This window comes from Globicephala melas, chromosome X, assembly GCF_963455315.2.
Source record: "Globicephala melas chromosome X, mGloMel1.2, whole genome shotgun sequence".
In the NCBI taxonomy this organism is placed as follows: Eukaryota; Metazoa; Chordata; class Mammalia; order Artiodactyla; family Delphinidae; genus Globicephala; species Globicephala melas.
Window position 1 is genome coordinate 124,991,656 of NC_083335.1, and position 71,507 is coordinate 125,063,162.

Sequence of the window (71,507 nt, forward strand, 5' to 3'; positions counted from 1 at the left end):
GTGATGGTGTGGACTGTGGTTTTATCCACTTTGATCTGAACAAGTGTGTGTGTGTGTGTGTGTGTGTGCTGGCACTGGATGACCATTGAGACAGAGTGGGCTATGTGTGTGTGTGTCTGTGTGTAGGCTGGTATAGATTCTGTATTGAGTCACTGTGAGCTGTGTGTGTATGTGTGTGCTCGTATAGGCAGTGCACTGAGTCACAGTGAGGTGTTTGTGTGTGTGTGACCTGGTACAGGAAGCGTTTTCAGTCACTGTCTCGTGTGTGTGTGTGTGCATGTGAGTTTGTGTTCTGGTATGGGCTTTATTGACTCATGGGTGTGTGTGTGAGTGTGTGGTGATACAGACTGCATTGAGTCACAGTGAGCTGTGTGTGCTTGTATAGGCGATTGACTGAGTACCAGTGAGCCATGTGTGAGTGCGATTGGTGTGTGTTTGTGTTCTGGTATAGGCAGTGCATAGAGTCACAGTGAGGCCTGCATCTGTGCATGTGTGTGTGTGTGTGTGTGTGTGTGCGCTGGTATAGGCTGAGCTTTGAGTCACTCTGAGGTGTGTGTGCATGTGCTGGTAAAATGGTGCCTTGATTCACTGTGCCATGTGAGTGTGTGTGCACGCTGGTATAGGTTGTGCATTGAGTCACAGTGAGAGGTGTGTGTGTCTGTGTGTTCTGGTATAGGCTGACAATTGAGGCACACCGAAGTGTGTGTGCACATGTGTTGTGTGTGTGCTGGTACAGCCTGCACATTGAGTCATATTGAGTTGTTTGTGTGTGTATGTGCAGGTAGAGGCAGCACATTGAGTCACAGTGAGGTGTATGTGTGTGATGTTATACGTTATGCACTGATTCATAGAGAGGTTTGTGTGTGTGTGTGTGTGTACTTTCTGGTATAGGATTTGCATTGAATCACACTGAGCTGTGTTTTTCAGTGTCAGTATGTGAGCGTGTGTGGAGATATGGGCTGTGGATTGACTCACAGTTTGCCATATATGCTTCTCTGTGTGTGTATGTCTTCTAGCATATCCTGTGCACTGAGTCACAGGGAGGTGTGTGTGTGTGTGTGTGTGTGTGTATGTGTGTCCTGGTATAGAGTGTGCATTGATTCACAGTCAGCCATGTGTGTGTGTGTGTGAGTGCCCTGGTATAGGATGTGCAGTGAGTCACAGTTACGGGTGTTTGTTTCATTGTGCGTGCGCTCTCACAGGCTTAGAGGCACAATGAGATGTGGGTATGAGTGTGTCTGTGTGTGTGTGTGCTGCCATACACTGTGCCTTGAGTCACAGTGAGCTGTGTTGTGTGTTTGGTGCTGGTATGGAGTGGGCACTGACGCACAGTGAGCCATGTGTGTGTGCTTGTATAGGCGATTGAGTCACCGTGAGACATGTGTGAGTGTATGTTAGTATGTGTGTGTTCACATATAGGCTGTGCATTGATTCACAATAAGGTGTGTATGTGTGCGTGTGTGGGCTATTACAGATTGTGCATTGAGTCACAGTGTCGTGTGAGTGTGTGCAGGCTGGTATAGACTGTGCATTGTGTCACAGTGAGAGATGTGTGTGTCTGTGTGTTCTCATATAGGATGACCATTTAGTCACACTTTGGTGTGTGTATGTGTGCTGGTATAGGCTGCATATCGAATCACAGTGATGTGTGTGTGTGTGTTTATGTGCAGGTACAGGCTGTGCATTGAGTCACAGCGAGGTGTATGTGTGTGTGTGTGTGTGATGTCATACGCTGTGCACTGAGTCACAGTGAGCCGTGTGGTTGTGCTGGTATAAACTGAGCATTGACTCACACAGGTGTCGTGTGTGTGTATGTGCTGGTGTGGATTGTACATTGAGTCACAACCATGTGTGAGTTTTTGTATGTGTGTGTGCTGGTACAGACTGTACATTCAGTCACAATGAGGTGTGTGTCTGTGTGTGTGTGTGTAATGTTATATGCTATGCACTGAGTCACAGGGAGGTGAGTGTGTGTGTGAGTGCACGTGCTGGTATATGCTTTGCATTGAGTCACACTAAGCTGTGTGTGAGTGGTTGTATGTATGTGTGTGTGGAGGTACAGGCTGTGTATTGATTCACAGTGAGCCATGTTTGTTTCTTTGTGTGTGTAACTCTGCTAGCATACACTGTGCACTGAGTAACAGGGAGCCGTGTGTGTGTGTCTATGTATGTTTTGGCATACTGTGAGCATTGATTCAAACTGAGGTGTGTTCTGTGTGTCTGTATGCACTGGCATGGAATGTGCATGGAATCACATGGAGCTGTGCATGTGTGTGTGTGTATTTGGTGGTGTAGAGACTGTATTGTGTCGCAGTAAGCTGTGTGTGTATATGTGTGTGTGCTGGTATAGCCTGTGCATTGAGTCACAGTGAACTGTGTGTGTGTGTTTGCTGGGGCAGGCTGTGCATTGATTCAAAGTGAGCTGTGAGTGTGTGTGCGGTGCTGGTATGGACTGTGCACTGAATCACAGAGAACCGTGTGTGTGTCTATGTGTGTTTTGGTATAAAGTGAGCATTGAATCACACTGAGTTGTGTGCTCTGTGTTTTTGTGCACTGGTATGGAGTCTGCATGTAATCACAGTGAGCTGTGCGTGTGTGTGTGTATTTGGTTGTGTAGAGTCTGTATTGCATCACAATAAGCTGTGTTTGTGTGTGTGTGTGCTCGTATGGTCTTTGCATTGAGCAACTGAGGTGTATGTGTGTGTGTGGTGATACAAACTGTGCATTCAGTCACAGTGAGCCATGTGTGTGTGTGTATGAGAGTGTGTGTGTTGGTGCGTTTTCATTGATTCAATGGGGTGTGTGTGTCTGTGTTTGTTGTGCTAAAGACTGCATTGAGTCACAGTGAGTCATGTGTGTGTGTGCTGGTATAGGCGAGTGATTGAGTCACGGTCAGCCATGTGTGTGTGCATGTTGGTATGAGTGTGTGTTCTTCTATAGGCTGTGCATTGAGTCACAGTGAATCCTGTATCTGTGCAGGTGTGTATGTGTGTGTGCTGGTATGGGCTGTGCATTGAGTCACACTGAGGTGTGTGTGTATGCTTGTGTGTTTTGGTATACATTGTACATTGAGTCAGAGTGCTGTGTGTTTGTGTGCACGCAGGCATAGTCTGTGCATTGAGTCACAGTGATGTGTGTGTGTGTCTGTGTGTTCTGGTATAGGCTGACCATTGTGTCACATTGAGGTGTGTGTGTGTGCTGGTATAGGCTGCACTTTTTGTCACAGTGAGGTGTGTGTGTGTGAATGTGCAGGTACAGGCTGCGCATTGAGTCACCGTGTGTGGTGTGTGTGTGTGTGTGTGTGATGTTTTATGCTGTGCACTAGGACACGGTGAGCCATGTGTGTGTGCTGGTATAATCTGAGCATTGAGTCACAGTGTGGTGTGGTGTGTGTACATGTGCTGGTATGGACTGTGCATTGAATCCCAGCCCTGTGTTAGCGTTTGTGTATTTGGTGCTGTAGAGTCTGCATGAGTCACAGTAAGGTGTGTGTGTGTGCTGCTATAGGCTGAGAATTGAGTCACACCTAGGTGAGTGTATGTGTATGTGTATACTGATATGGGATTTGCATTGAATTACTGAACGGTGTGTGTGTGTGTGTGTGTGTGTGTGTGTACTGCAATAGGCTGTGCACTGAGCCACATTAAGGGGTGTTTCTGTGTGTATGTGTGCGGGTATAGGCTATGCATTGACTCACATTGAGCCTTGTGTTTGTATGTGCTAGTATACACTGTTCATTGAGTCTCAGTGAGCCATGGTTGTGTGTTTCTGTTTACTTGTATGGGCTTGGCATTGAGTCACAGTGAGGTGTGTGTGTGTGTCTGTGTGTCTGTGTGGTGGTATAAACTGCATTGAGTCACACGGCGGTGTGTGTGAGAGTGTGTGTGTGTGCACATACAGGCTGGTATTGAATCACAGTGATCCGTGTGTGTGTGTGTGTGCATGTGTGTGCTGGAATAGGCAGAGCATTGAGTCTCAGGTGTGTGTATGTGTGTGTGTATGCTGGTATGGTCTCTGCATTGATTCACTAAGGTGTGTTGTGTGTGTATGTACATGGAGCTGAAGACTGTACACTGATTCACAGTGAGCTGTGTGTGTATGTGTGTGTGTGTGATGGTATGGGCTTTGCATAGAGCCACTGAGGTGTGTGTCTGTGTGTGTATACCTGGAACTACAGACTATGCACTGATTCACAATGAGCCATGTGTGAATGTATGTATGTGATAGTATAGGGTGTTCATGGAGTCACAATGAACCGTGCATATGTGTCTTTGCATGGGTGTTGTGGTATAGGCTGTGAATTGTGTCACAGTGACTGTGTGTGTGTGTGTATGTATGTGATGGTATAGGACGTGCATTGAATCAGAGAGAGCCATGCATGTGTCTCTGTGTCTGTGTGCTGGCATAGGCAGTACATTGAGTCACAGTGAGCCATGTGTTTGTATTCTGGTGTAGACTCTGCATTGAGTCACAGTAAGCCTTGTGTGTGCCAGTACAGGCTGTGCATTGAATCAGTGAGTCATGTATGTGTTTGTGTGTGTGGGTGTATGCTGGTATAGGCAGTGCATTGAGTCCAAGTTTGCCGTGTATGCTTCTGTTTGTTTGTGTGCTGCTATAGGTGGTTCATTGAGTCACAGTCAGGTATGTGTGAGTGAGTGTGTGTGTGTTCTTGTATAGGCTGTGCATTGATTCACAGTGAGCCATGTGTGTATGCTGGTATAGGAGGTGCATTGAGTCACAGTGATGGTTGTGTTTGTGTGTGTGTGTGCTGCAGTAGGCTGCGAATTGAGTCACAGAAGGTGAGTCTTTGTGTGTGTATGTGCAGGTACAGGCTGCGGTTTGAGTCACAGTGATGGGTGTCTCTGGGTTGTGTTATAGGCTGTGCATTGAATCACAGCAAGCCGTATTTGTGTGTATATGTGTATTTGTGTATGTGTGTGTGTGTGTGATGGTACAGGCTGAATATTGAGTCACTGAGGTGTGCATGTGTGTATGTGGTGCTACAGACTGTTCGTTAAGTTAAACTGAGCCATTTGTGTGTGTATGTGTGTGTGTGTACAGTTATTGGTGCTGCATTGAGTCACAGTGAACCATGTGTGTGTGGGGAGCTGGTATAGTCACAGCACTGAGTCACAGTTAAATGTGTGGGAGTTGTGTGTGTATGTGTGTGTGTGTATTTGCTGGTTTAGACTGTGCATTGAGTCACAGAGAGTAGTGCAGTGTGTGTGTGTCTGTGATGGTGTGGACTGTGGTTTTATCCCCTTTGACCTGAACGAGCGTGTGTGTGTGTGTGTCTGTGTGTGTGTATGCTGGCACTGGATGACCATTGAGACAGAGTGGGCTGTGTCTGTGTGTGTGTCTGTGTGTGTGCTGGTATAGACTCTGTATTGAGTCACTGTGAGCTGTGTGTGTATGTGTGTGCTCATATAGGCTGTGCATTGAGTCACAGTGAGGTGTTTGTGTGTGTGTGTGCTGGTACAGGAAACGTTTTCAGTCACAGTCAGGTGTGTGTGTGTGTGTGCATGTGAGTTTGTGTGCTGGTATGGGCTTTATTGACACATGGTTGTGTGTGTGTGTGTGGTGATACAGACTGCATTGAGTCACAGCAAGCTGTGTGTGTGTGTGCTTGTATAGGCGGTTGATTGAGTAGCAGTGAGCCATGTGTGAGTGCGTGTTGGTATGTGTGTGTGTTCTGGTATAGGCTGTGCATAGAGTCGCAGTGAGGTCTGCATCTGTGCATGTGTGTGTGTGTGTGTGTTCTGGTATAGGCTGAGCTTTGAGTCCCTCTGAGGTGTGTGTGCATGTGCTGGTAAAATTGTGCCTTGATTCACTGTGCCATGTGAGTGTGTGTGCACGCTGGTATAGGTTGTGCATTGAGTCAGAGTGAGAGGTGTGTGTGTCTGTGTGTTCTGGTATAGGCTGACAATTGAGGCAAACTGAGGTGTTTGTGCACATGTATGTGTGTGTGTGCTGGTACAGCCTGCACATTGAGTCATATTGAGTTGTTTGTGTGTGTATGTGCAGGTAGAGGCAGCACATTGAGTCACAGAGTGGTGTTTGTGTGTAATGTTATACGCTATGCACTGATTCATAGAGAGGTTTGTGTGTGTGTGTGAGTGTGCACTTTCTGGTATAGGATTTGCATTGACTCACACTGAGCTGTGTTTTTGTGTGTCAGTGTGTGCATGTGTGGAGGTATGGGCTGTGGATTGACTCACAGTTTGCCCTATGTGCTTCTCTGTGTGTGCATGTCTGCTAGCATATCCTGTGCACTGAGTCACAGGGAGCCATGTGTGTGTGTGTGTGTGTGTGTCCTGGTATAGTGTGTGCATTGATTCACAGTCAGCCGTGTGTGTGTGTGTGTGTGTGCACTGGTATAGGATGTGCAGTGAGTCACAGTGAGGGGTGTTTGTTTCATTGTGCGTTTGCTTTCACAGGCTTAGAGGCACAATGAGATGTGGGTATGAGTGTATCTGTGTGTGTGTGTGCTGCCATACACTGTGCCTTGAATCACAGTGAGCTGTGTTGTGTGTTTGGTTCTGGTATGGAGTGGGCACTGACTCACAGTGAGCAATGTATGTTTGCTTGCATAGGCGATTGAGTCACCGTGAGACATGTGTGAGTGCATGTTAGTATGTGTGTGTGTTCACATATAGGCTGTGCATTGATTCACAATAAGGTGTGTATGTGTACGTGTGTGGGCTATTACAGATTGTGCATTGAGTCACAGTGTCGTGTGAGTGTGTGCAGGCTGGAATAGACTGTGCATTGTGTCACAGTGAGGGATGTGTGTGTCTGTGTGTTCTCATATAAGCTGACCATTTAGTCAGACTTTGGTGTGTGTGTGTGTGCTGGTATAGGCTGCATATCGCATCACAGTGATGTGTGTGTGTGTTTATGTGCAGGTACAGGCTGTGCATTGAGTCACAGCGAGGGGTGTGTGTGTGTGTGTGATGTCATACGCTGTGCACTGAGTCACAGTGAGCCGTGTGGTTGTGCTGGTATAAACTGAGCATTGACTCACACAGGTGTCGTGTGTGTGTATGTGCTGGTGTGGATTGTACATTGAGTCACAACCATGTGTGAGTTTTTTTATGTGTGTGTGCTGGTCCAGGCTGTGCATTCAGTCACAGTGAGGTGTGTGTGTGTGTGTGTGTGGAATGTTATATGCTATGCACTGAGTCACAGGGAGGTGAGTGTGTGTGTGAGTGCACGTGCTGGTATATGCTTTGCATTGAGTCACACTAAGCTGTGTGTGAGTGTTTGTATGTGTGTGTGTGTGGAGGTACAGGCTGTGTATTGATTCACAGTGAGCCATGTGTGTTTCTTTGTGTGTGTAACTCTGCTAGCATACACTGTGCACTGAGTAACAGGGAGCCGTGTGTTTGTCGATGTATGTTTTGACATACTGTGAGCATTGATTCAAACTGAGGTGTGTTTTGTGTGTCTGTATGCACTGGCATGGAATGTGCATGGAATCACATGGAGCTGTGCGTGTGTCTGTGTGTATTTGGTGGTGTAGAGACTGTATTGTGTCGCAGTAAGCTGTGTGTGTATATGTGTGTGTGCTGGTATAGCCTGTGCATTGAGTCACAGTGAACTGTGTGTGTGTGTTTGCTGGGGTAGGCTGTGCTTTGATTCAAGGTGAGCTGTGAGTGTGTGTGCGGTGCTGGTATGGACTGTGCACTGAGTCACAGAGAACCGTGTGTGAGTCTATGTGTGTTTTGGTATAAAGTGAGCATTGAATCACACTGAGTTGTGTGCTGTGTGTTTTTGTGCACTGGTATGGAGTCTGCATGGAATCACAGTGAGCTGTGCGTGTGTGTGTATATTTGGTTGTGTAGACTCTGTATGGCATCACAATAAGCTGTGTGTGTGTGTGATGGTACAGGATGAGCACTGTGTCATAGAGAGCAGTGTGTGTGTGTCTCTGCTGGTATAGGCTGTGCATTGACTCACAGGGAGCTTTGTGTGTGTGCAAGTACAGTCTGAGCATTGAGTTACAGTGAGATGTGTTGCATGTGTTTGTGCTGGTAAGAACTGTACATTATGTCAGAATGAGCCATGCACGTGTGTGTGTGTCTGTGCGTGCGTCTGTGTGCTGGTAGAGTTTGAGCACTGAATCACAGTTAGGTGTGTGTCTGTGAGTGTTCGTATGGGTTTGCATTGAGTCACTGAGGTGTATGTGTGTGTTTGTGTGTGTGTGTGTGGTGCTACAGACTTCATTGTGTCACAGTGAGTCTTGTGTGTGTCTGTGTGCTGATATAGGCTGTGGATTGAGTCACAGTGAGTTATGTGTGTGTGTGTGCTGCTGTAGACTGCGCATTGAGTCAAAATGAGTTGTTTGTGTGTAAATGTGCTCATATAGACTGTGCCTTGAATCACAGTGAGCATGTCTGTGTGTGTGTGCACTAGTATGTGTGGAGCATTTAATCAGTTATGTGTGTGTGTGTGTGTGTGTGGTCGTATGGTCTTTGCATTGAGTAACTAAGGTGTATGTGTGTGTGTGGTGATACAGACTGTGCATTGAGTCACAGTGAGCCATGTGTGTGTGTATGAGAGTGTGTGTGTTGGTGGGCTTTCATTGATTCAATGGGGTTTGTGTGTCTGTAGTGCGAAAGACTGCATTGAGTCACAGTGAGTCATGTGTGTGTGTGCTGGTATAGGCGATTGACTGAGTCACGGTCAGCCATGTGTGTGTGCATGTTGGTATGAGTGTGTGTTCTTCTATAGGCTGTGCATTGAGTCACAGTGAATCCTGTATCTGTGCAGGTGTGTATGTGTGTGTGCTGGTATAGGCTGTGCATTGAGTCACACTGAGGTGTGTGTGTATGCTTGTGTGTTTTGGTATACATTGTACATTGAGTCAGAGTGCTGTGTGTTTGTGTTCACGCTGGTATAGTCTGTGCATTGAGTCACAGTGGTGTGTGTGTGTGTCTGCGTGTTCTGGTATAGGCTGACAATTGTGTCACATTGAGGTGTGTGTGTCTGTGTGTGTGTGCTGGTATAGGCTGCACATTTTGTCACAGTGAGGTGTGTCTGTGTGTATGTGCAGGTACAGGCTGCGCATTGAGTCACAGTGTGTGGTGTGTGTGTGTGTGTGATGTTATATGCTGTGCACAAGGACACAGTGAGCCGTGTGTGTGTGCTGGTATAATCTGAGCATTGAGTCACAGTGTGGTGTGGTGTGTGTGCCTTTGCTGGTATGGACTGTGCATTGAACCCCAGCCCTGTGTTACTGTTTGTGTATTTGGTGCTGTAGAGTCTGCATGAGTCACAGTAAGGTGTGTGTGTGTGCTGCTATAGGCTGAGAATTGAGTCACCCCTAGGTGAGTGTATGTGTATGTGTATACTGATATGGGATTTGCATTGAATCACTGAGCAGTGTGTGTGTGTGTGTGTGTCTGTGTACTGCAATAGGCTGTGCACTGAGCCACATTAAGGTGTGTTTCTGTGTGTGTGTGTGTGGGTATAGGCTATGCATTGACTCACAATGAGTCATGTGTTTGTATGTGCTAGTATACACTGTTCATTGAGTGTCAGTGAGCCATGGTTGTGTGTGTCTGTTTACTTGTATGGGCTTGGCATTGAGTCACAATGAGGTGTGTGTGTGTGTCTGTGTGGTGGTATAAACTGCATTGAGTCACACGGCGGTGTGTGTGAGAGTGTGTGTGTGTGCAGGTACAGGCTGGTATTGAATCACTGTGAGCCGTGTGAGTGCATGTGTGTGTGTCTGTGCTGGAATAGGCAGAGTATTGTGTCTCAGGTGTGTGTATGTGTGTGTGTATGCTGGTATGGTCTCTGCATTGATTCACTAAGGTGTGTTGTGTGTGTATGTACATGGAGCTGAAGACTGTACACTGATTCACAGTGAGCTGTGTGTGTATGTGTGTGTGTGTGATGGTATGGGCTTTGCATAGAGGCACTGAGGTGTGTGTCTGTGTGTGTACACCTGGAACTACAGACTGTGCACTGATTCACAATGAGCCATGTGTGAATGTGTGTATGTGATAGTATAGGGTGTGCATGGAGTCACAATGAGCCGTGCATATGTGTCTTTGCATGGGTGTTGTAGTATAGGCTGTGCATTGTGTCACAGTGACTGTGCGTGTGTGTGTGTGTGTATGTGACGGTATAGGACATGCATTGAATCAGAGAGAGCCATGCATGTGTCTCTGTGTGTGTCTTCTGGTATAGGCATTACATTGAGCCACAGTGAGCCATGTTTTTGTATAGATGGTGTAGACTCTGCATTGAGTCACAGTAAGCCTTGTGTGCGTGTCAGTACAGGCTGTGCATTGAGTCAGTGAGTCATATATGAGTGTGTGTGTGTGTGTGTGTGCTGGTATAGGCAGTGCATTAAGTCTAAGTGAGCCGTGTATGTTTGTGTGTGTTTGTGTGCTGCAGTAGGTGGTTCAATGAGTCACAGTCAGGTATGTGTGAGTGAGTGTGTGTGTGTTCTTGTGTAGGTTGTGCACTGATTCACAGTGAGCCATGTGTTTATGCTGGTATAGGAGGTGCATTGAGTCACAGTGATGGTTGTGTTTGTGTGTGTGTGTGCTGCATTAGGCTGTGAATTGAGTCAGAGAACGTGGGTCTTTTTGTGTGTATGTGCAGGTACAGAATGCGGTTTGAGTCACAGTGACGGGTGTCTCTGTGTTGTGTTATAGGCTGTGCATTGAATCACAGCGAGCCGTATTTGTGTGTGTATGTGTATTTGTGTATGCGTGTGTGTATGTGATGGTACAGGCTGAACATTGAGTCACTGAGGTGTGCATGTGTGTATGTGGTGCTACAGACTGTTCTTTAGGTCAAACTCAGCCATATGTGTGTGTATATGTGTGTTTGTGTACAGTTATTGGCTGTGCATTGAGTCACAGTGAACCATGTGTGTGTGTGGAGCTGTTATAGTCACAGCACTGAGTCAGAGTTAAATGTGTGGGAGGTGTGTGTGTATGTGTGTGTGTGTATTTGCTGGTGTAGACTGTGCATTGTGTCACAGTGAGTAGTGCGGTGTGTGTGTGTCTTTGATGGTGTGACTGTGGTTTTATCCACTTTGACTTGAACGAGTGTGTGTGAGTGTGTGTGTGTGTGTGTGTGTGCTGGCACTGGATGACCATTGAGACAGAGTGGGCTGTGTGTATCTGTGTGTGTGCTGGTATAGACTCTGTATTGAGTCACTGTGAGCTGTGTGTGTATGTGTGTGCTCATATAGGCTGTGCATTGAGTCACAGTGAGGTGTTTGTGTGTGTGTGTGCTGGTACAGGAAGCGTTTTCAGTCACAGTCAAGTGTGTGTGTGTGCATGTGAGTTTGTGTGCTGGTATGGGCTTTATTGACACATGGTTGTGTGTGTGAGTTTGTGGTGATACAGACTGCATTGAGTCACAGCGAGCTGTGTGTGTGTGTGCTGGTATAGGCGATTGATTGAGTACCAGTGAGCCACGTGTGAGTGCATGTTGGTATGTGTGTGTGTACTGGTATAGGCTGTGCATAGAGTCACAGTGAGGTCTGCATCTGTGCATGTGTGTGTGTGTGTGTGTGTTCTGGTATAGGCTGAGCTTTGAGTCCCTCTGAGGTGTGTGTGCATGTGCTGGTAAAATTGTTCCTTGATTCACTGTGCCATGTGAGTGTGTGTGCATGCTGCTATAGGTTGTGCATTGAGTCAGAGTGAGAGGTGTGTGTATCTGTGTGTTCTGGTATAGGCTGTCAATTGAGGCAAACTGAGGTGTGTGTGCACATGTGTGTGTGTGTGTGCTGGTACAGCCTGCACATTGAGTCATATTGAGTTGTTTGTGTGTATGTGCAGGTAGAGGCAACACATTGAGTCACAGTGAGGTGTATGTGTGTGATGTTATGTGCTATGCACTGATTCATGGGGAGGTTTGTGTGTGTGTGCATTTTCTGGTATAGGATTTGCATTGAATCACACTGAGCTGTGTTTTTGAGTGTCACTATGTGTGCGTGTGTGGAGGTATGGGCTGTGGATTGACTCACAGTTTGCCGTATGTGCTTCTCTGTGTGTGTATGTCTGCTAGCATATCCTGTGTACTGAGTCACAGGGAGCCATGTGTGTGTGTGTGTGTGTCCTGGTATAGAGTGTGCATTGATTCACAGTCATCCATGTGTGTGTGTGTGTGAGTGCACTGGTATAGGATGTGCAGTGAGTCACAGTGAGGGGTGTTTGTTTCGTTGTGCGTGTGCTTTCACAGGCTTAGAAGCACAATGAGATGTGGGTATGAGTGTGTCTGTGTGTGTGTGCTGCCATACACTGTGCCTTGAGTCACAGTGAGCTGTGTTGTGTGTTTGGTGCTGGTATGGAGTGGGCCTGACTCACAGTGAGCCATGTGTGTGTGCTTGTATAGGCGATTGAGTCACCGTGAGACATGTGTGAGGGCATGTTAGTATGTGTGTGTGTTCACATATAGGCTGTGCATTGATTCACAATAAGGTGTGTATGTGTGCGTGTGTGAGCTATTACAGATTTTGCATTGAGTCACAGTGTCGTGTGAGTGTGTGCAGGCTGGTATAGACTGTGCATTGTGTCACAGTGAGGGATGTGTGTGTCTGTGTGTTCTCATATAGGCTGACCATTTAGTCACACTTTGGTGTGTATGTGTGTGTGCTGGTATAAGCTGCATATCGCATCACAGTGATGTGTGTGTGTGTTTATGTGCAGCTACAGGCTGTGCATTGAGTCACAGTGAGGTGTATGTGTGTGTGTGTGTGTGATGTCATACGCTGTGCACTGAGTCACAGTGAGCCGTGTTGTTGTGCTGGTATAAACTGAGCATTGACTCACACAGGTGTCGTGTGTGTGTATGTGCTGGTGTGGATTGTACATTGAGTCACAACCATGTGTGAGTTTTTGTATGTGTGTGTGCTGGTTCAGGCTGTGCATTCAGTCACATTGAGGGATGTGTGTGTGTGTGCTGGAATAGGCTGCACTTTTTCACAGTGACACGTGTGTGTGTGTGAATGTGCAGGTACAGGCTGCGCATTGAGTCACAGTGTGTGGTGTGTGTGTGTGTGATGTTATATGCTGTGCACTAGGACACAGTGAGCCGTGTGTGAGTGCTGGTATAATCTGAGCATTGAGTCACAGTGTGGTGTGGTGTGTTTGACTTTGCTGGGATGGACTGTGCATTGAATCCCAGCCCTGTGTTAGTGTTTGTGTATTTGGTGCTGTAGAGTCTGCATGAGTCACAGTAAGGTGTGTGTGTGTGCTGCTATAGGCTGAGAATTGAGTCACACCTAGGTGAGTGTATGTGTATGTGTATACTGATATGGGATTTGCATTGAATCACTGAGCAGTGTGTGTGTGTGTGTGTGTCTTTGTACTGCAATAGGCTGTGCACTGAGCCACATTAAGGTGTGTTTCTGTGTGTGTGTGTGTGGGTATAGGCTATGCATTGACTCACAATGAGTCATGTGTTTGTATGTGCTAGTATACACTGTTCATTGAATGTCAGTGAGCCATGGTTGTGTGTGTCTGTTTACTTGTATGGGCTTGGCATTGAGTCACAATGAGGTGTGTGTGTGTGTCTGTGTGGTGGTATAAACTGCATTGAGTCACACGGCGGTGTGTGTGAGAGTGTGTGTGTGTGCAGGTACAGGCTGGTATTGAATCACTGTGAGCCGTGTGAGTGCATGTGTGTGTGTCTGTGCTGGAATAGGCAGAGCATTGTGTCTCAGGTGTGTGTATGTGTGTGTGTATGCTGGTATGGTCTCTGCATTGATTCACTAAGGTGTGTTGTGTGTGTATGTACATGGAGCTGAACAGTGTACACTGATTCACAGTGAGCTGTGTGTGTATGTGTGTGTGTGATGGTATGGTCTTTACATAGAGCCACTGAGGTGTGTGTCTGTGTGTGTATACCTGGAACTACAGACTGTGCACTGATTCACAATGAGCCATGTGTGAATGTGTGTATGTGATAGTATAGGGTGTGCATGGAGTCACAATGAGCCGTGCATATGTGTCTTTGCATGGGTGTTGTGGTATAGGCTGTGCATTTTGTCACAGTGACTGTGCGTGCGTGTGTGGTTGTGTGTATGTGATGGTATAGGACATGCATTGAATCAGAGAGAGACATGCATGTGTCTCTGTGTGTGTGTGCTGGCATAGGCATTACATTGAGTCACAGTGAGCCATGTTTTTGTATAGATGGTGTAGACTCTGCATTGAGTCACAGTAAGCCTTGTGTGTGTGCCAGTACAGGCTGTGCATTGAGTCAGTGAGTCATATATGTGTGTGTGTGTGTTTGTGTGTACTGGTATAGGCAGTGCATTAAGTCTAAGTGAGCTGTGTATGTTTGTGTGTGTTTGGGTGCTGCAGTAGGTGGTTCAATGAGTCACAGTCAGGTATGTGTGAGTGAGTGTGTGTGTGTTCTTGTATAGGTTGTGCATTGATTCACAGTGAGCCATGTGTTTATGCTGGTATAGGAGGTGCATTGAGTCACAGTGATGGTTGTGTTTGTGTGTGTGTGTGTGTGCTGCATTAGGCTGTGAATTGAGTCAGAGAACGTGGGTCTTTTTGTGTGTATGTGCAGGTACAGAATGCGGTTCGAGTCACGGAGACGGGTGTCTCTGTGTTGTGTTATAGGCTGTGCATTGAATCACAGCGAGCCGTATTTGTGTGTGTATGTGTATTTGTGTAAACGTGTGTGTGTGTGATGGTATAGGCTAAACATTGAGTCACTGAGGTGTGCATGTGTGTATGTGGTGCTACAGACTGTTCTTTAGGTCAAACTCAGCCATATGTGTGTGTATGTGTATGTTTCTGTACAGTTATTGGCCGTTCATTGAGTCACAGTGAACCGTGTGTGTGGGGAGCTGGTATAGTCACAGCACTGAGTCAGAATTAAATGTGTGGGAGGTGTGTGTGTATGTGTGTGTGTTTATTTCCTGGTGTAGACTGTGCATTGTGTCACAGTGAGTAGTGCAGTGTGTGTGTGTCTGTGATGGTGTGGACTGTGGTTTTATCCACTTTTACCTGAACGAGTGTGTGTCTGTGTGTGTGTGTGTGTGTGTGTGCTGGCACTGGATGACCATTGAGACAGAGTGGGCTGTGTGTGTGTGTGTCTGTGTGTGTGCTGGTATAGACTCTGTATTGAGTCACTGTGAGCTGTGTGTGTATGTGTGTGCTCATATAGGCTGTGCATTGAGTCACAGTGAGGTGTTTGTGTGTGTGTGTGCTGGTACAGGAAGCGTTTTCAGTCACAGTCAGGTGTGTGTGTGTGTGCATGTGAGTTTGTGTGCTGGTATGGGCTTTATTGACACATGGATGTGTGTGTGAGTGTGTGGTGATACAGACTGCATTGAGTCACAGCGAGCTGTGTGTGTGTGTGCTGGTATAGGCGATTGATTGAGTACCAGTGAGCCACGTGTGACTGCGTGTTGGTGTGTGTGTGTGTACTGGTATAGGCTGTGCATAGAGTCGCAGTGAGGTCTGCATCTGTACGTGTGTGTGTGTGTGTGTGTGTTCTGGTATAGGCTGAGCTTTGAGTCCCTCTGAGGTGTGTGTGCATGTGCTGGTAAAATTGTGCCTTGATTCACTGTGCCATGTGAGTGTGTGTGCATGCTGGTATAGGTTGTGCATTGAGTCAGAGTGAGAGGTGTGTGTGTCTGTGTGTTCTGGTATAGGCTGACAATTGAGGCAAACTGTGGTGTGTGTGCACATGTGTGTGTGTGTGTGCTGGTACAGCCTGCACATTGAGTCATATTGAGTTGTTTGTGTGTGTATGTGCAGGTAGAGGCAACACATTGAGTCACAGTGAGGTGTATGTGTGTGATGTTATGTGCTATGCACCGATTCATTGGGAGGTTTGTGTGTGTGTGTGTGTGCATTTTCTTGTATAGGATTTGCATTGAATCACACTGAGCTATGTTTTTGAGTTTCAGTATGTGTGCGTGTGTCGAGGTATGGGCTGTGGATTGACTCACAGTTTGCCGTATGTGCTTCTCTGTGTGTGTATGTCTGCTAGCATATCCTGTGCACTGAGTCACAGGGAGCCGTGTGTGTGTGTGTGTGTCCTGGTATAGAGTGTGCATTGATTCACAGTCAGCCGTGTGTGTGTGTGTGAGTGCACTGGTATAGGATGTGCAGTGAGTCACAGTTACGGGTGTTTGTTTCGTTGTGCGTGTGCTTTCACAGGCTTAGAGGCACAATGAGATGTGGGTATGAGTGTGTGTGTGTGTGCTGCCATACACTGTGCCTTGAGTCACAGTGAGCTGTGTTGTGTGTTTGGTGCTGGTATGGAGTGGGCCTGACTCACAGTGAGCCATGTGTGTGTGCTTGTATAGGCGATTAAGTCACCATGAGACATGTGTGAGTGCATGTTAGTATGTGTGTGTGTTCACATATAGGCTGTGCATTGATTCACAATAAGGTGTGTATGTGTGCGAGTGTGGGCTATTACAGATTGTGCATTGAGTCACAGTGTCGTGTGAGTGTGTGCAGGCTAGTATAGACTGTGCATTGTGTCACAGTGAGGGATGTGTGTGTCTGTGTGTTCTCTTATAGGCTGACCATTTTGTCACACTTTGGTGTGTGTGTGTGTGCTGGTATAGGCTGCATATCGCATCCCAGTGATGTGTGTATGTGTTTATGTGCAGGTATAGGCTGTGCATTGAGTCACAGCGAGGTGTATGTGTGTGTGTGTGTGTGATGTCATACACTGTGCACTGAGTCACAGTGAGCCGTGTTGTTGTGCTGGTATAAACTGAGCATTGACTCACACAGGTGTCGTGTGTGTGTATGTGCTGGTGTGGATTGTACATTGAGTCACAACCATGTGTGAGTTTTTGTATGTGTGTGTGCTGGTTCAGGCTGTGCATTCAGTCACATTGAGGGATGTGTGTGTGTGTGCTGGAATAGGCTGCACTTTTTCACAGTGACACGTGTGTGTGTGTGAATGTGCAGGTACAGGCTGCGCATTGAGTCACAGTGTGTGGTGTGTGTGTGTGTGATGTTATATGCTGTGTACTAGGACACAGTGAGCCGTGTGTGAGTGCTGGTATAATCTGAGCATTGATTCACACAGGTGTCGTGTGTGTGTATGTGCTGGTGTGGATTGTACATTGAGTCACAACCATGTGTGAGTTTTTGCATGTGTGTGTGCTGGTCCAGGCTGTGCATTCAGTCACAGTGAGGTGTGTGTGTGTGTGTGGAATGTTATATGCTATGCACTGAGTCACAGGGTGGTGAGTGTGTGTGTGAGTGCACGTGCTGGTATATGCTTTGCATTGAGTCACACTAAGCTGTGTGTGAGTGTTTGTATGTGTGTGTGTGTGGAGTTACAGGCTGTACATTGAGTCACAGTGAGCCTTGTGTGTGTGCTAGTACAGGCTGTGTGTTGTGTCAGTGAGCTATGTATGTGTGTGTGTGTGTGATATAGGCAGTGCACTGAGTCCCAGTGAGCCGTGTATGCTTGTGTGTGTATGTGTGCTGCTATAGGTGGTTCACTGAGTCACAGTGAGGCATGTGTCAGTGCGTGTTTGTGTGTTCTTGTACAGGCTGTGCATTGAGTCACAGTGAACCTAGTGTGTATGCTGCTATAGGAGGTGTATTGAGTCACAGTGACCATTGTGTGTGTGTGTGTGTGTGTGTGTGTGTGCTGCAATAGGCTGTGCATTGAGTCACAGAAGGTAGGTCTTTGTGTGTGTATGTGCTGGTATAGGCTACGCTTTGAGTCACAGTGACAGTTGCCTGTGAGTGTGTGCTGCTATAGGCTGTGCATTGAATCACAGTGAGCCATATTTGTGTTTGTATGCGTATTTGTGTACGTGTGTGTGATGGTACAGGCTGAAAATTGTGTCACTGAGGTGTGCATGTGTGTGTGTGGTGCTACAGACTGTTCGTTAGGTCAAACTGAGCCGTATGTGTGTGTATGTGTGTGTGTGTGTACTGGTATTGGCTGTGCATTGAGTCACAGTGAGCAGTGCGTATGTGGGGGGCTGGGATCATCTGAGCACTGAGTCACAGATTTGTGTGTGTGTGTGTGTGTGTGTGTGTGTATGTTGGTATAGACTGTGAATTGAGTCACAGTGTGTTGTGTGGTGTGTGTGTCTGTGCTGGTATGGATTTGGTTTTATCCACATTGAACAGAGTGAGTGTGTTTGTGTGTGTGCAATGTTATTAGCTGACCATTGAGTTACAGTGAGCTCTGTGTGTGTGTGTATGTGTGTGCTGGTATAGGCTGCACAGAGTCACAGTGAGGTGTGTGTGTGTGTGTGTGCAGGTACAGGCTGTGCATTGAGTCACAGTGAGGTGTATGTGTGTGTGTGTGATACAATACGCTATGAGCTGAGTCACAGGGAGATGTGTGTGTGGGGGGGTAAATGTGCTGCTATAGGCTTTCCATTGACTCACACTGAGCTATGTGTGTGAGTGTCTGTATGTGTGTGTGTGTGTGTAGGTATAGGCTGTGCATTGATTCACAGTAAGCCTTGTGTGTGTGCAAGTACAGACTGAAGTCAGTGAGCTATGTATGTGTGTTTGTGTGTTTGTCTGCAGGTATAGGCTGTACACTGGGTCACAGTGAGCCGTGTGTGTGTGTGTGTGTGTGTGGTGCTAGAGACTGCATTGAGTCACAGTGAGCCGTGTTGGTGTGTGGTGGTATAGGCGATGAGCCATGTGTGCCTCTGTGGGTGTGTATGTCTGCAAGCATAGACTGTGCACTGAGTCTCAGGGAGCCATGTGTGTGTGTCCAGGTATAGACTGTATATTGATTCACAATCAGCTCTGTGTGTGTGTGTGTGTGTCTCTGCGCACTGGTATAGGCTGTGCAGTGAGTCACTGTGAGGGGTTATTTTGTCTTTGTGCGTGTGCTTGTATAGGCGTTGAGGCACAGTGAGCTGTAGTTGTGTGTGTGTGTGTGTGTGTGTGTGTGTGCTGGTAGAGGCTGAGCATTGAATCGTGTGTGTGTATGTGCTGGTATGGGCTTTGCATTGAGTCACGGAGGTGTATGTGTGTGTTTGTGTGTGTATGTGTGTGTGCGGTGCTACATATTTCATTGTGTCACAGTGAGCATTGTGTGTGTCTGTGAGCTGATTCAGTCACAGTGAGGTGTGTGTGTGTGTGCTGGTATAGACTGAGCATTGAGTCAGAAAGAGTTGTTTGTGTGTTAATGTACTCGTATAGATTGTGCACTGAGTCACAGTGAGCATGTCTGTGTTCGTGTGTGTGTGTGTGTACAGTGGTATGGGTGGAGGATTTAATCAGTTATGTGTGTGTGTGTGTGTGCTCACATGGTCTTTCATTGAGTCACTGAGGTGTATGTGTGTGTTCGTTGAGTCACAGTGAGCAAGTATGTGTGTGTATGAGAGAGTGTGCGCTGGTGGGCTTTCATTGATTCACTGGGGTGTGTGCGTGTGTGTGTGTTGTGCTACCGACTGCATTTAGTCACAGTGAGCCATGTGTGTGTGTGCTGGTATAGGTGAATGATTGAGTCACAGTGAGCCATGTGTGTGTGCATGTTGGTATGTGTGTGTATTCTCGTATAGGCTGTGCATTGAGTCACACTGAGCCCTGTATCTGTGCATGTGTGTGTGTGTGTTCTGGTATAGGCTGACCATTGTGTCACACTGAGGTGTGTGTGTGTGTGTGTGCTGGTATAGTCTGCACTTTTTTTCACATTGAGGGGTGTGTGTGTGTATGAGCGGGTACAGACTGCACATTGAGTCACAGTGTGGGGTGTGTGTGTGTGATGTTATATGCTGTGCACTAGGACACAGTGAGCCATGTGTGTGTGCTGGTATAACCTGAGCATTGAGTCACAGTGTGGTTTGGTGTGTGTGCCTTTGTTGGTATGGACTGTGCATTCAATCACAGCCCTGTGTTAGTGTTTGTTTGTGTATTTGGTGCTGTAGAGTCTGCATGAGTCACAGTAAGGTGTGTGTGTGTGCTGCTATAGGCTGAGAATTGAGTCAAACCTAGGTGAGTGTATGTGAATGTGTATGCTGATATGGGATTTGCATTGAATCACTGAGCGGTGTGTGTGTGTCTGTGTACTGCAATAGGCTGTGCACTGAGCCACATTAAGGGGTGTTTCTGTGTGTGTGTGTGCGGGTATAGGCTATGCATTGACTCAAATTGAGCCTTGTGTTTGTATGTGCTAGTATACACTGTTCATTGAGTCTCAGTGAGCCATGGTTCTGTGTGTCTGTTTACTTGTATGGGCTTGGCACTGAGACACAGTGAGGTGTGTGTGTGTGTCTGTGTGGTGGTATAAACTGCATTGATTCACACGGCGGTGTGTGTGAGAGTGTGTGTGTGTGCACATACAGGCTGGTATTGAATCACAGTGATCCGTGTGTGTGCGTGTGTGTGCTGGAATAGGCAGAGCATTGAGTCTCAGGTGTGTGTATGTGTGTGTGTATGCTGGTATGGTCTCTGCATTGATTCACTAAGGTGTGTTTTGTGTGTATGTACATGGAGCTGAAGAGTGTACACTGATTCACAGTGAGCTGTGTGTGTATGTGTGTGTGTGTGTGATGGTATGGGCTTTGCATAGAGTCACTGAGGTGTGTGTCTGTGTGTGTATACCTGGAACTACAGACTGTGCACTGATTCACAATGAGCCATGTGTGAATGTGTGTATGTGATAGTATAGGGTGTGCATGGAGTCACAATGAGCCGTGCATATGTGTCTTTGCATGGGTGTTGTGGTATAGGCTGTGAATTGTGTCACAGTGACTGTGTTGTGTGTGTGTGTGTGTGTGATGGTATAGGACGTGCATTGAATCAGAGAGAGCCATGCATGTGTCTCTGTGTCTGTGTGCTGGCATAGGCATTACATTAAGTCACAGTGAGCCATGTGTTTGTATGCTGGTTTAGACTCTGCATTGAGTCACAGTAAGCCTTGTGTGTGTGCCAGTACAGGCTGTGCATTGAGTCAGTGAGTCATATATGTGTGTGTGTGTGTGTGTGTGATGGTATAGGCAGTACATTGAGTCCAAGTGAGCCATGTATATATGTGTGTGTGTGTGTGCTGCTACAGGTGGTTCACTGAGTCACAGTCAGGTATGTGTGAGTGAGTGTGTGTGTGTTCTTGTATAGGCTGTGCATTGATTCACAGTGAGCCATGTGTGTATGCTGGTATAGGAGGTGCATTGAGTCACAGTGATGTTTGTTTTGTGTGAGTGTGTGTGTGTGTGTGCTGCAATAGGCTGTGAATTGAGTCACAGAAGGTGGGTCTTTGTGTGTGTATGTGCAGGTACAGGCTGCGGTTTCAGTCACAGTGATGGGTGTCTCTGGGTGGTGTTATAGGCTGTGCATTGAATCACAGCGAGCCGTATTTGTTTATGTATGTGTATTTGGGTATGCCTGTGTGTCTGTTATGATACAGGCTGCATATTGAGTCACTGAGGTGTGCATGTGTGTATGTGGTGCTCCAGACTGCTCGTTAGGTCAAACTGAGCCATATGTGTGTGTATATGTGTGTGTGTGTACAGTTATTGGCTGTGCATTGAGTCACAGTGAGCCATGTGTGTGTGGGGAGCTGGAATAGTCACAGCACTGACTCACAGTTAAATGTGTGGGAGGTGTGTGTGTATGTGTGAGTGTGTATTTGCTGGTGTAGACTGTGCATTGAGTCACAGTGAGTAGTGCGGTGTGTGTATGTCTGTGATGGTGTGGACTGTGGTTTTATCCACTTTGATCTGAACAAGTGTGTGTGTGTGTGTGTGTGTGTGTGCTGGCACTGGATGACCATTGAGACAGAGTGGGCTATGTGTGTGTGTGTCTGTGTGTAGGCTGGTATAGATTCTGTATTGAGTCACTGTGAGCTGTGTGTGTATGTGTGTGCTCGTATAGGCAGTGCACTGAGTCACAGTGAGGTGTTTGTGTGTGTGTGACCTGGTACAGGAAGCGTTTTCAGTCACTGTCTCGTGTGTGTGTGTGTGCATGTGAGTTTGTGTTCTGGTATGGGCTTTATTGACTCATGGGTGTGTGTGTGAGTGTGTGGTGATACAGACTGCATTGAGTCACAGTGAGCTGTGTGTGCTTGTATAGGCGATTGACTGAGTACCAGTGAGCCATGTGTGAGTGCGATTGGTGTGTGTTTGTGTTCTGGTATAGGCAGTGCATAGAGTCACAGTGAGGCCTGCATCTGTGCATGTGTGTGTGTGTGTGTGTGTGCGCTGGTATAGGCTGAGCTTTGAGTCACTCTGAGGTGTGTGTGCATGTGCTGGTAAAATGGTGCCTTGATTCACTGTGCCATGTGAGTGTGTGTGCACGCTGGTATAGGTTGTGCATTGAGTCACAGTGAGAGGTGTGTGTGTCTGTGTGTTCTGGTATAGGCTGACAATTGAGGCACACCGAAGTGTGTGTGCACATGTGTTGTGTGTGTGCTGGTACAGCCTGCACATTGAGTCATATTGAGTTGTTTGTGTGTGTATGTGCAGGTAGAGGCAGCACATTGAGTCACAGTGAGGTGTATGTGTGTGATGTTATACGTTATGCACTGATTCATAGAGAGGTTTGTGTGTGTGTGTGTGTGTACTTTCTGGTATAGGATTTGCATTGAATCACACTGAGCTGTGTTTTTCAGTGTCAGTATGTGAGCGTGTGTGGAGATATGGGCTGTGAATTGACTCACAGTTTGCCATATATGCTTCTCTGTGTGTGTATGTCTTCTAGCATATCCTGTGCACTGAGTCACAGGGAGGTGTGTGTGTGTGTGTGTGTGTGTGTGTATGTGTGTCCTGGTATAGAGTGTGCATTGATTCACAGTCAGCCATGTGTGTGTGTGTGTGAGTGCCCTGGTATAGGATGTGCAGTGAGTCACAGTTACGGGTGTTTGTTTCGTTGTGCGTGCGCTCTCACAGGCTTAGAGGCACAATGAGATGTGGGTATGAGTGTGTCTGTGTGTGTGTGTGCTGCCATACACTGTGCCTTGAGTCACAGTGAGCTGTGTTGTGTGTTTGGTGCTGGTATGGAGTGGGCACTGACGCACAGTGAGCCATGTGTGTGTGCTTGTATAGGCGATTGAGTCACCGTGAGACATGTGTGAGTGCATGTTAGTATGTGTGTGTGTTCACATATAGGCTGTGCATTGATTCACAATAAGGTGTGTATGTGTGCGTGTGTGGGCTATTACAGATTGTGCATTGAGTCACAGTGTCGTGTGAGTGTGTGCAGGCTGGTATAGACTGTGCATTGTGTCACAGTGAGAGATGTGTGTGTCTGTGTGTTCTCATATAGGATGACCATTTAGTCACACTTTGGTGTGTGTGTGTGTGCTGGTATAGGCTGCATATCGAATCACAGTGATGTGTGTGTGTGTTTATGTGCAGGTACAGGCTGTGCATTGAGTCACAGCGAGGTGTATGTGTGTGTGTGTGTGTGATGTCATACGCTGTGCACTGAGTCACAGTGAGCCGTGTGGTTGTGATGGTATAAACTGAGCATTGACTCCCACTGAGGTGTCGTGTGTGTGTATGTGCTGGTGTGGATTGTACATTGAGTCACAACCATGTGTGAGTTTTTGTATGTGTGTGTGCTGGTACAGACTGTGCATTCAGTCACAATGAGGTGTGTGTGTGTCTGTGTGTGTGTAATGTTATATGCTATGCACTGAGTCACAGGGAGGTGAGTGTGTGTGTGAGTGCACGTGCTGGTATATGCTTTGCATTGAGTCACAGTAAGCTGTGTGTGAGTGTTTGTATGTGTGTGTGTGTGGAGGTACAGGCTGTGTATTGATTCACAGTGAGCCATGTGTGTTTCTTTGTGTGTGTAACTCTGCTAGCATACACTGTGCACTGAGTAACAGGGAGCCGTGTGTGTGTGTTTATATATGTTTTGGCATACTGTAAGCATTGAGTCAAACTGAGGTGTGTTCTGTGTGTCTGTATGCACTGGCATGGAATGTGCATGGAATCACATGGAGCTGTGCATGTGTGTGTGTGTATTTGGTGGTGTAGAGACTGTATTGTGTCGCAGTAAGCTGTGTGTGTATATGTGTGTGTGCTGGTATAGCCTGTGCATTGAGTCACAGTGAACTGTGTGTGTGTGTTTGCTGGGGCAGGCTGTGCATTGATTCAAGGTGAGCTGTGAGTGTGTGTGCGGTGCTGGTATGGACTGTGCACTGAGTCACAGAGAACCGTGTGTGTGTCTATGTGTGTTTTGGTATAAAGTGAGCATTGAATCACACTGAGTTGTGTGCTGTGTGTTTTTGTGCACTGGTATGGAGTCTGCATGGAATCACAGTGAGCTGTGCATGTGTGTGTGTATTTGGTTGTGTAGAGTCTGTATTGCATCACAATAAGCTGTGTGTGTGTGTGATGGTACAGGATGTGCACTGTGTCATAGAGAGCAGTGTGTGTGTGTCTCTGCTGCTATAGGCTGTGCATTGACTCACAGGGAGCCTTGTGTGTGTGCAAGTACAGTCTGAGCATTGAGTTACAGTGAGATATGTTGCTTGTGTTTGTGCTGGTAAGAACTGTACATTATGTCAGAATGAGCCATACATGTGTGTGTGTGTCTGTGTGTGCGTGTGTGTGCTGGTAGAGGTTGAGCACTGAATCACAGTTAGGTATGTGTCTGTGAGTGTATGCGTTTGCATTGAGCCACTGAGGTGTATGTGTGTGTTTGTGTGTGTGTGTGTGGTGCTACAAACGTCATTGAGTCACAGTGAGCCTTGTGTGTGTCTGTGTGATAATATAGGCTGTGGATTGAGTCACAGTGAGTTATGTGTGTCTGTGTGCTGCTGTAGACTGCGCATTGTGTGAAAATGAGTTGTTTGTGTGTAAATGTGATCATATAGACTGTGCCTTGAATCACAGTGAGCATATCTGTGTGTGTGTGCACTAGTTTGTGTGGAGCATTTAATCAGTTATGTGTGTGTGTGTGTGTGTGCTCGTATGGTCTTTGCATTGAGCAACTGAGGTGTATGTGTGTGTGTGGTGATACAAACTGTGCATTCAGTCACATGTGTGTGTGTATGAGAGTGTGTGTGTTGGTGCGCTTTCATTGATTCAATGGGGTGTGTGTGTCTGTGTTTGTTGTGCTAAAGACTGCATTGAGTCACAGTGAGTCATGTGTGTGTGTGCTGGTATAGGCGATTGATTGAGTCACAGTCAGCCATGTGTGTGTGCATGTTGGTATGAGTGTGTGTTCTTCTATAGGCTGTGCATTGAGTCGCAGTGAATCCTGTATCTGTGCAGGTGTGTATGTGTGTGTGCTGGTATAGGCTGTGCATTGAGTCACACTGAGGTGTGTGTGTATGCTTGTGTGTTTTGGTATACATTGTACATTGAGTCAGAGTGCTGTGTGTTTGTGTGCACGCAGGGATAGTCTGTGCATTGAGTCACAGTGATGTGTGTGTGTGTCTGCGTGTTCTGGTATAGGCTGACCATTGTGTCACATTGAGGTGTGTGTGTGTGCTGGTATAGGCTGCACTTTTTGTCACAGTGAGGTGTGTGTGTGTGAATGTGCAGGTACAGGCTGCGCATTGAGTCACAGTGTGTGGTGTGTGTGTGTGTGTGTGATGTTTTATGCTGTGCACTAGGACACGGTGAGCCATGTGTGTGTGCTGGTATAATCTGAGCATTGAGTCACAGTGTGGTGTGGTGTGTGTACATGTGCTGGTATGGACTGTGCATTGAATCCCAGCCCTGTGTTAGCGTTTGTGTATTTGGTGCTGTAGAGTCTGCATGAGTCAGAGTAAGGTGTGTGTGTGTGCTGCTATAGGCTGAGAATTGAGTCACACCTAGGTGAGTGTATGTGTATGTGTATACTGATATGGGATTTGCATTGAATTACTGAACGGTGTGTGTGTGTGTGTGTGTGTGTGTACTGCAATAGACTGTGCACTGAGCCACATTAAGGGGTGTTTCTGTGTGTATGTGTGCGGGTATAGGCTATGCATTGACTCACATTGAGCCTTGTGTTTGTATGTGCTAGTATACACTGTTCATTGAGTCTCAGTGAGCCATGGTTGTGTGTTTCTGTTTACTTGTATGGGCTTGGCATTGAGTCACAGTGAGGTGTGTGTGTGTGTCTGTGTGTCTGTGTGGTGGTATAAACTGCATTGAGTCACACGGCGGTGTGTGTGAGAGTGTGTGTGTCTGCACATACAGGCTGGTATTGAATCACAGTGATCCGTGTGTGTGTGTGTGTGCATGTGTGTGCTGGAATAGGCAGAGCATTGAGTCTCAGGTGTGTGTATGTGTGTGTGTATGCTGGTATGGTCTCTGCATTGATTCACTAAGGTGTGTTGTGTGTGTATGTACATGGAGCTGAAGACTGTACACTGATTCACAGTGAGCTGTGTGTGTATGTGTGTGTGTGTGATGGTATGGGCTTTGCATAGAGCCACTGAGGTGTGTGTCTGTGTGTGTATACCTGGAACTACAGACTATGCACTGATTCACAATGAGCCATGTGTGAATGTATGTATGTGATAGTATAGGGTGTTCATGGAGTCACAATGAACCGTGCATATGTGTCTTTGCATGGGTGTTGTGGTATAGGCTGTGAATTGTGTCACAGTGACTGTGTGTGTGTGTGTGTATGTATGTGATAGTATAGGACGTGCATTGAATCAGAGAGAGCCATGCATGTGTCTCTGTGTCTGTGTGCTGGTATAGGCAGTACATTGAGTCACAGTGAGCCATGTGTTTGTATTCTGGTGTAGACTCTGCATTGAGTCACAGTAAGCCTTGTGTGTGCCAGTACAGGCTGTGCATTGAGTCAGTGAGTCATATATGTGTTTGTGTGTGTGCGTGTGTGCTGGTATAGGCAGTGCATTGAGTCCAAGTTTGCCGTGTATGCTTCTGTTTGTTTGTGTGCTGCTATAGGTGGTTCACTGAGTCACAGTCAGGTATGTGTGAGTGAGTGTGTGTGTGTTCTTGTATAGGCTGTGCATTGATTCACAGTGAGACATGTGTGTATGCTGGTATAGGAGGTGCATTGAGTCACAGTGATGGTTGTGTTTGTGTGTGTGTGTGCTGCATTAGGCTGTGAATTGAGTCACAGAAGGTGAGTCTTTGTGTGTGTATGTGCAGGTACAGGCTGCGGTTTGAGTCACAGTGATGGGTGTCTCTGGGTTGTGTTATAGGCTGTGCATTGAATCACAGTGAGCCGTATTTGTGTGTGTATGTGTATTTGTGTATGTGTGTGTGTGTGTGATGGTACAGGCTGAATATTGAGTCACTGAGGTGTGCATGTGTGTATGTGGTGCTACAGACTGTTCGTTAAGTTAAACTGAGCCATTTGTGTGTGTATGTGTGTGTGTGTGTACAGTTATTGGCGCTGCATTGAGTCACAGTGAACCATGTGTGTGTGGGGAGCTGGTATAGTCACAGCACTGAGTCACAGTTAAATGTGTGGGAGTTGTGTGTGTATGTGTGTGTGTGTATTTGCTGGTTTAGACTGTGCATTGAGTCACAGTGAGTAGTGCAGTGTGTGTGTGTCTGTGATGGTGTGGACTGTGGTTTTATCCCCTTTGACCTGAACGAGCGTGTGTGTGTGTGTGTCTGTGTGTGTGTATGCTGGCACTGGATGACCATTGAGACAGAGTGGGCTGTGTGTGTGTGTGTGTCTGTGTGTGTGCTGGTACAGACTCTGTATTGAGTCACTGTGAGCTGTGTGTGTATGTGTGTGCTCATATAGGCTGTGCATTGAGTCACAGTGAGGTGTTTGTGTGTGTGTGTGCTGGTACAGGAAGCGTTTTCAGTCACAGTCAGGTGTGTGTGTGTGTGTGCATGTGAGTTTGTGTGCTGGTATGGGCTTTATTGACACATGGTTGTGTGTGTGAGTGTGTGGTGATACAGACTGCATTGAGTCACAGCAAGCTGTGTGTGTGTGTGCTGGTATAGGCGATTGATTGAGTAGCAGTGAGCCATGTGTGAGTGCGTGTTGGTATGTGTGTGTGTTCTGGTATAGGCTGTGCATAGAGTCGCAGTGAGGTCTGCATCTGTGCATGTGTGTGTGTGTGTGTGTTCTGGTATAGGCTGAGCTTTGAGTCCCTCTGAGGTGTGTGTGCATGGGCTGGTAAAATTGTGCCTTGATTCACTGTGCCATGTGAGTGTGTGTGCACGCTGGTATAGGTTGTGCATTGAGTCAGAGTGAGAGGTGTGTGTGTCTGTGTGTTCTGGTATAGGCTGACAATTGAGGCAAACTGAGGTGTGTGTGCACATGTATGTGTGTGTGTGCTGGTACAGCCTGCACATTGAGTCATATTGAGTTGTTTGTGTGTGTATGTGCAGGTAGAGGCAGCACATTGAGTCACAGAGTGGTGTTTGTGTGTGATGTTATACGCTATGCACTGATTCATAGGGAGGTTTGTGTGTGTGTGTGAGTGTGCACTTTCTGGTATAGGATTTGCATTGACTCACACTGAGCTGTGTTTTTGTGTGTCAGTGTGTGCATGTGTGGAGGTATGGGCTGTGGATTGACTCACAGTTTGCCATATGTGCTTCTCTGTGTGTGCATGTCTGCTAGCATATCCTGTGCACTGAGTCACAGGGAGCCGTGTGTGTGTGTGTGTGTATGTGTCCTGGTATAGAGTGTGTATTGATTCACAGTCAACCATGTGTGTGCGTGTGTGAGTGCACTGGTATAGGATGTGCAGTGAGTCACAGTGAGGGGTGTTTGTTTCGTTGTGCGTGTGCTTTCACAGGCTTAGAGGCACAATGAGATGTGGGTATGAGTGTGTCTGTGTGTGTGTGTGCTGCCATACACTGTGCCTTGAGTCACAGTGAGCTGTGTTTGTGTTTTGTGCTGGTATAGAGTGGGCACTGACTCACAGTGAGCCATATATGTATGCTTGCATAGGCGATTGAGTCACCGTGAGACATGTGTGAGGGCATGTTAGTATGTGTGTGTGTTCACATATAGGCTGTGCTTTGATTCACAATAAGGTGTGTATGTGTGCGTGTGTGGGCTATTACAGATTGTGCATTGAGTCACAGTGTCGTGTGAGTGTGTGCAGGCTGGTATAGACTGTGCATTGTGTCACAGTGAGGGATGTGTGTGTCTGTGTGTTCTCATATAAGCTGACCATTTTGTCAGACTTTGGTGTGTGTGTGTGTGCTGATATAGGCTGCATATCGCATCACAGTGATGTGTGTGTATGTTTATGTGCAGGTACAGGCTGTGCATTGAGTCACAGTGAGGTGTATGTGTGTGTGTGTGTGTGATGTCATATGATGTGCACTGAGTCACAGTGAGCCGTGTGGTTGTGCTGGTATAAACTGAGCATTGACTCCCACTGAGGTGTCGTGTGTGTGTATGTGCTGGTGTGGATTGTACATTGAGTCACAACCATGTGTGAGTTTTTGTATGTGTGTGTGCTGGTACAGGCTGTGCATTCAGTCACAGTGAGGTGTGTCTGTGTGTGTGTGTAATGTTATATGTTATGCACTGAGTCACAGGGAGGTGAGTGTGTGTGTGGGTGCACGTGGTGGTATATGCTTTGCATTGAGTCACAGTAAGCTGTGTGTGAGTGTTTGTATGTGTGTGTGTGTGGAGGTACAGGCTGTGTATTGATTCACAGTGAGCCATGTGTGTTTCTTTGTGTGTGTAACTCTGCTAGCATACACTGTGCACTGAGTAACAGGGAGCGATGTGTGTGTGTCTATGTATGTTTTGGCATACTGTGAGCATTGAGTCAAACTGAGGTGTGTTCTGAGTGTCTGTATGCACTGGCATGGAATGTGCATGGAATCACATGGAGCTGTGCATGTGTGTGTGTGTGTATTTGGTGGTGTAGAGACTGTATTGTGTCGCAGTAAGCTGTGTGTGTATATGTGTGTGTGCTGGTATAGCCTGTGCATTGAGTCACAGTGAACTGTGTGTGTGTGTTTGCTGGGGCAGGCTGTGCATTGATTCAAGGTGAGCTGTGAGTGTGTGTGCGGTGCTGGTATGGACTGTGCACTGAGTCACAGAGAACCGTGTGTGTGTCTATGTGTGTTTTGGTATAAAGTGAGCACTGAATCACACTGAGTTGTGTGCTGTGTGTTTTTGTGCACTGGTATGGAGTCTGCATGGAATCACAGTGAGCTGTGCATGTGTGTGTGTGTATTTGGTTGTGTAGAGTCTGTATTGCATCACAATAAGCTGTGTGTTTGTGTGATGGTACAGGATGTGCACTGTGTCATAGAGAGCAGTGTGTGTGTGTCTCTGCTCGTTTAGGCTGTGCATTGATTCACCATGAACCTTGTGTGTCTGCAAGTACAGTCTGAGCATTGAGTTACAGTGAGATGTGTTGCATGTGTTTGTGCTGGTAAGAACTGTACATTATGTCAGAATGAGCCGTGCATGTGTGTGTGTGTGTGTCTGTGTGTGTGTCTGTGTGCTGATAGAGGTTGAGCACTGAATCACAGTTAGGTGTGTGTCTGTGAGTGCTCGTATGGGCTTTGCATTGAGTCACTGAGGTGCATGTGAGTGTTTGTGTGTGTGTCTGGTGCTACAGACTTCATTGAGTCACAGTGAGCCTTGTGTGTGTGTGTGTGCTGATATAGGCTGTGGATTGAGTCACAGTGAGTTATGTGTGTGTGTGTCCTGCTGTAGACTGCGCATTGAGTTAAAATGAGTTGTTTGTGTGTTAATGTGATCATATAGACTGTGCCTTGAATCACAGTGAGCATGACTCTGTGTGTGTGCACTAGTATGTGTGGAGCATTTAATCAGTTATGTGTGTTTTGTGTGTGTGTGCGCTCGTATGGTCTTTGCATTGAGTAACTGAGGTGTATGTGTGTGTGTGTGGTGATACAAGCTGTGCATTCAGTCACAGTGAGCCATGTGTGTGTGTGTATCAGAGTGTGTGTGTTGGTGGGCTTTCATTGATTCAATGGGGTGTGTGTGTCTGTGTTTGTTGTGCTAAAGACTGCATTGAGTCACAGTGAGTCGTGTGTGTGTGTGCTGCTATAGGCGATTGATTGAGTCACGGTCAGCCATGTGTGTGTGCATGTTGGTATGTGTCTGTGTTCTTCTATAGGCTGTGCATTGAGTCACAGTGAACCCTGTATCTGTGCAGGTGTGTATGTGTGTGTGCTGGTATAGGCTGTGCATTGAGTCACACTCACGTGTGTGTGTATGCTTGTGTGTTTTGGTATACATTTGAGTCAGAGTGCTGTGTGTTTGTGTGCACGCGGGTATAGTCTGTGCATTGAGTCACAGTGATGTGTGTGTGTGTCTGTGTGTTCTGGTATAGGCTGACCATTGTGTCACATTGAGGTGTGTGTGTGTGTGTGTGCTGGTACAGGCTGTGCATTGAGTCACTGAGTCATATGTGTGTGTGTGTGTGTGCTGGTAGAGGCAGTGCATTGAGTCCAAGTGAGCTGTGTATGTTTGTGTTTGTGTGTGTGTGCTGCTATAGGTGGTTCACTGAGTCACACTCCAGTATGTGTGAGTGAGTGTTTGTGTGTTCTTGTATAGGCTGTGCATTGATTCACAGTGAGCCATGTGTGAATGCTGGTATAAGAGGTGCATTGAGTCACAGTGATGGTTGTGATTGTGTGTATGTGTGTGTGTGTGTGTATGCTGTATTAGGCTGTGAATTAAGTCACAGAAGGTGAGTCTTTGTGTGTGTATGTGCAGGTACAGGCTGCGGTTTGATTCACAGTGATGGGTGTCTCTGGGTGATGTTATAGGCTGTGCATTGAATCACAGTGAGCCATATTTGTGTGTGTATGTGTATTTGTGTATGCGTGTGTGTGTGATGGTACAAGCTGAACATTGAGTCACTGAGGTGTGCATGTGTGTATGTGGTGCTACAGACAGTTCGTTAGGTCAAACTGAGCCATATGTGTGTGTATGTGTGTTTCTGTGTACAGTAATTAGCTGTGCATTGAGTCACAGTGAGCCATGTGTGTGTGTGGGGAGCTGGTATAGTCACAGCACTGAGTCCCAGTTAAATGTGTGGGAGATGTGTGTATGTGTGTGTGTGTATTTGCTGGTGTAGACTGTGCATTGTGTCACAGTGAGTAGTGCCGTTTGTGTGTGTTTGTGATAGTGTGGACTGTGGTTTTATCATCTTTGACCTGAACGAGTGTGTGTGTGTTTGTGTGTGTGTGTGTGTGTGCTGGCACTGGATGACCATTGAGAGAGAGTGGGCTGTGTGTGCTTGTGTGTCTCTGTGTGTGCTGGTATAGACTTTGTATTGAGTCACTGTGAGCTGTGTGTGTATGTGTGTGCTCGTATAGGCTGTGCATTGAGTCACAGTGAGGTGTTTTTGTGTGTGTGTGCTGGTACAGGAAGCGTTTTCAGTCACAGTCTGGTGTGTGTATGTGTGTGCATGTGAGTTTGTGTGCTGGTATGGGTTTTATTGTGCTGGTATGGGCTTTATTGAGTCATGGGTGTGTGTGTGTGAGTGTGTGGTGATACAAACTGCATTGAGTCACAGCGAGCTGTGTGTGTGTGTGTTGGTATAGGCGATTGATTGAGTCACGGTCAGCCATGTGTGTGTGCATGTTGGTATGCATGTGTGTTCTTCTATAGGCTGTGCATTGAGTCACAGTGAACCCTGTATCTGTGCAGGTGTGTATGTGTGTGTGCTGGTATAGGCTGTGCATTGAGTCACACTGAGGTGTGTGTGTATGCTTGTGTCTTTTAATATACATTGTACATTGAGTCAGAGTGCTGTGTGTTTGTGTGCACGCTGGTACAATCTGTGCATTGAGTCACAGTGATGTGTGTGTGTGTCTGCGTGTTCTGGTATAGGCTGACCATATTGTCACATTGAGGTATGTGTGTGTGCTGGTATAGACTGCACTTTTTGTCACAGTGAGGTGTGTGTGTGTGCGAATGTGCAGGTACAGGCTGCGCATTGAGTCACAGTGTGTGGTGTGTGTGTGTGTGTGTGATGTTATATGCTGTGCACTAGGACCCAGTGAGCCGTGTGGTTGTGCTGGTATAAACTGAGCATTGACTCACACAGGTGTCGTGTGTGTGTATGTGCTGGTGTGGATTGTATATTGAGTCACAACCATGTGTGAGTTTTTGCATGTGTGTGTGCTGGTACAGGCTGTGCATTCAGTCACAGTGAGGTATGTGTGTGTGTGTGGAATATTATATGCTATGCACTGAGTCACAGGGAGGTGAGTGTGTGTGTGAGTGCACATGCTGGTATATGCTTTGCATTGAGTTACACTAAGCTGTGTGTGAGTGTTTGTATGTGTGTGTGTGTGGAGGTACAGGCTGTGTATTGACTCACAGTGAGCCATGTGTGTTTCTTTGTGTGTGTAACTCTGCTAGCATACACTGTGCACTGAGTAACAGGGAGCCGTGTGTGTGTGTCTATGTATGTTTTGGCATACTGTGAGCATTGAGTCAAACTGAGGTGTGTTTTGTGTGTCTGTATGCACTGGCATGGAATGTGCATGGAATCACATGGAGCTGTGCATGTGTGTGTGTGTGTATTTGGTGGTGTAGAGACTGTATTGTTTCGCAGTAAGCTGTGTGTGTATATGTGTGTGTGCTGGTATAGCCTGTGCATTGAGTCACAGTGAACTGTGTGTGTGTGTTTGCTGGGGTAGGCTGTGCTTTGATTCAAGGTGAGCTGTGAGTGTGTGTGCGGTGCTGGTATGGACTGTGCACTGAGTCACAGAGAACCGTGTGTGTGTCTATGTGTGTTTTGGTATAAAGTGAGCATTGAATCACACTGAGTTGTGTGCTGTGTGTTTTTGTGCACTGGTATGGAGTCTGCATGGAATCACAGTGAGCTGTGCGTGTGTGTGTGTATTTGGTTGTGTAGAGTCTGTATTGCATCACAATAAGCTGTGTGTGTGTGTGATGGTACAGGAAGAGCACTGTGTCATAGAGAGCAGTGTGTGTGTGTCTCTGCTGGTATAGGCTGTGCATTGACTCACAGGGAGCCTTGTGTGTGTGCAAGTACAGTCTGAACATTGAGTTACAGTGAGATGTGTTGCATGTGTTTGTGCTGGTAAGAACTGTACATTATGTCAGAATGAGCCATGCATGTGTGTGTGTGTGTGTCTGTGTGTGCGTCTGTGTGCTGGTAGAGGTTGAGCACTGAATCACAGTTAGGTGTGTGTCTGTGAGTGTTCGTAATGGTTTGCATTGAGTCACTGAGGTGTATGTGTGTGTTTGTGTGTGTGTGTGTGGTGCTACAGACTTCATTGAGTCACAGTGAGCCTTGTGTGTGTGTGTGTGCTGATATAGGCTGTGGATTGAGTCACAGTGAGTTATGTGTGTGTGTGTGCTGCTGTAGACTGCGCATTGAGTCAAAATGAGTTGTTTGTGTGTTAATGTGCTCGTATAGACTGTGCCTTGAATCACAGTGAGCATGTCTGTGTGTGTGTGCACTAGTATGTGTGGAGCATTTAATTAGTTATGTGTGTGTGTGTGTGTGCTCGTATGGTCTTTGCATTGAGTAACTGAGGTGTATGTGTGTGTGTGGTGATACAGACTGTGCATTGAGTCACAGTGAGCCATGTGTGTGTGTGTATGAGAGTGTGTGTGTTGGTGGGCTTTCATTGATTCAATGGGGTGTGTGTGTCTGTGTTTGTTGTGCTAAAGACTGCATTGAGTCACAGTGACTCATGTGTGTGTGTGCTGGTATAGGCGATTGAGTCATGGTCAGCCATGTGTGTGTGCATGTTGGTATGTGTGTGTGTTCTTCTATAGGCTGTGCATTGAGTCACAGTGAATCCTGTATCTGTGCAGGTGAGTATGTGTGTGTGCTGGAGTATGCTGTGCATTGAGTCACACTGAGGTGTGTGTGTATGCTTGTGTGTTTTGGTATACATTGTACATTGAGTCACACTGCTGTGTGTTTGTGTGCACGCTGGTATAGTGTGTGCATTGAGTCACAGTGATGTATGTGTGTGTCTGCGTGTTCTGGTATAGGCTGACCATTGTGTCACATTGAGGTGTGTGTGTGTGCTGGTATAGGCTGCACTTTTTGTCACAGTGAGGTGTGTGTGTGTGAATGTGCAGGTACAGGCTGCGCATTGAGTCACCGTGTGTGGTGTGTGTGTGTGTGTGTGATGTTTTATGCTGTGCACTAGGACACGGTGAACCATGTGTGTGTGCTGGTATAATCTGAGCATTGAGTCACAGTGTGGTGTGGTTTGTGTACATGTGCTGGTATGGACTGTGCATTGAATCCCAGCCCTGTGTTAGCGTTTGTGTATTTGGTGCTGTAGAGTCTGCATGAGTCACAGTAAGGTGTGTGTGTGTGCTCCTATAGGCTGAGAATTGAGTCACACCTAGGTGAGAGTATGTGTATGTGTATACTGATATGCGATTTGCATTGAATTACTGAACGGTGTGTGTGTGTGTGTGTGTGTGTGTACTGCAATAGGCTGTGCACTGAGCCACATTAAGGGGTGTTTCTGTGTGTGTGTGTGCGGGTATAGGCTATGCATTGACTCACATTGAGCCTTGTGTTTGTATGTGCTAGTATACACTGTTCATTGAGTCTCAGTGAGCCATGGTTGTGTGTTTCTGTTTACTTGTATGGGCTTGGCATTGAGTTACAGTGAGGTGTGTGTGTGTGTCTGTGTGGTGGTATAAACTGCATTGAGTCACACGGCGGTGTGTGTGAGAGTGTGTGTGTGTGCACATACAGGCTGGTATTGAATCACAGTGATCCGTGTGTGTGAGTGTGTGCGTGTGTGTGCTGGAATAGGCAGAGCATTGAGTCTCAGGTGTGTGTATGTGTGTGTGTATGTTGGTATGGTCTCTTCATTGATTCACTAAGGTGTGTTGTGTGTGTATATACATGGAGCTGAAGACTGTACACTGATTCACAGTGAACTGTGAGTGTATGTGTGTGTGTGTGATGGTATGGGCTTTGCATAGAGCCACTGAGGTGTGTGTCTGTGTGTGTATACCAGGAACTACAGACTGTGCACTGATTCACAATGAGCTATGTGTGAATGTATGTATGTGATAGTATAGGGTGTGCATGCAGTCAAAATGAACCGTGCATATGTGTCTTTGCATGGGTGTTGTGGTATAGGCTGTGAATTGTGTCACAGTGACTGTGTGTGTGTGTGTATGTGATGGTATAGGACGTGCATTGAATCAGAGAGAGCCATGCATGTGTCTCTGTGTGTGTGTGCTGGCATAGGCAGTACATTGAGTCACAGTGAGCCATGTGTTTGTATTCTGGTGTAGACTCTGCATTGAGTCACAGTAAGCCTTGTGTGTGTGCCAGTACAGGCTGTGCATTGAGTCAGTGAGTCATATGTGTGTGTGTGTGTGTGTCTGTGTGTGTGCTGGTATAGGCAGTGCATTGAGTCCAAGTTTGCCGTGTATTCTTCTGTGTGTTTGTGTGCTGCTATAGGTGGTTCACTGAGTCACAGTCAGGTATGTGTGAGTGAGTGTGTGTGTGTTCTTGTATAGGCTGTGCATTGATTCACAGTGAGCCATGTGTGTATGCTGGTATAGGAGGTGCATTGAGTCACAGTGATGGTTGTGTTTGTGTGTGTGTGTGTGTGCTGCATTAGACTGTGAATTGAGTCACAGAATGAGGGTCTATTTGTGTGTATTTGCAGGTACAGAATGCGGTTCGAGTCACGGTGACGGGTGTCTCTGTGTTGAGTTATAGGCTGTGCATTGAATCACAGCGAGCCGTATTTGTGTGTGTATGTGTATTTGTGTATGCGTGTGTGTGTGTGATGGTATAGGCTGAATATTGAGTCACTGAGGTGTGAATGTGTGTATGTGGTGCTACAGACTGTTCTTTAGGTCAAACTCAGCCATATGTGTGTGTATGTGTGTGTTTGTGTACAGTTATTGGCTGTGCATTGAGTTACAGTGAACCATGTGTGTGTGGGGAGCTGGTATAGTCACAGCACTGAGTCCCAGTTAAATGTGTGGGAGGTGTGTGTGTATGTGTGTGTGTGTGTATTTGCTGGTGTAGACTGTGCATAGTGTCACAGTGAGTAGTGCGGTGTGTGTGTGTCTGTGATGGTGTGGACTGTGGCTTTATCCACTTTGACCTGAACAAGTGTGTGTGTGTGTGTGTGTGTGTGTATGTGTGCTGGCACTGGATGACCATTGAGACAGAGTGGGCTGTGTGTGTGTGTCTGTGTGTGTGCTGGTATAGACTCTGTATTGAGTCACTGTGAGCTGTGTGTGTATGTGTGTGCTCATATAGGCTGTGCATTGAGTCACAGTGAGGTGTTTGTGTGTGTGTGTGCTGGTACAGGAAGCGTTTTCAGTCACAGTCAGGTGTGTGTGTGTGTGTTGTGAGTTTTTGTGCTGGTATGGGCTTTATTGTGCTGGTATGGGCTTTATTGACTCATGGGTGTGTGTGTGAGTGTGTGGTGATACAGACTGCATTGAGTCACAGCGAGCTGTGTGTGTGTGTGCCTGTATAGGTGATTGATTGAGTACCAGTGAGTCATGTGTGAGTGCGTGTTGGTGTGTGTGTGCTGGTATAGGCTGTGCATTAAGTCACAGTGAGGCCTGCATCTGTGCATGTGTATGTGTGTGTGTGTGTGTGCTGGTATAGGCTGAGCTTTGAGTCCCTCTGAGGTGTGTGTGCATGTGCTGGTAAAATGGTGCCTTGATTCACTGTGTCATGTGAGTGTGTGTGCACGCTGGTATAGGTTGTGCATTGAGTCAGAGTGAGAGGTGTGTATGTCTGTGTGTTCTGGTATAGGCTGACAATTGAGGCACACCGAGGTGTGTGTGCACATGTGTGTGTGTGTGCTGGTACAGCCTGCACAATGAGTCATATTGAGTTGTTTGTGTGTGTATGTGCAGGTAGAGGCAGCACATTGACTCACAGTGAGGTGTTTGTGTGTGATGTTATATGCTATGCACTGATTCATAGAGAGGTTTGTGTGTGTGTGTGTGTGTGTGTGCACTTTCTTGTAAAGGATTTGCATTGAATCACACTGAGCTGTGTTTTTGAGTGTCAGTATGTGTGCATGTGTGGAGGTATGGACTGTGGATTGACTCACAGTTTGCCATATGTGCTTCTCTGTGTGTGCATGTCTGCTAGCATATCCTGTGCACTGAGTCACAGGGAGCCATGTGTGTGTGTGTGTGTGTGTGTCCTGGTATAGTGTGTGCATTGATTCACAGTTAGCCGTGTGTGTGTGTGTGTGTGCACTGGTATAGGATGTGCAGTGAGTCACAGTGAGGGGTGTTTGTTTCATTGTGCGTTTGCTTTCACAGGCTTAGAGGCACAATGAGATGTGGGTATGAGTGTATCTGTGTGTGTGTGTGCTGCCATACACTGTGCCTTGAATCACAGTGAGCTGTGTTGTGTGTTTGGTTCTGGTATGGAGTGGGCACTGACTCACAGTGAGCAATGTATGTTTGCTTGCATAGGCGATTGAGTCACCGTGAGACATGTGTGAGTGCATGTTAGTATGTGTGTGTGTTCACATATAGGCTGTGCATTGATTCACAATAAGGTGTGTATGTGTACGTGTGTGGGCTATTACAGATTGTGCATTGAGTCACAGTGTCGTGTGAGTGTGTGCAGGCTGGAATAGACTGTGCATTGTGTCACAGTGAGGGATGTGTGTGTCTGTGTGTTCTCATATAAGCTGACCATTTAGTCAGACTTTGGTGTGTGTGTGTGTGCTGGTATAGGCTGCATATCGCATCACAGTGATGTGTGTGTGTGTTTATGTGCAGGTATAGGCTGTGCATTGAGTCACAGCGAGGGGTGTGTGTGTGTGTGTGATGTCATACGCTGTGCACTGAGTCACAGTGAGCCGTGTGGTTGTGCTGGTATAAACTGAGCATTGACTCACACAGGTGTCGTGTGTGTGTATGTGCTGGTGTGGATTGTACATTGAGTCACAACCATGTGTGAGTTTTTTTATGTGTGTGTGCTGGTCCAGGCTGTGCATTCAGTCACAGTGAGGTGTGTGTGTGTGTGTGTGTGGAATGTTATATGCTATGCACTGAGTCACAGGGAGGTGAGTGTGTGTGTGAGTGCACGTGCTGGTATATGCTTTGCATTGAGTCACACTAAGCTGTGTGTGAGTGTTTGTATGTGTGTGTGTGTGGAGGTACAGGCTGTGTATTGATTCACAGTGAGCCATGTGTGTTTCTTTGTGTGTGTAACTCTGCTAGCATACACTGTGCACTGAGTAACAGGGAGCCGTGTGTTTGTCGATGTATGTTTTGACATACTGTGAGCATTGATTCAAACTGAGGTGTGTTTTGTGTGTCTGTATGCACTGGCATGGAATGTGCATGGAATCACATGGAGCTGTGCGTGTGTCTGTGTGTATTTGGTGGTGTAGAGACTGTATTGTGTCGCAGTAAGCTGTGTGTGTATATGTGTGTGTGCTGGTATAGCCTGTGCATTGAGTCACAGTGAACTGTGTGTGTGTGTTTGCTGGGGTAGGCTGTGCTTTGATTCAAGGTGAGCTGTGAGTGTGTGTGCGGTGCTGGTATGGACTGTGCACTGAGTCACAGAGAACCGTGTGTGAGTCTATGTGTGTTTTGGTATAAAGTGAGCATTGAATCACACTGAGTTGTGTGCTGTGTGTTTTTGTGCACTGGTATGGAGTCTGCATGGAATCACAGTGAGCTGTGCGTGTGTGTGTATATTTGGTTGTGTAGACTCTGTATGGCATCACAATAAGCTGTGTGTGTGTGTGATGGTACAGGATGAGCACTGTGTCATAGAGAGCAGTGTGTGTGTGTCTCTGCTGGTATAGGCTGTGCATTGACTCACAGGGAGCTTTGTGTGTGTGCAAGTACAGTCTGAGCATTGAGTTACAGTGAGATGTGTTGCATGTGTTTGTGCTGGTAAGAAATGTACATTATGTCAGAATGAGCCATGCACGTGTGTGTGTGTCTGTGCGTGCGTCTGTGTGCTGGTAGAGTTTGAGCACTGAATCACAGTTAGGTGTGTGTCTGTGAGTGTTCGTATGGGTTTGCATTGAGTCACTGAGGTGTATGTGTGTGTTTGTGTGTGTGTGTGTGGTGCTACAGACTTCATTGTGTCACAGTGAGTCTTGTGTGTGTCTGTGTGCTGATATAGGCTGTGGATTGAGTCACAGTGAGTTATGTGTGTGTGTGTGCTGCTGTAGACTGCGCATTGAGTCAAAATGAGTTGTTTGTGTGTAAATGTGCTCATATAGACTGTGCCTTGAATCACAGTGAGCATGTCTGTGTGTGTGTGCACTAGTATGTGTGGAGCATTTAATCAGTTATGTGTGTGTGTGTGTGTGTGTGTGGTCGTATGGTCTTTGCATTGAGTAACTAAGGTGTATGTGTGTGTGTGGTGATACAGACTGTGCATTGAGTCACAGTGAGCCATGTGTGTGTGTATGAGAGTGTGTGTGTTGGTGGGCTTTCATTGATTCAATGGGGTTTGTGTGTCTGTAGTGCGAAAGACTGCATTGAGTCACAGTGAGTCATGTGTGTGTGTGCTGGTATAGGCGATTGACTGAGTCACGGTCAGCCATGTGTGTGTGCATGTTGGTATGAGTGTGTGTTCTTCTATAGGCTGTGCATTGAGTCACAGTGAATCCTGTATCTGTGCAGGTGTGTATGTGTGTGTGCTGGTATAGGCTGTGCATTGAGTCACACTGAGGTGTGTGTGTATGCTTGTGTGTTTTGGTATACATTGTACATTGAGTCAGAGTGCTGTGTGTTTGTGTTCACGCTGGTATAGTCTGTGCATTGAGTCACAGTGGTGTGTGTGTGTGTCTGCGTGTTCTGGTATAGGCTGACAATTGTGTCACATTGAGGTGTGTGTGTGTGTGTGTGTGCTGGTATAGGCTGCACTTTTTGTCACAGTGAGGTGTGTGTGTGTGTATGTGCATGTACAGGCTGCGAATTGAGTCACAGTGTGTGGTGTGTGTTTGTGTGTGATGTTATATGCTGTGCACAAGGACACAGTGAGCCGTGTGTGTGTGCTGGTATAATCTGAGCATTGAGTCACAGTGTGGTGTGGTGTGTGTGCCTTTGCTGATATGGACTGTGCATTGAACCCCAGCCCTGTGTTACTGTTTGTGTATTTGGTGCTGTAGAGTCTGCATGAGTCACAGTAAGGTGTGTGTGTGTGCTGCTATAGGCTGAGAATTGAGTCACCCCTAGGTGAGTGTATGTGTATGTGTATACTGATATGGGATTTGCATTGAATCACTGAGCAGTGTGTGTGTGTGTGTGTGTCTGTGTACTGCAATAGGCTGTGCACTGAGCCACATTAAGGTGTGTTTCTGTGTGTGTGTGTGTGGGTATAGGCTATGCATTGACTCACAATGAGTCATGTGTTTGTATGTGCTAGTATACACTGTTCATTGAATGTCAGTGAGCCATGGTTGTGTGTGTCTGTTTACTTGTATGGGCTTGGCATTGAGTCACAATGAGGTGTGTGTGTGTGTCTGTGTGGTGATATAAACTGCATTGAGTCACACGGCGGTGTGTGTGAGAGTGTGTGTGTGTGCAGGTACAGGCTGGTATTGAATCACTGTGAGCCGTGTGAGTGCATGTGTGTGTGTCTGTGCTGGAATAGGCAGAGTATTGTGTCTCAGGTGTGTGTATGTGTGTGTGTATGCTGGTATGGTCTCTGCATTGATTCACTAAGGTGTGTTGTGTGTGTATGTACATGGAGCTGAAGACTGTACACTGATTCACAGTGAGCTGTGTGTGTATGTGTGTGTGTGTGATGGTATGGGCTTTGCATAGAGGCACTGAGGTGTGTGTCTGTGTGTGTACACCTGGAACTACAGACTGTGCACTGATTCACAATGAGCCATGTGTGAATGTGTGTATGTGATAGTATAGGGTGTGCATGGAGTCACAATGAGCCGTGCATATGTGTCTTTGCATGGGTGTTGTAGTATAGGCTGTGCATTGTGTCACAGTGACTGTGCGTGTGTGTGTGTGTGTATGTGATGGTATAGGACATGCATTGAATCAGAGAGAGCCATGCATGTGTCTCTGTGTGTGTCTTCTGGTATAGGCATTACATTGAGCCACAGTGAGCCATGTTTTTGTATAGATGGTGTAGACTCTGCATTGAGTCACAGTAAGCCTTGTGTGCGTGTCAGTACAGGCTGTGCATTGAGTCAGTGAGTCATATATGAGTGTGTGTGTGTGTGTGTGTGTGCTGGTATAGGCAGTGCATTAAGTCTAAGTGAGCCGTGTATGTTTGTGTGTGTTTGTGTGCTGCAGTAGGTGGTTCAATGAGTCACAGTCAGGTATGTGTGAGTGAGTGTGTGTGTGTTCTTGTGTAGGTTGTGCACTGATTCACAGTGAGCCATGTGTTTATGCTGGTATAGGAGGTGCATTGAGTCACAGTGATGGTTGTGTTTGTGTGTGTGTGTGCTGCATTAGGCTGTGAATTGAGTCAGAGAACGTGGGTCTTTTTGTGTGTATGTGCAGGTACAGAATGCGGTTTGAGTCACAGTGACGGGTGTCTCTGTGTTGTGTTATAGGCTGTGCATTGAATCACAGCGAGCCGTATTTGTGTGTGTATGTGTATTTGTGTATGCGTGTGTGTATGTGATGGTACAGGCTGAACATTGAGTCACTGAGGTGTGCATGTGTGTATGTGGTGCTACAGACTGTTCTTTAGGTCAAACTCAGCCATATGTGTGTGTATATGTGTGTTTGTGTACAGTTATTGGCTGTGCATTGAGTCACAGTGAACCATGTGTGTGTGTGGAGCTGTTATAGTCACAGCACTGAGTCAGAGTTAAATGTGTGGGAGGTGTGTGTGTATGTGTGTGTGTGTATTTGCTGGTGTAGACTGTGCATTGTGTCACAGTGAGTAGTGCGGTGTGTGTGTGTCTTTGATGGTGTGACTGTGGTTTTATCCACTTTGACTTGAACGAGTGTGTGTGAGTGTGTGTGTGTGTGTGTGTGTGCTGGCACTGGATGACCATTGAGACAGAGTGGGCTGTGTGTATCTGTGTGTGTGCTGGTATAGACTCTGTATTGAGTCACTGTGAGCTGTGTGTGTATGTGTGTGCTCATATAGGCTGTGCATTGAGTCACAGTGAGGTGTTTGTGTGTGTGTGTGCTGGTACAGGAAGCGTTTTCAGTCACAGTCAAGTGTGTGTGTGTGCATGTGAGTTTGTGTGCTGGTATGGGCTTTATTGACACATGGTTGTGTGTGTGAGTTTGTGGTGATACAGACTGCATTGAGTCACAGCGAGCTGTGTGTGTGTGTGCTGGTATAGGCGATTGATTGAGTACCAGTGAGCCACGTGTGAGTGCATGTTGGTATGTGTGTGTGTACTGGTATAGGCTGTGCATAGAGTCACAGTGAGGTCTGCATCTGTGCATGTGTGTGTGTGTGTGTGTGTTCTGGTATAGGCTGAGCTTTGAGTCCCTCTGAGGTGTGTGTGCATGTGCTGGTAAAATTGTTCCTTGATTCACTGTGCCATGTGAGTGTGTGTGCATGCTGCTATAGGTTGTGCATTGAGTCAGAGTGAGAGGTGTGTGTATCTGTGTGTTCTGGTATAGGCTGTCAATTGAGGCAAACTGAGGTGTGTGTGCACATGTGTGTGTGTGTGTGCTGGTACAGCCTGCACATTGAGTCATATTGAGTTGTTTGTGTGTATGTGCAGGTAGAGGCAACACATTGAGTCACAGTGAGGTGTATGTGTGTGATGTTATGTGCTATGCACTGATTCATGGGGAGGTTTGTGTGTGTGTGTGTGTGTGCATTTTCTGGTATAGGATTTGCATTGAATCACACTGAGCTGTGTTTTTGAGTGTCACTATGTGTGCGTGTGTGGAGGTATGGGCTGTGGATTGACTCACAGTTTGCCGTATGTGCTTCTCTGTGTGTGTATGTCTGCTAGCATATCCTGTGTACTGAGTCACAGGGAGCCATGTGTGTGTGTGTGTGTGTCCTGGTATAGAGTGTGCATTGATTCACAGTCATCCATGTGTGTGTGTGTGTGAGTGCACTGGTATAGGATGTGCAGTGAGTCACAGTGAGGGGTGTTTGTTTCGTTGTGCGTGTGCTTTCACAGGCTTAGAAGCACAATGAGATGTGGGTATGAGTGTGTCTGTGTGTGTGTGTGCTGCCATACACTGTGCCTTGAGTCACAGTGAGCTGTGTTGTGTGTTTGGTGCTGGTATGGAGTGGGCCTGACTCACAGTGAGCCATGTGTGTGTGCTTGTATAGGCGATTGAGTCACCGTGAGACATGTGTGAGGGCATGTTAGTATGTGTGTGTGTTCACATATAGGCTGTGCATTGATTCACAATAAGGTGTGTATGTGTGCGTGTGTGAGCTATTACAGATTTTGCATTGAGTCACAGTGTCGTGTGAGTGTGTGCAGGCTGGTATAGACTGTGCATTGTGTCACAGTGAGGGATGTGTGTGTCTGTGTGTTCTCATATAGGCTGACCATTTAGTCACACTTTGGTGTGTATGTGTGTGTGCTGGTATAAGCTGCATATCGCATCACAGTGATGTGTGTGTGTGTTTATGTGCAGCTACAGGCTGTGCATTGAGTCACAGTGAGGTGTATGTGTGTGTGTGTGTGTGATGTCATACGCTGTGCACTGAGTCACAGTGAGCCGTGTTGTTGTGCTGGTATAAACTGAGCATTGACTCACACAGGTGTCGTGTGTGTGTATGTGCTGGTGTGGATTGTACATTGAGTCACAACCATGTGTGAGTTTTTGTATGTGTGTGTGCTGGTTCAGGCTGTGCATTCAGTCACATTGAGGGATGTGTGTGTGTGTGCTGGAATAGGCTGCACTTTTTCACAGTGACACGTGTGTGTGTGTGAATGTGCAGGTACAGGCTGCGCATTGAGTCACAGTGTGTGGTGTGTGTGTGTGTGATGTTATATGCTGTGCACTAGGACACAGTGAGCCGTGTGTGAGTGCTGGTATAATCTGAGCATTGAGTCACAGTGTGGTGTGGTGTGTTTGACTTTGCTGGGATGGACTGTGCATTGAATCCCAGCCCTGTGTTAGTGTTTGTGTATTTGGTGCTGTAGAGTCTGCATGAGTCACAGTAAGGTGTGTGTGTGTGCTGCTATAGGCTGAGAATTGAGTCACACCTAGGTGAGTGTATGTGTATGTGTATACTGATATGGGATTTGCATTGAATCACTGAGCAGTGTGTGTGTGTGTGTGTGTCTGTGTACTGCAATAGGCTGTGCACTGAGCCACATTAAGGTGTGTTTCTGTGTGTGTGTGTGTGGGTATAGGCTATGCATTGACTCACAATGAGTCATGTGTTTGTATGTGCTAGTATACACTGTTCATTGAATGTCAGTGAGCCATGGTTGTGTGTGTCTGTTTACTTGTATGGGCTTGGCATTGAGTCACAATGAGGTGTGTGTGTGTGTCTGTGTGGTGGTATAAACTGCATTGAGTCACACGGCGGTGTGTGTGAGAGTGTGTGTGTGTGCAGGTACAGGCTGGTATTGAATCACTGTGAGCCGTGTGAGTGCATGTGTGTGTGTCTGTGCTGGAATAGGCAGAGCATTGTGTCTCAGGTGTGTGTATGTGTGTGTGTATGCTGGTATGGTCTCTGCATTGATTCACTAAGGTGTGTTGTGTGTGTATGTACATGGAGCTGAACAGTGTACACTGATTCACAGTGAGCTGTGTGTGTATGTGTGTGTGTGATGGTATGGTCTTTACATAGAGCCACTGAGGTGTGTGTCTGTGTGTGTATACCTGGAACTACAGACTGTGCACTGATTCACAATGAGCCATGTGTGAATGTGTGTATGTGATAGTATAGGGTGTGCATGGAGTCACAATGAGCCGTGCATATGTGTCTTTGCATGGGTGTTGTGGTATAGGCTGTGCATTTTGTCACAGTGACTGTGCGTGCGTGTGTGGTTGTGTGTATGTGATGGTATAGGACATGCATTGAATCAGAGAGAGACATGCATGTGTCTCTGTGTGTGTGTGCTGGCATAGGCATTACATTGAGTCACAGTGAGCCATGTTTTTGTATAGATGGTGTAGACTCTGCATTGAGTCACAGTAAGCCTTGTGTGTGTGCCAGTACAGGCTGTGCATTGAGTCAGTGAGTCATATATGTGTGTGTGTGTGTTTGTGTGTACTGGTATAGGCAGTGCATTAAGTCTAAGTGAGCTGTGTATGTTTGTGTGTGTTTGGGTGCTGCAGTAGGTGGTTCAATGAGTCACAGTCAGGTATGTGTGAGTGAGTGTGTGTGTGTTCTTGTATAGGTTGTGCATTGATTCACAGTGAGCCATGTGTTTATGCTGGTATAGGAGGTGCATTGAGTCACAGTGATGGTTGTGTTTGTGTGTGTGTGTGTGTGCTGCATTAGGCTGTGAATTGAGTCAGAGAACGTGGGTCTTTTTGTGTTTATGTGCAGGTACAGAATGCGGTTCGAGTCACGGAGACGGGTGTCTCTGTGTTGTGTTATAGGCTGTGCATTGAATCACAGCGAGCCGTATTTGTGTGTGTATGTGTATTTGTGTAAACGTGTGTGTGTGTGATGGTATAGGCTAAACATTGAGTCACTGAGGTGTGCATGTGTGTATGTGGTGCTACAGACTGTTCTTTAGGTCAAACTCAGCCATATGTGTGTGTATGTGTATGTTTCTGTACAGTTATTGGCCGTTCATTGAGTCACAGTGAACCGTGTGTGTGGGGAGCTGGTATAGTCACAGCACTGAGTCAGAATTAAATGTGTGGGAGGTGTGTGTGTATGTGTGTGTGTTTATTTCCTGGTGTAGACTGTGCATTGTGTCACAGTGAGTAGTGCAGTGTGTGTGTGTCTGTGATGGTGTGGACTGTGGTTTTATCCACTTTTACCTGAACGAGTGTGTGTCTGTGTGTGTGTGTGTGTGTGTGTGTGCTGGCACTGGATGACCATTGAGACAGAGTGGGCTGTGTGTGTGTGTGTCTGTGTGTGTGCTGGTATAGACTCTGTATTGAGTCACTGTGAGCTGTGTGTGTATGTGTGTGCTCATATAGGCTGTGCATTGAGTCACAGTGAGGTGTTTGTGTGTGTGTGTGCTGGTACAGGAAGCGTTTTCAGTCACAGTCAGGTGTGTGTGTGTGTGCATGTGAGTTTGTGTGCTGGTATGGGATTTATTGACACATGGATGTGTGTGTGAGTGTGTGGTGATACAGACTGCATTGAGTCACAGCGAGCTGTGTGTGTGTGTGCTGGTATAGGCGATTGATTGAGTACCAGTGAGCCACGTGTGAGTGCGTGTTGGTGTGTGTGTGTGTACTGGTATAGGCTGTGCATAGAGTCGCAGTGAGGTCTGCATCTGTACGTGTGTGTGTGTGTGTGTGTGTGTTCTGGTATAGGCTGAGCTTTGAGTCCCTCTGAGGTGTGTGTGCATGTGCTGGTAAAATTGTGCCTTGATTCACTGTGCCATGTGAGTGTGTGTGCATGCTGGTATAGGTTGTGCATTGAGTCAGAGTGAGAGGTGTGTGTGTCTGTGTGTTCTGGTATAGGCTGACAATTGAGGCAAACTGTGGTGTGTGTGCACATGTGTGTGTGTGTGTGCTGGTACAGCCTGCACATTGAGTCATATTGAGTTGTTTGTGTGTGTATGTGCAGGTAGAGGCAACACATTGAGTCACAGTGAGGTGTATGTGTGTGATGTTATGTGCTATGCACCGATTCATTGGGAGGTTTGTGTGTGTGTGTGTGTGCATTTTCTTGTATAGGATTTGCATTGAATCACACTGAGCTATGTTTTTGAGTTTCAGTATGTGTGCGTGTGTCGAGGTATGGGCTGTGGATTGACTCACAGTTTGCCGTATGTGCTTCTCTGTGTGTGTATGTCTGCTAGCATATCCTGTGCACTGAGTCACAGGGAGCCGTGTGTGTGTGTGTGTGTGTCCTGGTATAGAGTGTGCATTGATTCACAGTCAGCCGTGTGTGTGTGTGTGAGTGCACTGGTATAGGATGTGCAGTGAGTCACAGTTACGGGTGTTTGTTTCGTTGTGCGTGTGCTTTCACAGGCTTAGAGGCACAATGAGATGTGGGTATGAGTGTGTGTGTGTGTGCTGCCATACACTGTGCCTTGAGTCACAGTGAGCTGTGTTGTGTGTTTGGTGCTGGTATGGAGTGGGCCTGACTCACAGTGAGCCATGTGTGTGTGCTTGTATAGGCGATTGAGTCACCGTGAGACATGTGTGAGGGCATGTTAGTATGTGTGTGTGTTCACATATAGGCTGTGCATTGATTCACAATAAGGTGTGTATGTGTGCGAGTGTGGGCTATTACAGATTGTGCATTGAGTCACAGTGTCGTGTGAGTGTGTGCAGGCTAGTATAGACTGTGCATTGTGTCACAGTGAGGGATGTGTGTGTCTGTGTGTTCTCTTATATGTTGACCATTTTGTCACACTTTGGTGTGTGTGTGTGTGCTGGTATAGGCTGCATATCGCATCCCAGTGATGTGTGTATGTGTTTATGTGCAGGTACAGGCTGTGCATTGAGTCACAGCGAGGTGTATGTGTGTGTGTGTGTGTGATGTCATACGCTGTGCACTGAGTCACAGTGAGCCGTGTGGTTGTGCTGGTATAAACTGAGCATTGACTCACACAGGTGTCGTGTGTGTGTATGTGCTGGTGTGGATTGTACATTGAGTCACAACCATGTGTGAGTTTTTGTATGTGTGTGTGCTGGTACAGACTGTACATTCAGTCACAATGAGGTGTGTGTCTGTGTGTGTGTGTGTAATGTTATATGCTATGCACTGAGTCACAGGGAGGTGAGTGTGTGTGTGAGTGCACGTGCTGGTATATGCTTTGCATTGAGTCACACTAAGCTGTGTGTGAGTGGTTGTATGTATGTGTGTGTGGAGGTACAGGCTGTGTATTGATTCACAGTGAGCCATGTTTGTTTCTTTGTGTGTGTAACTCTGTTAGCATACACTGTGCACTGAGTAACAGGGAGCCGTGTGTGTGTGTCTATGTATGTTTTGGCATACTGTGAGCATTGAGTCAAACTGAGGTGTGTTCTGTGTGTCTGTATGCACTGGCATGGAATGTGCATGGAATCACATGGAGCTGTGCATGTGTGTGTGTGTATTTGGTGGTGTAGAGACTGTATTGTGTCGCAGTAAGCTGTGTGTGTATATGTGTGTGTGCTGGTATAGCCTGTGCATTGAGTCACAGTGAACTGTGTGTGTGTGTTTGCTGGGGCAGGCTGTGCATTGATTCAAAGTGAGCTGTGAGTGTGTGTGCGGTGCTGGTATGGACTGTGCACTGAATCACAGAGAACCGTGTGTGTGTCTATGTGTGTTTTGGTATAAAGTGAGCATTGAATCACACTGAGTTGTGTGCTCTGTGTTTTTGTGCACTGGTATGGAGTCTGCATGTAATCACAGTGAGCTGTGCGTGTGTGTGTGTATTTGGTTGTGTAGAGTCTGTATTGCATCACAATAAGCTGTGTTTGTGTGTGTGTGTGCTCGTATGGTCTTTGCATTGAGCAACTGAGGTGTATGTGTGTGTGTGGTGATACAAACTGTGCATTCAGTCACAGTGAGCCATGTGTGTGTGTATGAGAGTGTGTGTGTTGGTGCGTTTTCATTGATTCAATGGGGTGTGTGTTTCTGTGTTTGTTGTGCTAAAGACTGCATTGAGTCACAGTGAGTCATGTGTGTGTGTGCTGGTATAGGCGAGTGATTGAGTCACGGTCAGCCATGTGTGTGTGCATGCCGGTATGAGTGTGTGTTCTTCTATAGGCTGTGCATTGAGTCACAGTGAATCCTGTATCTGTGCAGGTGTGTATGTGTGTGTGCTGGTATGGGCTGTGCATTGAGTCACACTGAGGTGTGTGTGTATGCTTGTGTGTTTTGGTATACATTGTACATTGAGTCAGAGTGCTGTGTGTTTGTGTGCACGCAGGCATAGTCTGTGCATTGAGTCACAGTGATGTGTGTGTGTGTCTGTGTGTTCTGGTATAGGCTGACCATTGTGTCACATTGAGGTGTGTGTGTGTGCTGGTATAGGCTGCACTTTTTGTCACAGTGAGGTGTGTGTGTGTGAATGTGCAGGTACAGGCTGCGCATTGAGTCACCGTGTGTGGTGTGTGTGTGTGTGTGTGTGATGTTTTATGCTGTGTACTAGGACACGGTGAGCCATGTGTGTGTGCTGGTATAATCTGAGCATTGAGTCACAGTGTGGTGTGGTGTGTGTACATGTGCTGGTATGGACTGTGCATTGAATCCCAGCCCTGTGTTAGCGTTTGTGTATTTGGTGCTGTAGAGTCTGCATGAGTCACAGTAAGGTGTGTGTGTGTGCTGCTATAGGCTGAGAATTGAGTCACACCTAGGTGAGTGTATGTGTATGTGTATACTGATATGGGATTTGCATTGAATTACTGAACGGTGTGTGTGTGTGTGTGTGTGTGTACTGCAATAGGCTGTGCACTGAGCCACATTAAGGGGTGTTTCTGTGTGTATGTGTGCGGGTATAGGCTATGCATTGACTCACATTGAGCCTTGTGTTTGTATGTGCTAGTATACACTGTTCATTGAGTCTCAGTGAGCCATGGTTGTGTGTTTCTGTTTACTTGTATGGGCTTGGCATTGAGTCACAGTGAGGTGTGTGTGTGTGTCTGTGTGTCTGTGTGGTGGTATAAACTGCATTGAGTCACACGGCAGTGTGTGTGAGAGTGTGTGTGTGTGCACATACAGGCTGGTATTGAATCACAGTGATCCGTGTGTGTGTGTGTGTGCATGTGTGTGCTGGAATAGGCAGAGCATTGAGTCTCAGGTGTGTGTATGTGTGTGTGTATGCTGGTATGGTCTCTGCATTGATTCACTAAGGTGTGTTGTGTGTGTATGTACATGGAGCTGAAGACTGTACACTGATTCACAGTGAGCTGTGTGTGTATGTGTGTGTGTGTGATGGTATGGGCTTTGCATAGAGCCACTGAGGTGTGTGTCTGTGTGTGTATACCTGGAACTACAGACTATGCACTGATTCACAATGAGCCATGTGTGAATGTATGTATGTGATAGTATAGGGTGTTCATGGAGTCACAATGAACCGTGCATATGTGTCTTTGCATGGGTGTTGTGGTATAGGCTGTGAATTGTGTCACAGTGACTGTGTGTGTGTGTGTATGTATGTGATGGTATAGGACGTGCATTGAATCAGAGAGAGCCATGCATGTGTCTCTGTGTCTGTGTGCTGGCATAGGCAGTACATTGAGTCACAGTGAGCCATGTGTTTGTATTCTGGTGTAGACTCTGCATTGAGTCACAGTAAGCCTTGTGTGTGCCAGTACAGGCTGTGCATTGAATCAGTGAGTCATGTATGTGTTTGTGTGTGTGGGTGTATGCTGGTATAGGCAGTGCATTGAGTCCAAGTTTGCCGTGTATGCTTCTGTTTGTTTGTGTGCTGCTATAGGTGGTTCATTGAGTCACAGTCAGGTATGTGTGAGTGAGTGTGTGTGTGTTCTTGTATAGGCTGTGCATTGATTCACAGTGAGCCATGTGTGTATGCTGGTATAGGAGGTGCATTGAGTCACAGTGATGGTTGTGTTTGTGTGTGTGTGTGCTGCAGTAGGCTGCGAATTGAGTCACAGAAGGTGAGTCTTTGTGTGTGTATGTGCAGGTACAGGCTGCGGTTTGAGTCACAGTGATGGGTGTCTCTGGGTTGTGTTATAGGCTGTGCATTGAATCACAGCAAGCCGTATTTGTGTGTATATGTGTATTTGTGTATGTGTGTGTGTGTGTGATGGTACAGGCTGAATATTGAGTCACTGAGGTGTGCATGTGTGTATGTGGTGCTACAGACTGTTCGTTAAGTTAAACTGAGCCATTTGTGTGTGTATGTGTGTGTGTGTACAGTTATTGGTGCTGCATTGAGTCACAGTGAACCATGTGTGTGTGGGGAGCTGGTATAGTCACAGCACTGAGTCACAGTTAAATGTGTGGGAGTTGTGTGTGTATGTGTGTGTGTGTATTTGCTGGTTTAGACTGTGCATTGAGTCACAGAGAGTAGTGCAGTGTGTGTGTGTCTGTGATGGTGTGGACTGTGGTTTTATCCCCTTTGACCTGAACGAGCGTGTGTGTGTGTGTGTCTGTGTGTGTGTATGCTGGCACTGGATGACCATTGAGACAGAGTGGGCTGTGTCTGTGTGTGTGTCTGTGTGTGTGCTGGTATAGACTCTGTATTGAGTCACTGTGAGCTGTGTGTGTATGTGTGTGCTCATATAGGCTGTGCATTGAGTCACAGTGAGGTGTTTGTGTGTGTGTGTGCTGGTACAGGAAACGTTTTCAGTCACAGTCAGGTGTGTGTGTGTGTGTGCATGTGAGTTTGTGTGCTGGTATGGGCTTTATTGACACATGGTTGTGTGTGTGTGTGTGGTGATACAGACTGCATTGAGTCACAGCAAGCTGTGTGTGTGTGTGCTTGTATAGGCGGTTGATTGAGTAGCAGTGAGCCATGTGTGAGTGCGTGTTGGTATGTGTGTGTGTTCTGGTATAGGCTGTGCATAGAGTCGCAGTGAGGTCTGCATCTGTGCATGTGTGTGTGTGTGTGTGTTCTGGTATAGGCTGAGCTTTGAGTCCCTCTGAGGTGTGTGTGCATGTGCTGGTAAAATTGTGCCTTGATTCACTGTGCCATGTGAGTGTGTGTGCACGCTGGTATAGGTTGTGCATTGAGTCAGAGTGAGAGGTGTGTGTGTCTGTGTGTTCTGGTATAGGCTGACAATTGAGGCAAACTGAGGTGTTTGTGCACATGTATGTGTGTGTGTGCTGGTACAGCCTGCACATTGAGTCATATTGAGTTGTTTGTGTGTGTATGTGCAGGTAGAGGCAGCACATTGAGTCACAGAGTGGTGTTTGTGTGTAATGTTATACGCTATGCACTGATTCATAGAGAGGTTTGTGTGTGTGTGTGAGTGTGCACTTTCTGGTATAGGATTTGCATTGACTCACACTGAGCTGTGTTTTTGTGTGTCAGTGTGTGCATGTGTGGAGGTATGGGCTGTGGATTGACTCACAGTTTGCCCTATGTGCTTCTCTGTGTGTGCATGTCTGCTAGCATATCCTGTGCACTGAGTCACAGGGAGCCGTGTGTGTGTGTGTGTGTGTATGTGTCCTGGTATAGAGTGTGTATTGATTCACAGTCAGCGATGTGTGTGTGTGTGAGTGCACTGGTATAGGATGTGCAGTGAGTCACAGTGAGGGGTGTTTGTTTCGTTGTGCGTGTGCTTTCACAGGCTTAGAGGCACAATGAGATGTGGGTATGAGTGTGTCTGTGTGTGTGTGAGCTGCCATACACTGTGCCTTGAGTCACAGTGAGCTGTGTTGTGTGTTTTGTGCTGGTATAGAGTGGGCACTGACTCACAGTGAGCCATATATGTATGCTTGCATAGACGATTGAGTCACCGTGAGACATGTGTGAGGGCATGTTAGTATGTGTGTGTTCACATATAGGCTGTGCTTTGATTCACAATAAGGTGTGTATGTGTGCGTGTGTGGGCTATTACAGATTGTGCATTGAGTCACAGTGTCGTGTGAGTGTGTGCAGGCTGGTATAGACTGTGCATTGTGTCACAGTGAGGGATGTGTGTGTCTGTGTGTTCTCATATAGGCTGACCATTTAGTCACACATTGATGTGTGTGTGTGTGCTGGTATAGGCTGCATATCGCATCACAGTGATGTGTGTGTGTGTTTATGTGCATGTACAGGCTGTGCATTGAGTCACAGTGAGGTGTATGTGTGTGTGTGTGTGTGATGTCATATGATGTGCACTGAGTCACAGTGAGCCGTGTGGTTGTGCTGGTAAAAACTGAGCATTGACTCCCACTGAGGTGTCGTGTGTGTGTATGTGCTGGTGTGGATTGTACATTGAGTCACAACCATGTGTGAGTTTTTGTATGTGTGTGTGCTGGTACAGGCTGTGCATTCAGTCACAGTGAGGTATGTCTGTGTGTGTGTGTAATGTTATATGCTATGCACTGAGTCACAGGGAGGTGAGTGTGTGTGTGAGTGCACGTGCTGGTATATGCTTTGCATTGAGTCACAGTAAGCTGTGTGAGAGTGTTTGTATGTGTGTGTGTGTGGAGGTACAGGCTGTGTATTGATTCACAGTGAGCCATGTGTGTTTCTTTGTGTGTGTAACTCTGCTAGCATACACTGTGCAATGAGTAATAGGGAGCCATGTGTGTGTGTCTATGTATGTTTTGGCATACTGTGAGCATTGAGTCAAACTGAGGTGTGTTCTGTGTGTCTGTATGCACTGGCATGGAATGTGCATGGAATCACATGGAGCTGTGCATGTGTGTGTTTGTGTATTTGGTGGTGTAGAGACTGTATTGTGTTGCAGTAAGCTGTGTGTGTATATGCGTGTGTGCTGGTATAGCCTGTGCATTGAGTCACAGTGAACTGTGTGTGTGTGTTTGCTGGGGCAGGCTGTGCATTGATTCAAGGTGAGCTGTGAGTGTGTGTGCGGTGCTGGTATGGACTGTGCACTGAGTCACAGAGAACCGTGTGTGTGTCTATGTGTGTTTTGGTATAAAGTGAGCACTGAATCACACTGAGTTGTGTGCTGTGTGTTTTTGTGCACTGGTATGGAGTCTGCATGGAATCACAGAGAGCTGTGCGTGTGTGTGTGTATTTGGTTGTGTAGAGTGTGTATTGCATCACAATAAGCTGTGTGTGTGTGTGATGGTACAGGATGTGCACTGTGTCATAGAGAGCAGTGTGTGTGTGTCTCTGCTCGTTTAGGCTGTGCATTGATTCACCATGAACCTTGTGTGTGTGCAAGTACAGTCTGAGCATTGAGTTACAGTGAGATGTGTTGCATGTGTTTGTGCTGGTAAGAACTGTACATTATGTCAGAATGAGCCGTGCATGTGTGTGTGTGTGTGACTGTGTGTGTGTCTGTGTGCTGATAGAGGTTGAGCACTGAATCACAGTTAGGTGTGTGTCTGTGAGTGCTCGTATGGGCTTTGCATTGAGTCACTGAGGTGCATGTGTGTGTTTGTGTGTGTGTGGTGCTACAGACTTCATTGAGTCACAGTGAGCCTTGTGTGTGTGTGTGTGCTGATATATGCTGTGGATTGAGTCACAGTGAGTTATGTTTGTGTGTGTCCTGCTGTAGACTGCGCATTGAGTTAAAATGAGTTGTTTGTGTGTTAATGTGATCATATAGACTGTGCCTTGAATCACAGTGAGCATGACTCTGTGTGTGTGCACTAGTATGTGTGGAGCATTTAATCAGTTATGTGTGTTTTGTGTGTGTGTGCGCTCGTATGGTCTTTGCATTGAGTAACTGAGGTGTATGTGTGTGTGTGTGGTGATACAAGCTGTGCATTCAGTCACAGTGAGCCATGTGTGTGTGTATCAGAGTGTGTGTGTTGGTGGGCTTTCATTGATTCAATGGGGTGTGTGTGTCTGTGTTTGTTGTGCTAAAGACTGCATTGAGTCACAGTGAGTCGTGTGTGTGTGTGCTGCTATAGGCGATTGATTGAGTCACGGTCAGCCATGTGTGTGTGCATGTTGGTATGTGTGTGTGTTCTTCTATAGGCTGTGCATTGAGTCACAGTGAACCCTGTATCTGTGCAGGTGTGTATGTGTGTGTGCTGGTATAGGCTGTGCATTGAGTCACACTCACGTGTGTGTGTATGCTTGTGTGTTTTGGTATACATTTGAGTCAGAGTGCTGTGGGTTTGTGTGCACGCGGGTATAGTCTGTGCATTGAGTCACAGTGATGTGTGTGTGTGTCTGTGTGTTCTGGTATAGGCTGACCATTGTGTCACATTGAGGTGTGTGTGTGTGTGTTTGTGCTGGTACAGGCTGTGCATTGAGTCACTGAGTCATATATGTGTGTGTGTGTGTGCTGGTAGAGGCAGTGCATTGAGTCCAAGTGAGCTGTGTATGTTTGTGTTTGTGTGTGTGTGCTGCTATAGGTGGTTCACTGAGTCACACTCCAGTATGTGTGAGTGAGTGTTTGTGTGTTCTTGTATAGGCTGTGCATTGATTCACAGTGAGCCATGTGTGAATGCTGGTATAAGAGGTGCATTGAGTCACAGTGATGGTTGTGATTGTGTGTATGTGTGTGTGTGTGTGTTTGCTGTATTAGGCTGTGAATTAAGTCACAGAAGGTGAGTCTTTGTGTGTGTATGTGCAGGTACAGGCTGCGGTTTGAGTCACAGTGATGGGTGTCTCTGGGTGATGTTATAGGCTGTGCATTGAATCACAGTGAGCCATATTTGTGTGTGTATGTGTATTTGTGTATGCGTGTGTGTGTGTGATGGTACAAGCTGAACATTGAGTCACTGAGGTGTGCATGTGTGTATGTGGTGCTACAGACAGTTCGTTAGGTCAAACTGAGCCATATGTGTGTGTATGTGTGTTTCTGTGTACAGTAATTAGCTGTGCATTGAGTCACAGTGAGCCATGTGTGTGTGTGGGGAGCTGGTATAGTCACAGCACTGAGTCCCAGTTAAATGTGTGGGAGGTGTGTGTATGTGTGTGTGTGTATTTGCTGGTGTAGACTGTGCATTGTGTCACAGTGAGTAGTGCCGTTTGTGTGTGTTTGTGATGGTGTGGACTGTGGTTTTATCATCTTTGACCTGAACGAGTGTGTGTGTGTTTGTGTGTGTGTGTGTGTGCTGGCACTGGATGACCATTGAGAGAGAGTGGGCTGTGTGTGCTTGTGTGTCTCTGTGTGTGCTGGTATAGACTCTGTATTGAGTCACTGTGAGCTGTGTGTGTGTGTGTGTGCTCGTATAGGCTGTGCATTGAGTCAAGGTGAGGTGTTTTTGTGTGTGTGTGCTGGTACAGGAAGCGTTTTCAGTCACAGTCTGGTGTGTGTATGTGTGTGCATGTGAGTTTGTGTGCTGGTATGGGTTTTATTGTGCTGGTATGGGCTTTATTGACTCATGGGTGTGTGTGTGTGAGTGTGTGGTGATACAAACTGCATTGAGTCACAGCGAGCTGTGTGTGTGTGTGCTGGTATAGGCGATTGATTGAGTCACGGTCAGCCATGTGTGTGTGCATGTTGGTATGCATGTGTGTTCTTCTATAGGCTGTGCATTGAGTCACAGTGAACCCTGTATCTGTGCAGGTGTGTATGTGTGTGTGCTGGTATAGGCTGTGCATTGAGTCACACTGAGGTGTGTGTGTATGCTTGTGTCTTTTAATATACATTGTACATTGAGTCAGAGTGCTGTGTGTTTGTGTGCACGCTGGTACAATCTGTGCATTGAGTCACAGTGATGTGTGTGTGTGTCTGCGTGTTCTGGTATAGGCTGACCATAGTGTCACATTGAGGTATGTGTGTGTGCTGGTATAGACTGCACTTTTTGTCACAGTGAGGTGTGTGTGTGTGCGAATGTGCAGGTACAGGCTGCGCATTGAGTCACAGTGTGTGGTGTGTGTGTGTGTGTGTGATGTTATATGCTGTGCACTAGGACCCAGTGAGCTGTGTGGTTGTGCTGGTATAAACTGAGCATTGACTCACACAGGTGTCGTGTGTGTGTATGTGCTGGTGTGGATTGTATATTGAGTCACAACCATGTGTGAGTTTTTGCATGTGTGTGTGCTGGTACAGGCTGTGCATTCAGTCACAGTGAGGTATGTGTGTGTGTGTGGAATATTATATGCTATGCACTGAGTCACAGGGAGGTGAGTGTGTGTGTGAGTGCACATGCTGGTATATGCTTTGCATTGAGTTACACTAAGCTGTGTGTGAGTGTTTGTATGTGTGTGTGTGTGGAGGTACAGGCTGTGTATTGACTCACAGTGAGCCATGTGTGTTTCTTTGTGTGTGTAACTCTGCTAGCATACACTGTGCACTGAGTAACAGGGAGCCGTGTGTGTGTGTCTATGTATGTTTTGGCATACTGTGAGCATTGAGTCAAACTGAGGTGTGTTTTGTGTGTCTGTATGCACTGGCATGGAATGTGCATGGAATCACATGGAGCTGTGCATGTGTGTGTGTGTGTATTTGGTGGTGTAGAGACTGTATTGTTTCGCAGTAAGCTGTGTGTGTATATGTGTGTGTGCTGGTATAGCCTGTGCATTGAGTCACAGTGAACTGTGTGTGTGTGTTTGCTGGGGTAGGCTGTGCTTTGATTCAAGGTGAGCTGTGAGTGTGTGTGCGGTGCTGGTATGGACTGTGCACTGAGTCACAGAGAACCGTGTGTGTGTCTATGTGTGTTTTGGTATAAAGTGAGCATTGAATCACACTGAGTTGTGTGCTGTGTGTTTTTGTGCACTGGTATGGAGTCTGCATGGAATCACAGTGAGCTGTGCGTGTGTGTGTGTATTTGGTTGTGTAGAGTCTGTATTGCATCACAATAAGCTGTGTGTGTGTGTGATGGTACAGGAAGAGCACTGTGTCATAGAGAGCAGTGTGTGTGTGTCTCTGCTGGTATAGGCTGTGCATTGACTCACAGGGAGCCTTCTGTGTGTGCAAGTACAGTCTGAACATTGAGTTACAGTGAGATGTGTTGCATGTGTTTGTGCTGGTAAGAACTGTACATTATGTCAGAATGAGCCATGCATGTGTGTGTGTGTGTGTCTGTGTGTGCGTCTGTGTGCTGGTAGAGGTTGAGCACTGAATCACAGTTAGGTGTGTGTCTGTGAGTGTTCGTAATGGTTTGCATTGAGTCACTGAGGTGTATGTGTGTGTTTGTGTGTGTGTGTGTGGTGCTACAGACTTCATTGAGTCACAGTGAGCCTTGTGTGTGTGTGTGTGCTGATATAGGCTGTGGATTGAGTCACAGTGAGTTATGTGTGTGTGTGTGCTGCTGTAGACTGCGCATTGAGTCAAAATGAGTTGTTTGTGTGTTAATGTGCTCGTATAGACTGTGCCTTGAATCACAGTGAGCATGTCTGTGTGTGTGTGCACTAGTATGTGTGGAGCATTTAATTAGTTATGTGTGTGTGTGTGTGTGCTCGTATGGTCTTTGCATTGAGTAACTGAGGTGTATGTGTGTGTGTGGTGATACAAGCTGTGCATTCAGTCACAGTGAGCCATGTGTGTGTGTGTATGAGAGTGTGTGTGTTGGTGGGCTTTCATTGATTCAATGGGGTGTGTGTGTCTGTGTTTGTTGTGCTAAAGACTGCATTGAGTCACAGTGACTCATGTGTGTGTGTGCTGGTATAGGCGATTGAGTCACGGTCAGCCATGTGTGTGTGCATGTTGGTATGTGTGTGTGTTCTTCTATAGGCTGTGCATTGAGTCACAGTGAATCCTGTATCTGTGCAGGTGAGTATGTGTGTGTGCTGGAGTATGCTGTGCATTGAGTCACACTGAGGTGTGTGTGTATGCTTGTGTGTTTTGGTATACATTGTACATTGAGTCACACTGCTGTGTGTTTGTGTGCACGCTGGTATAGTGTGTGCATTGAGTCACAGTGATGTATGTGTGTGTCTGCGTGTTCTGGTATAGGCTGACCATTGTGTCACATTGAGGTGTGTGTGTGTGCTGGTATAGGCTGCACTTTTTGTCACAGTGAGGTGTGTGTGTGTGAATGTGCAGGTACAGGCTGCGCATTGAGTCACCGTGTGTGGTGTGTGTGTGTGTGTGTGATGTTTTATGCTGTGCATTAGGACACGGTGAGCCATGTGTGTGTGCTGGTATAATCTGAGCATTGAGTCACAGTGTGGTGTGGTTTGTGTACATGTGCTGGTATGGACTGTGCATTGAATCCCAGCCCTGTGTTAGCGTTTGTGTATTTGGTGCTGTAGAGTCTGCATGAGTCACAGTAAGGTGTGTGTGTGTGCTCCTATAGGCTGAGAATTGAGTCACACCTAGGTGAGAGTATGTGTATGTGTATACTGATATGCGATTTGCATTGAATTACTGAACGGTGTGTGTGTGTGTGTGTGTGTGTACTGCAATAGGCTGTGCACTGAGCCACATTAAGGGGTGTTTCTGTGTGTGTGTGTGCGGGTATAGGCTATGCATTGACTCACATTGAGCCTTGTGTTTGTATGTGCTAGTATACACTGTTCATTGAGTCTCAGTGAGCCATGGTTGTGTGTTTCTGTTTACTTGTATGGGCTTGGCATTCAGTTACAGTGAGGTGTGTGTGTGTGTCTGTGTGGTGGTATAAACTGCATTGAGTCACACGGCGGTGTGTGTGAGAGTGTGTGTGTGTGCACATACAGGCTGGTATTGAATCACAGTTATCCGTGTGTGTGAGTGTGTGCGTGTGTGTGCTGGAATAGGCAGAGCATTGAGCCTCAGGTGTGTGTATGTGTGTGTGTATGCTGGTATGGTCTCTGCATTGATTCACTAAGGTGTGTTGTGTGTGTATATACATGGAGCTGAAGACTGTACACTGATTCACAGTGAACTGTGAGTGTATGTGTGTGTGTGTGATGGTATGGGCTTTGCATAGAGCCACTGAGGTGTGTGTCTGTGTGTGTATACCAGGAACTACAGACTGTGCACTGATTCACAATGAGCTATGTGTGAATGTATGTATGTGATAGTATAGGGTGTGCATGCAGTCAAAATGAACCGTGCATATGTGTCTTTGCATGGGTGTTGTGGTATAGGCTGTGAATTGTGTCACAGTGACTGTGTGTGTGTGTGTATGTGATGGTATAGGACGTGCATTGAATCAGAGAGAGCCATGCATGTGTCTCTGTGTGTGTGTGCTGGCATAGGCAGTACATTGAGTCACAGTGAGCCATGTGTTTGTATTCTGGTGTAGACTCTGCATTGAGTCACAGTAAGCCTTGTGTGTGTGCCAGTACAGGCTGTGCATTGAGTCAGTGAGTCATATGTGTGTGTGTGTGTGTGTGTGTGTGTGTGCTGGTATAGGCAGTGCATTGAGTCCAAGTTTGCCGTGTATGCTTCTGTGTGTTTGTGTGCTGCTATAGGTGGTTCACTGAGTCACAGTCAGGTATGTGTGAGTGAGTGTGTGTGTGTTCTTGTATAGGCTGTGCATTGATTCACAGTGAGCCATGTGTGTATGCTGGTATAGGAGGTGCATTGAGTCACAGTGATGGTTGTGTTTGTGTGTGTGTGTGTGTGCTGCATTAGACTGTGAATTGAGTCAGAGAACGAGGGTCTATTTGTGTGTATTTGCAGGTACAGAATGCGGTTCGAGTCACGGTGACGGGTGTCTCTGTGTTGAGTTATAGGCTGTGCATTGAATCACAGCGAGCCGTATTTGTGTGTGTATGTGTATTTGTGTATGCGTGTGTGTGTGTGATGGTATAGGCTGAATATTGAGTCACTGAGGTGTGAATGTGTGTATGTGGTGCTACAGACTGTTCTTTAGGTCAAACTCAGCCATATGTGTGTGTATGTGTGTGTTTGTGTACAGTTATTGGCTGTGCATTGAGTTACAGTGAACCATGTGTGTGTGGGGAGCTGGTATAGTCACAGCACTGAGTCCCAGTTAAATGTGTGGGAGGTGTGTGTGTATGTGTGTGTGTGTGTATTTGCTGGTGTAGACTGTGCATAGTGTCACAGTGAGTAGTGCGGTGTGTGTGTGTCTGTGATGGTGTGGACTGTGGCTTTATCCACTTTGACCTGAACAAGTGTGTGTGTGTGTGTGTGTATGTGTGCTGGCACTGGATGACCATTGAGACAGAGTGGGCTGTGTGTGTGTGTCTGTGTGTGTGCTGGTATAGACTCTGTATTGAGTCACTGTGAGCTGTGTGTGTATGTGTGTGCTCATATAGGCTGTGCATTGAGTCACAGTGAGGTGTTTGTGTGTGTGTGTGCTGGTACAGGAAGCGTTTTCAGTCAAAGTCAGGTGTGTGTGTGTGTGTTGTGAGTTTTTGTGCTGGTATGGGCTTTATTGTGCTGGTATGGGCTTTATTGACTCATGGGTGTGTGTGTGAGTGTGTGGTGATACAGACTGCATTGAGTCACAGCGAGCTGTGTGTGTGTGTGCCTGTATAGGTGCTTGATTGAGTACCAGTGAGTCATGTGTGAGTGCGTGTTGGTGTGTGTGTTCTGGTATAGGCTGTGCATTAAGTCACAGTGAGGCCTGCATCTGTGCATGTGTATGTGTGTGTGTGTGTGTGCTGGTATAGGCTGAGGTTTGAGTCACTCTGAGGTGTGTGTGCATGTGCTGGTAAAATGGTGCCTTGATTCACTGTGTCATGTGAGTGTGTGTGCACGCTGGTATAGGTTGTGCATTGAGTCAGAGTGAGAGGTGTGTATGTCTGTGTGTTCTGGTATAGGCTGACAATTGAGGCACACCGAGGTGTGTGTGCACATGTGTGTGTGTGTGCTGGTACAGCCTGCACAATGAGTCATATTGAGTTGTTTGTGTGTGTATGTGCAGGTAGAGGCAGCACATTGACTCACAGTGAGGTGTTTGTGTGTGATGTTATATGCTATGCACTGATTCATAGAGAGGTTTGTGTGTGTGTGTGTGTGTGCACTTTCTTGTAAAGGATTTGCATTGAATCACACTGAGCTGTGTTTTTGAGTGTCAGTATGTGTGCATGTGTGGAGGTATGGACTGTGGATTGACTCACAGTTTGCCATATGTGCTTCTCTGTGTGTGCATGTCTGCTAGCATATCCTGTGCACTGAGTCACAGGGAGCCATGTGTGTGTGTGTGTGTGTGTGTCCTGGTATAGTGTGTGCATTGATTCACAGTCAGCCGTGTGTGTGTGTGTGTGTGTGCACTGGTATAGGATGTGCAGTGAGTCACAGTGAGGGGTGTTTGTTTCATTGTGCGTTTGCTTTCACAGGCTTAGAGGCACAATGAGATGTGGGTATGAGTGTATCTGTGTGTGTGTGTGCTGCCATACACTGTGCCTTGAATCACAGTGAGCTGTGTTGTGTGTTTGGTTCTGGTATGGAGTGGGCACTGACTCACAGTGAGCAATGTATGTTTGCTTGCATAGGCGATTGAGTCACCGTGAGACATGTGTGAGTGCATGTTAGTATGTGTGTGTGTTCACATATAGGCTGTGCATTGATTCACAATAAGGTGTGTATGTGTACGTGTGTGGGCTATTACAGATTGTGCATTGAGTCACAGTGTCGTGTGAGTGTGTGAAGGCTGGAATAGACTGTGCATTGTGTCACAGTGAGGGATGTGTGTGTCTGTGTGTTCTCATATAAGCTGACCATTTAGTCAGACTTTGGTGTGTGTGTGTGTGCTGGTATAGGCTGCATATCGCATCACAGTGATGTGTGTGTGTGTTTATGTGCAGGTACAGGCTGTGCATTGAGTCACAGCGAGGGGTGTGTGTGTGTGTGTGATGTCATACGCTGTGCACTGAGTCACAGTGAGCCGTGTGGTTGTGCTGGTATAAATTGAGCATTGACCCACACAGGTGTCGTGTGTGTGTATGTGCTGGTGTGGATTGTACATTGAGTCACAACCATGTGTGAGTTTTTTTATGTGTGTGTGCTGGTCCAGGCTGTGCATTCAGTCACAGTGAGGTGTGTGTGTGAGTTTGTGGAATGTTATATGCTATGCACTGAGTCACAGGGAGGTGAGTGTGTGTGTGAGTGCACGTGCTGGTATATGCTTTGCATTGAGTCACACTAAGCTGTGTGTGAGTGTTTGTATGTGTGTGTGTGTGGAGGTACAGGCTGTGTATTGATTCACAGTGAGCCATGTGTGTTTCTTTGTGTGTGTAACTCTGCTAGCATACACTGTGCACTGAGTAACAGGGAGCCGTGTGTTTGTCGATGTATGTTTTGACATACTGTGAGCATTGATTCAAACTGAGGTGTGTTTTGTGTGTCTGTATGCACTGGCATGGAATGTGCATGGAATCACATGGAGCTGTGCGTGTGTCTGTGTGTATTTGGTGGTGTAGAGACTGTATTGTTTCGCAGTAAGCTGTGTGTGTATATGTGTGTGTGCTGGTATAGCCTGTGCATTGAGTCACAGTGAACTGTGTGTGTGTGTTTGCTGGGGTAGGCTGTGCTTTGATTCAAGGTGAGCTGTGAGTGTGTGTGCAGTGCTGGTATGGACTGTGCACTGAGTCACAGAGAACCGTGTGTGAGTCTATGTGTGTTTTGGTATAAAGTGAGCATTGAATCACACTGAGTTGTGTGCTGTGTGTTTTTGTGCACTGGTATGGAGTCTGCATGGAATCACAGTGAGCTGTGCGTGTGTGTGTATATTTGGTTGTGTAGACTCTGTATGGCATCACAATAAGCTGTGTGTGTGTGTGATGGTACAGGATGAGCACTGTGTCATAGAGAGCAGTGTGTGTGTGTCTCTGCTGGTATAGGCTGTGCATTGACTCACAGGGAGCTTTGTGTGTGTGCAAGTACAGTCTGAGCATTGAGTTACAGTGAGATGTGTTGCATGTGTTTGTGCTGGTAAGAACTGTACATTATGTCAGAATGAGCCATGCACGTGTGTGTGTGTCTGTGCGTGCGTCTGTGTGCTGGTAGAGTTTGAGCACTGAATCACAGTTAGGTGTGTGTCTGTGAGTGTTCGTATGGGTTTGCATTGAGTCACTGAGGTGTATGTGTGTGTTTGTGTGTGTGTGTGTGGTGCTACAGACTTCATTGTGTCACAGTGAGTCTTGTGTGTGTCTGTGTGCTGATATAGGCTGTGGATTGAGTCACAGTGAGTTATGTGTGTGTGTGTGCTGCTGTAGACTGCGCATTGAGTCAAAATGAGTTGTTTGTGTGTAAATGTGCTCATATAGACTGTGCCTTGAATCACAGTGAGCATGTCTGTGTGTGTGTGCACTAGTATGTGTGGAGCATTTAATCAGTTATGTGTGTGTGTGTGTGTGTGTGGTCGTATGGTCTTTGCATTGAGTAACTAAGGTGTATGTGTGTGTGTGGTGATACAGACTGTGCATTGAGTCACAGTGAGCCGTGTGTGTGTGTATGAGAGTGTGTGTGTTGGTGGGCTTTCATTGATTCAATGGGGTTTGTGTGTCTGTAGTGCGAAAGACTGCATTGAGTCACAGTGAGTCATGTGTGTGTGTGCTGGTATAGGCGATTGACTGAGTCACGGTCAGCCATGTGTGTGTGCATGTTGGTATGAGTGTGTGTTCTTCTATAGGCTGTGCATTGAATCACAGTGAATCCTGTATCTGTGCAGGTGTGTATGTGTGTGTGCTGGTATAGGCTGTGCATTGAGTCACACTGAGGTGTGTGTGTATGCTTGTGTTTTTTGGTATACATTGTACATTGAGTCAGAGTGCTGTGTGTTTGTGTTCACGCTGGTATAGTCTGTGCATTGAGTCACAGTGGTGTGTGTGTGTGTCTGCGTGTTCTGGTATAGGCTGACAATTGTGTCACATTGAGGTGTGTGTGTGTGTGTGTGTGCTGGTATAGGCTGCACTTTTTGTCACAGTGAGGTGTGTGTGTGTGTATGTGCATGTACAGGCTGCGAATTGAGTCACAGTGTGTGGTGTGTGTTTGTGTGTGATGTTATATGCTGTGCACAAGGACACAGTGAGCCGTGTGTGTGTGCTGGTATAATCTGAGCATTGAGTCACAGTGTGGTGTGGTGTGTGTGCCTTTGCTGGTATGGACTGTGCATTGAACCCCAGCCCTGTGTTACTGTTTGTGTATTTGGTGCTGTAGAGTCTGCATGAGTCACAGTAAGGTGTGTGTGTGTGCTGCTATAGGCTGAGAATTGAGTCACACCTAGGTGAGTGTATGTGTATGTGTATACTGATATGGGATTTGCATTGAATCACTGAGCAGTGTGTGTGTGTGTGTGTGTCTGTGTACTGCAATAGGCTGTGCACTGAGCCACATTAAGGTGTGTTTCTGTGTGTGTGTGTGTGGGTATAGGCTATGCATTGACTCACAATGAGTCATGTGTTTGTATGTGCTAGTATACACTGTTCATTGAATGTCAGTGAGCCATGGTTGTGTGTGTCTGTTTACTTGTATGGGCTTGGCATTGAGTCACAATGAGGTGTGTGTGTGTGTCTGTGTGGTGGTATAAACTGCATTGAGTCACACGGCGGTGTGTGTGAGAGTGTGTGTGTGTGCAGGTACAGGCTGGTATTGAATCACTGTGAGCCGTGTGAGTGCATGTGTGTGTGTCTGTGCTGGAATAGGCAGAGTATTGTGTCTCAGGTGTGTGTATGTGTGTGTGTATGCTGGTATGGTCTCTGCATTGATTCACTAAGGTGTGTTGTGTGTGTATGTACATGGAGCTGAAGACTGTACACTGATTCACAGTGAGCTGTGTGTGTATGTGTGTGTGTGTGATGGTATGGGCTTTGCATAGAGGCACTGAGGTGTGTGTCTGTGTGTGTACACCTGGAACTACAGACTGTGCACTGATTCACAATGAGCCATGTGTGAATGTGTGTATGTGATAGTATAGGGTGTGCATGGAGTCACAATGAGCCGTGCATATGTGTCTTTGCATGGGTGTTGTAGTATAGGCTGTGCATTGTGTCACAGTGACTGTGCGTGTGTGTGTGTGTGTATGTGATGGTATAGGACATGCATTGAATCAGAGAGAGCCATGCATGTGTCTCTGTGTGTGTGTGCTGGCATAGGCATTACATTGAGTCACAGTGAGCCATGTTTTTGTATAGATGGTGTAGACTCTGCATTGAGTCACAGTAAGCCTTGTGTGCGTGTCAGTACAGGCTGTGCATTGAGTCAGTGAGTCATATATGAGTGTGTGTGTGTGTGTGTGTGCTGGTATAGGCAGTGCATTAAGTCTAAGTGAGCCGTGTATGTTTGTGTGTGTTTGTGTGCTGCAGTAGGTGGTTCAATGAGTCACAGTCAGGTATGTGTGAGTGAGTGTGTGTGTGTTCTTGTGTAGGTTGTGCACTGATTCACAGTGAGCCATGTGTTTATGCTGGTATAGGAGGTGCATTGAGTCACAGTGATGGTTGTGTTTGTGTGTGTGTGTGCTGCATTAGGCTGTGAATTGAGTCAGAGAACGTGGGTCTTTTTGTGTGTATGTGCAGGTACAGAATGCGGTTTGAGTCACAGTGACGGGTGTCTCTGTGTTGTGTTATAGGCTGTGCATTGAATCACAGCGAGCCGTATTTGTGTGTGTATGTGTATTTGTGTATGCGTGTGTGTATGTGATGGTACAGGCTGAACATTGAGTCACTGAGGTGTGCATGTGTGTATGTGGTGCTACAGACTGTTCTTTAGGTCAAACTCAGCCATATGTGTGTGTATATGTGTGTTTGTGTACAGTTATTGGCTGTGCATTGAGTCACAGTGAACCATGTGTGTGTGTGGAGCTGTTATAGTCACAGCACTGAGTCAGAGTTAAATGTGTGGGAGGTGTGTGTGTATGTGTGTGTGTGTATTTGCTGGTGTAGACTGTGCATTGTGTCACAGTGAGTAGTGCGGTGTGTGTGTGTCTTTGATGGTGTGACTGTGGTTTTATCCACTTTGACTTGAACGAGTGTGTGTGAGTGTGTGTGTGTGTGTGTGTGTGTGCTGGCACTGGATGACCATTGAGACAGAGTGGGCTGTGTGTATCTGTGTGTGTGCTGGTATAGACTCTGTATTGAGTCACTGTGAGCTGTGTGTGTATGTGTGTGCTCATATAGGCTGTGCATTGAGTCACAGTGAGGTGTTTGTGTGTGTGTGTGCTGGTACAGGAAGCGTTTTCAGTCACAGTCAAGTGTGTGTGTGTGCATGTGAGTTTGTGTGCTGGTATGGGCTTTATTGACACATGGTTGTGTGTGTGAGTTTGTGGTGATACAGACTGCATTGAGTCACAGCGAGCTGTGTGTGTGTGTGCTGGTATAGGCGATTGATTGAGTACCAGTGAGCCACGTGTGAGTGCATGTTGGTATGTGTGTGTGTACTGGTATAGGCTGTGCATAGAGTCACAGTGAGGTCTGCATCTGTGCATGTGTGTGTGTGTGTGTGTGTTCTGGTATAGGCTGAGCTTTGAGTCCCTCTGAGGTGTGTGTGCATGTGCTGGTAAAATTGTTCCTTGATTCACTGTGCCATGTGAGTGTGTGTGCATGCTGCTATAGGTTGTGCATTGAGTCAGAGTGAGAGGTGTGTGTATCTGTGTGTTCTGGTATACGCTGTCAATTGAGGCAAACTGAGGTGTGTGTGCACATGTGTGTGTGTGTGTGCTGGTACAGCCTGCACATTGAGTCATATTGAGTTGTTTGTGTGTATGTGCAGGTAGAGGCAACACATTGAGTCACAGTGAGGTGTATGTGTGTGATGTTATGTGCTATGCACTGATTCATGGGGAGGTTTGTGTGTGTGTGCATTTTCTGGTATAGGATTTGCATTGAATCACACTGAGCTGTGTTTTTGAGTGTCACTATGTGTGCGTGTGTGGAGGTATGGGCTGTGGATTGACTCACAGTTTGCCGTATGTGCTTCTCTGTGTGTGTATGTCTGCTAGCATATCCTGTGTACTGAGTCACAGGGAGCCGTGTGTGTGTGTGTGTGTCCTGGTATAGAGTGTGCATTGATTCACAGTCATCCGTGTGTGTGTGTGTGAGTGCACTGGTATAGGATGTGCAGTGAGTCACAGTGAGGGGTGTTTGTTTTGTTGTGCGTGTGCTTTCACAGGCTTAGAAGCACAATGAGATGTGGGTATGAGTGTGTCTGTGTGTGTGTGTGCTGCCATACACTGTGCCTTGAGTCACAGTGAGCTGTGTTGTGTGTTTGGTGCTGGTATGGAGTGGGCCTGACTCACAGTGAGCCATGTGTGTGTGCTTGTATAGGCGATTGAGTCACCGTGAGACATGTGTGAGGGCATGTTAGTATGTGTGTGTGTTCACATATAGGCTGTGCATTGATTCACAATAAGGTGTGTATGTGTGCGTGTGTGAGCTATTACAGATTTTGCATTGAGTCACAGTGTCGTGTGAGTGTGTGCAGGCTGGTATAGACTGTGCATTGTGTCACAGTGAGGGATGTGTGTGTCTGTGTGTTCTCATATAGGCTGACCATTTAGTCACACTTTGGTGTGTATGTTTGTGTGCTGGTATAAGCTGCATATCGCATCACAGTGATGTGTGTGTGTGTTTATGTGCAGCTACAGGCTGTGCATTGAGTCACAGTGAGGTGTATGTGTGTGTGTGTGTGTGATGTCATACGCTGTGCACTGAGTCACAGTGAGCCGTGTTGTTGTGCTGGTATAAACTGAGCATTGACTCACACAGGTGTCGTGTGTGTGTATGTGCTGGTGTGGATTGTACATTGAGTCACAACCATGTGTGAGTTTTTGTATGTGTGTGTGCTGGTTCAGGCTGTGCATTCAGTCACATTGAGGGATGTGTGTGTGTGTGCTGGAATAGGCTGCACTTTTTCACAGTGACACGTGTGTGTGTGTGAATGTGCAGGTACAGGCTGCGCATTGAGTCACAGTGTGTGGTGTGTGTGTGTGTGATGTTATATGCTGTGCACTAGGACACAGTGAGCCGTGTGTGAGTGCTGGTATAATCTGAGCATTGAGTCACAGTGTGGTGTGGTGTGTTTGACTTTGCTGGGATGGACTGTGCATTGAATCCCAGCCCTGTGTTAGTGTTTGTGTATTTGGTGCTGTAGAGTCTGCATGAGTCACAGTAAGGTGTGTGTGTGTGCTGCTATAGGCTGAGAATTGAGTCACACCTAGGTGAGTGTATGTGTATGTGTATACTGATATGGGATTTGCATTGAATCACTGAGCAGTGTGTGTGTGTGTGTGTGTCTGTGTACTGCAATAGGCTGTGCACTGAGCCACATTAAGGTGTGTTTCTGTGTGTGTGTGTGTGGGTATAGGCTATGCATTGACTCACAATGAGTCATGTGTTTGTATGTGCTAGTATACACTGTTCATTGAATGTCAGTGAGCCATGGTTGTGTGTGTCTGTTTACTTGTATGGGCTTGGCATTGAGTCACAATGAGGTGTGTGTGTGTGTCTGTGTGGTGGTATAAACTGCATTGAGTCACACGGCGGTGTGTGTGAGAGTGTGTGTGTGTGCAGGTACAGGCTGGTATTGAATCACTGTGAGCCGTGTGAGTGCATGTGTGTGTGTCTGTGCTGGAATAGGCAGAGCATTGTGTCTCAGGTGTGTGTATGTGTGTGTGTATGCTGGTATGGTCTCTGCATTGATTCACTAAGGTGTGTTGTGTGTGTATGTACATGGAGCTGAACAGTGTACACTGATTCACAGTGAGCTGTGTGTGTATGTGTGTGTGTGATGGTATGGTCTTTACATAGAGCCACTGAGGTGTGTGTCTGTGTGTGTATACCTGGAACTACAGACTGTGCACTGATTCACAATGAGCCATGTGTGAATGTGTGTATGTGATAGTATAGGGTGTGCATGGAGTCACAATGAGCCGTGCATATGTGTCTTTGCATGGGTGTTGTGGTATAGGCTGTGCATTTTGTCACAGTGACTGTGCGTGCGTGTGTGGTTGTGTGTATGTGATGGTATAGGACATGCATTGAATCAGAGAGAGACATGCATGTGTCTCTGTGTGTGTGTGCTGGCATAGGCATTACATTGAGTCACAGTGAGCCATGTTTTTGTATAGATGGTGTAGACTCTGCATTGAGTCACAGTAAGCCTTGTGTGTGTGCCAGTACAGGCTGTGCATTGAGTCAGTGAGTCATATATGTGTGTGTGTGTGTTTGTGTGTACTGGTATAGGCAGTGCATTAAGTCTAAGTGAGCTGTGTATGTTTGTGTGTGTTTGGGTGCTGCAGTAGGTGGTTCAATGAGTCACAGTCAGGTATGTGTGAGTGAGTGTGTGTGTGTTCTTGTATAGGTTGTGCATTGATTCACAGTGAGCCATGTGTTTATGCTGGTATAGGAGGTGCATTGAGTCACAGTGATGGTTGTGTTTGTGTGTGTGTGTGTGTGCTGCATTAGGCTGTGAATTGAGTCAGAGAACGTGGGTCTTTTTGTGTGTATGTGCAGGTACAGAATGCGGTTCGAGTCACGGAGACGGGTGTCTCTGTGTTGTGTTATAGGCTGTGCATTGAATCACAGCGAGCCGTATTTGTGTGTGTATGTGTATTTGTGTAAACGTGTGTGTGTGTGATGGTATAGGCTAAACATTGAGTCACTGAGGTGTGCATGTGTGTATGTGGTGCTACAGACTGTTCTTTAGGTCAAACTCAGCCATATGTGTGTGTATGTGTATGTTTCTGTACAGTTATTGGCCGTTCATTGAGTCACAGTGAACCGTGTGTGTGGGGAGCTGGTATAGTCACAGCACTGAGTCAGAATTAAATGTGTGGGAGGTGTGTGTGTATGTGTGTGTGTTTATTTCCTGGTGTAGACTGTGCATTGTGTCACAGTGAGTAGTGCGGTGTGTGTGTGTCTTTGATGGTGTGACTGTGGTTTTATCCACTTTGACTTGAACGAGTGTGTGTGAGTGTGTGTGTGTGTGTGTGTGTGCTGGCACTGGATGACCATTGAGACAGAGTGGGCTGTGTGTATCTGTGTGTGTGCTGGTATAGACTCTGTATTGAGTCACTGTGAGCTGTGTGTGTATGTGTGTGCTCATATAGGCTGTGCATTGAGTCACAGTGAGGTGTTTGTGTGTGTGTGTGCTGGTACAGGAAGCGTTTTCAGTCACAGTCAAGTGTGTGTGTGTGCATGTGAGTTTGTGTGCTGGTATGGGCTTTATTGACACATGGTTGTGTGTGTGAGTTTGTGGTGATACAGACTGCATTGAGTCACAGCGAGCTGTGTGTGTGTGTGCTGGTATAGGCGATTGATTGAGTACCAGTGAGCCACGTGTGAGTGCATGTTGGTATGTGTGTGTGTACTGGTATAGGCTGTGCATAGA